This window comes from Bufo bufo, chromosome 5, assembly GCF_905171765.1.
Source record: "Bufo bufo chromosome 5, aBufBuf1.1, whole genome shotgun sequence".
In the NCBI taxonomy this organism is placed as follows: Eukaryota; Metazoa; Chordata; class Amphibia; order Anura; family Bufonidae; genus Bufo; species Bufo bufo.
In genome coordinates, this window is record NC_053393.1 from 487,674,263 (window position 1) to 487,746,351 (window position 72,089).

Sequence of the window (72,089 nt, forward strand, 5' to 3'; positions counted from 1 at the left end):
AATTGTTTTTAAGAATGTATAAATACATCCATGCCCACACTATATATATGTGCTGTGCCCCTGTCAAAGACAAAGATTATTCCATCCTGAAGTAAATAAAACCTTGTTGATGGTTGCGGGTTAATAGGACAAGGTGAAGGCAAATCCGAAAGGGAGTTGAGGGGACCTGGTGAAGCAATAAGGAAAGTCCAGCTCTTCACTGTTTAGGGTGTTGGGAAAGTACCTCACTTTGCCTGTTCACCTTTGGTCTATTTCCCGCAAAAGGAGGGATTTGTGAGAGATGGGTTTTATATCTCTATGTGTATGTGGTGTGAACATTATGTAGTACACATTTTTGTCCACTAGATGGCCGCAAACCATATGTATGAGAAGGTCAATAAGGGAGGGGAAAATGGGGATTACATTACAGTTTTCAAATATACCTATGAACTCAGTTGAAGATGCTGAAACCACTCCTATCAGATTAAGGAGCCAATAGTCTCTACTTAAGGAACACCCCTTTTGAGATGTCATGTCTGCTATTTAAGTCAATGTAATGTGAATAAAGTGTGGCTCTTCTACCATGGCTCAAATGGGATGAGAAGAGGCTTTCATGAAACCACCTAGTGTGTCTGGTCTCATTATGAAAGCAGTATGGCACGTGCATACTTATACTTCTAATTGATTTGGCACCACACAAACATGATGAGAAGCGCATGAATTGCGCTAACAGTATTAACTTTCTCAACATGATAAAGTCCATTTGCTGAAGTGGGACAACCCCTTTAATGTTTCTCAGGGCTTGCTCCGCTTGCCACATTGTTCTCTCTGCCGCAGTCACGATCCCTGCACCTCTCATCTCCATGTTAGCTAGAAGGAGCAAGCCCTGAACAGAGAAGTTGAGAACGGGGGAAGGAAAGTGCTGACATGAAAAACAGGGGTATGGAGCAAAAATATGTAGTGTTTGGAGTACTCTAGGCAGATTTAAAAAACTCATTATGAATACCTCCCAACTTTTACAAGCCCAAGGAAAGGCAACATCAGTGATGCAGCAATTTTTTGTATGCTAAGCCACACCTGTAACTCCGCTTCCACACAGTAGGTATGCCCCTCAGTTCTGCGGCGCGTGATCCCGCAAGACCCGTGACCTCCTGTGGCGGGTCTCGTGGGATCACGCGCCGCAGAAAACAATTGCGGACCGAAGTTCTGATCTCATGCCCGCGCAGCCTGCAAGTAGCGGAACAAGTACAAGGGGGGTTGGGGGATGATCTGTGGGATTGCCCAGACGGCTAGAAATAGCCTAATAAAAAAAAAATCCTACCAGCATAAACATTCGGGCACTGGACAAAACAACCGGGGCTCCAGCCCCAAATGTTTTGACCTAACGACGCCCCTGCTGGAGACCCCTATAAGGCCAAAACTATGCAGGTCTTCAAGGGGTTAATCTGAATAGGCAGGGGTGCACCACCAATGAGGCTAGGTGAGGCGATCACCTCAGGCAGCATCAGGTAGGGGAAAGGCGAATTAGTGCTTTCATTGTGGAAACGCTCATCTCTATATATTCAACTGCATTGCTGTACTCAGGACAGCAATACCGTTGAATACTGCGACGGGGCACAGGAGCAATGTCCCCCTGGCCCACCATTTCCTCTAATAGGCTTTAGTCCTAGTTCTTGTAGCCTATCAGAGGCCGGTGTCATCATTATCGCGCTGCCTGAGCCAGGGGTATTTCCGTTTTTGCCTCAGGCAGCAGAAGGGCCAGGTGCACCCCTTCCGGCAGGTAATGCTCCATTTTCTAGTCATAATAGTTAATTCACAGCTTTTTCATGAAGAAAACCCCTGAGGCCAGCGATCAGCAGATTACTGGGGTCCAGCTTCCTTTTACAGGGGGGTTTGTATTCGGAAATTTGTGGACGAAGACATTTCCTTACTCCACCTCATTGCTATTGTACATGCATACCAATAGTAGGCGCAAAAATGTGTTAATTAGCGATATATGTGGTGCAACTGTACCCTTTTGAAACACATTTTTTATTTTTCATACACCTGTAAGTGAGTGAAAATGTTATAAAAAAAAAAAAAAAAGAAACAGAAAACTACTGTTTACAAAACCACCTCAGGAAGATACTGCAGATGAAAACCTTTAGTAAAACCGTCCCAAGTGAATCCACCCTGTTCTGAAACATAGGCTCCAGACTTTATTAGATAGGCTCGCTAGAATTCGACTTTGGGCAAAGTTGCCCTTATCCATGATGGCGGCTCTGGTCCCTCACGATCATTTCCGCTTCCGTCTCTTCGCATGCGCTGCCTTCCTGCCTCTTCCACTCCGTCCGGACCGGGACAGGACGGGCCGCAGACATGGCGCTGTATAACTTTAAGAAGATCACGGTGGTGCCGTCCGCTAAGGTATGTGAACGGCGGCCAAAGGAGTCAGCACCATGTGTCGCCGGCAGCACGTGAGGGGAGCGGGGCCTGACGCGTGGAAGTAAGCCCCCGCAAGAGAGGCACGTGGAGAGTGTGGGGGCAGCCATGCCGAGAGCCCCGTGTACAGACAGTGCTTTCTGGTGGGAGCCATGCAGAGTGCTGGCAGTGTGATCCTCCCCGGGCTATAAGGGAGGTTATATGTCTTCTAGGTATGGCAGAGAGAACCCCCTCAGGGCACTGCCAGATGTGATATTTCCCTACCCATGAAATCTCCCTACCCTCGTGTGTGACGTGGCCGCACCCGACGCAACGTTCCCAGGGAAATTTTACACCACAGTTGGGGATAAGGGGCAACCTAATGCGCTTGCGCCTTAGTCGACACTGCACTGGGATCTCCCTACCCCCACACTTATCGGTATAAGAGATCTCCCTGTCCGCTTGTGCGCACGCGCGGTGTATCCCGACGGGAGTAGTTAGCTGCGCTTGCGCACTGGCCCCTAATTTTTCCCTACCCTTAACCGCTGCTGATGCTCCCGGCACATGCGCAGTGTCGGCCGGTGTCCCGCTACGAGGTAAGGCGCAAGCGCATTAGGTTGCCCTTTCTCCCCAACTCTGGAGTGAAATTTCCCTACCCCGCCGTTGTACGCCTGCCCGGCACACCTCCTTTCAAAGCTGGGAACGTCCTGTCCGGTGCGGCCGCATCACAACAGGAAGTGACGAGGGTAGGGAAGTATCTCGGAACACCGGCCTGATGTAGCGGTGACTGGCATGGTGCCAGTATGATGTCCCCTTCCCCAGTACCGTTGTCGGCCTGCTGCCCCGCCACCCTTTCCCTTTATAGCAGCGGCGGATCGCTCCTTTGTAGAGATGTCAGAGTGCCCCCTAAGGTTGTGCCAACTTGTTATGGCTTCTGTCATCCTCTCGGTATTTGTTTTTAAAGAATTCTTTTCTGATGTGTCAGATGTTGTGACCTGTGAGGGTGATGAGTCCAATCCCCTTCACCAATGCCGGTAACATGAAGCTCTTGGTCCTTATTCGCGTGTCTGTGACACTGTCCGTGTTTTATTCTTGGTTCTGTGATTATTTTTTTCAGTCCAGGTATCATCCATGTTTCATGGACACTGCTAGGCTGAAAAGAACATCTAGCAACAATGCGTGAAAACCATGGACCAAACACCTATGGCATCTGTGTTGTTGTGTCCGTGGTTTTCACATACCCATAGACTACAGCGTGCGCAAGGGATCCGTAATTGGGTACAAAAATATGGCGTGCTTCTGTGGTATCGCCACATGCCCGCAGTCCATGGAAAACCACTCGTGTGAACACACACATTAAAGGGGTTCTCCGGGCTTTTACTATTGATGACCTATCCTCAAGATAGGTCATCGATATCAGATTGGCGGGGGCCCGACACCCCGCGCTGCTGTATGAGGAGACGCAGTGTGCATGCGCCGTCTCTCTTCCTGTCGGCTGCTGCTGTCTATGCTCCGCCTTCTTTTCATATTACCCCTCCCAGCCTCTTGCTGGTCCCGCCCTGTAAGGCCGTTTCATCATCCCAAGTACCGGCAGAGATCCGGCGTGCGCTCAATTCACCGCTGGCCCGGGCATGCTCACTGCGATAGGGATATACAGGTTCTTCTCAGAAAATTAGCATATTGTGATAAAGTTCATTATTTTCTGTAATGTACTGATAAACATTAGACTTTCATATATTTTAGATTCATTACACACAACTGAAGTAGTTCAAGCCTTTTCTTGTTTTAATATTGATGATTTTGGCATACAGCTCATGAAAACCCCAAATTCCTATCAAAAAAATTAGCATATTTCATCCGACCAATAAAAGAGAAGTGTTTTTAATACAAAAAGTCAACCTTCAAATAATTAAGTTCAGTTATGCACTCAATACTTGGTCGGGAATCCTTTTGCAGAAATGACTGCTTCAATGCGGCGTGGCATGGAGGCAATCAGCCTGTGGCACTGCTGAGGTGTTATGGAGGCCCAGGATGCTTCGATAGCGGCCTTAAGCTCATCCAGAGTGTTGGGTCTTGCGTCTCTCAACTTTCTCTTCCCAATATCCCACAGATTCTCTATGGGGTTCAGGTCAGGAGAGTTGGCAGGCCAATTGAGCACAGTAATACCATGGTCAGTAAACCATTTACCAGTGGTTTTGGCACTGTGAGCAGGTGCCAGGTCGTGCTGAAAAATGAAATCTTCATCTCCATAAAGCTTTTCAGCAGATGGAAGCATGAAGTGCTCCAAAATCTCCTGATAGCTAGCTGCATTGACCCTGCCCTTGATAAAACACAGTGGACCAACACCAGCAGCTGACATGGCACCCCAGACCATCACTGACTGTGGGTACTTGACACTGGACTTCAGGCATTTTGGCATTTCCCTCTCCCCAGTCTTCCTCCAGACTCTGGCACCTTGATTTCCGAATGACATGCAAAATTTGCTTTCATCCGAAAAAAAGTACTTTGAACCACTGAGCAACAGTCCAGTGCTGCTTCTCTGTAGCCCAGGTCAGGCGCTTCTGCCGCTGTTTCTGGTTCAAAAGTTCGCTTGACCTGGGGAATGCGGCACCTGTAGCCCATTTCCTGCACACGCCTGTACACGGTGGCTCTGGATGTTTCTACTCCAGACTCAGTCCACTGCTTCTGCAAGTCCCCCAAGGTCTGGAATCGGTCCTTCTCCACAATCTTCCTCAGGGTCCGGTCACCTCTTCTCGTTGTGCAGCGTTTTCTGCCACACTTTTTCCTTCCCACAGACTTCCCACTGAGGTGCCTTGATACAGCACTCTGGGAACAGCCTATTCGTTCAGAAATTTCTTTCTGTGTCTTACCCTCTTGCTTGAGGGTGTCAATGATGGCCTTCTGGACAGCTGTCAGGTCGGCAGTCGTACCCATGATTGCGGTTTTGAGTAATGAACCAGGCTGGGAGTTTTTAAAAGCCTCAGGAATCTTTTGCAGGTGTTTAGAGTTAATTAGTTGATTCAGATGATTAGGTTAATAGCTCGTTTAGAGAACCTTTTCATGATATGCTAATTTTTTGAGATAGGAATTTGGGGTTTTTCATGAGCTGTATGCCAAAATCATCAATATTAAAACAAGAAAAGGCTTGAACTACTTCAGTTGTGTGTAATGAATCTAAAATATATGAAAGTCTAATGTTTATCAGTACATTACAGAAAATAATGAACTTTATCACAATATGCAAATTTTTTGAGAAGGACCTGTACTTACCTATCTCTCACTCGGCTTGTCTCCAGTCTTCCTGCTTTCTTCGGGTCCGCCCGCTCGCCGCTGGTTTTGTGCCGTTCGCACAACATGAAGCGATGCCGCTGCCCGCAATGGGCATCAGGGTACACATGCCCAGGCCTGCATTTCACTGCGCACGTGCTGGATCTCGGCCGGTACATGGGATAATAAAACGGCCTTACAGGGCGGGACCAGCAAGAGGCTGGGAGGGCATATATGAAAAGAAGGCGGAGTATCCTGGGCACCTACAACAAGAACTCCGCCCCTGGGCACTTGTCAGCCCTCATTTGCATATGGATTAAACATCGTTTTCTCAGCTGGTGAAAGTGAAGAATACAAGAAAGCCGCCTTTGGAATCTTGTGTAGTTGTGCTAGAGCGCCATAAGCAGTTTATATTGACAAATTTTGGTGACACTCCCTTTAATAAAAAAATAAGTCTATTTCTGGAGAATCCCTTTAAAGTTGCAGATTGTGGTACAAAGCAGGACAGAATTTGCACTTTTGCTATGCCAGAAAACTGGTGTATAAGCTTACTAAATAGCCTATAGTGGGGGTAGGCAATCTCCGGCACTCCAGCTGTTGTGAAACTACAACTCCCAGCATGCATACTTGTTCTGCTCTTCTAAGAAATATCATAGAAATTAATGGAGCATGATAGGAGTTGTAGTTTCATAACAGCTGGAGTGCCGAACGATGCTGACCTCTGGCCTATAGGTAACCTGTAATAGTGCCAGCCAGCTCTTCCTCCTACCTGCACTAGGTAGCGACATCTTCTTTTATAACTCTGCTGTGTCATTCCTCTATTATTCCTACTACAAGTTAATTCATTGCAATAAAGCTTCACCTGGATGCTTCCAATTGGGGGTGTCCCTGCACATTCTGACAGTGTTAGCACTGATTGGATAGTGTCAGACTGTGCAGGGACACCCCCCCCCCCCTAAATGGTAACACCCAATTCATTCATACTTCTAGTAGGAGTAATAGAGGAATGGCGCATCATAGAGTTATAAGAATAGATACTCCGGAATTGTTGTTACATGGGGAATCGAAGAAGTTACTAAAACAAACCTGTCGGGGGAGGTGACGGGTCCTCCTTAAAGCGGTGTGGATAAAGTCACTGTTTGTAATCCTGGAAAAGTTTTGTTACTTTCTATTTGAGGCTCAGGATTTGTCTGAGGGGTGTGATGTCTTGTCACTGCTGTAGGAGCGCTGGCTCAGCTGTTTTCGGGAGTCCTATAACAGTTTATGGAGAGAGCCGCTCGTGCACAGCATGCTCGCTATTCACATTGGGGCTCTGTTCTTGGGATAGGAGCAGGTCCCAGAGGTGGGACCCGCAGCTGTCGGCATATCCTATTGATGTGCCATAAATGTCCAGATGGGCATACCCCTTTAACCCTTTATGCCTTGCAGGACTTCATAGACATCACCTTGTCGAAGACCCAAAGAAAGACGCCGACAGTGATCCACAAGCATTATCAGATCAACAGGATCCGGCATTTTTACATGAGGAAGGTGAAGTTCACCCAGCAGAACTACCACGACCGCCTCTCGCAGATTCTCACAGATTTCCCTAAATTGGATGTAAGTAAACCTTTGATTTTCCGTCTCTTAGAACAGGGGTCAGCTGCTGTGAAACTACAACTCCCATCGTGCACACTTGCTCAGGTGCTCTTTTAACTCGCACAGGAGTGAATCAAGCATACTGTCAGTATCAGAACAGCTGGCGTGCCGGAGGTTGCTGATCCCTGTCCTAGGACATGGCACAGAGGCGGGCATTTAGTGTCCCACGGACCTGAGCTGTCCGGGCATTTCTCAGAGACAGTAGCTGGTTTTAATGTTAGTCTACTTTCACACTGGCGTTTTGGTTTCCATTGTTCAGGGATCTCACCAGCGGTCCAAAACGGATCAGTTTTGCCCTGATGCATTCTGAATGGAAAAGGATCCGCTCAGAATGCATCAGTTTGGCTCCGTTCAGTCTCCATTCCGCTCTGGAGGCGGACACCAAAAGGCTGCCTGCAGCGTTTTGTCCGCCTGACGATGCAGAGGCAAACGGATCCGTCCTGACACATAATGTAAGTCAATGGTGACAGATCCGTTTTCACTGACACAATAGAAAACGGATCCGCCCCCATTGACTTTCAAAGGTGTTCAAGACGGATCCGTTTTGGCTATGTTAAAGATAATACAAACAGATCCGTTCTAAACGGATGCATGCGGTTGTATTATCGGTGCAGATCCATGATGGATCCGAACCAAACGCGAGTGTGAAAGTAGCCATAACTGTGTAATGCCTAATGTTACCTGTGGTGGTGTTGCAGGGGCAACGAAGACTTCATGCCGTTACCCCAGAGCACTACTGGGGAGTATGGAGAGTGCTATGTTTACTTTCACTTAAAGGGATTCTGTCATGACATTTTAGGCCTATAACCTAAACATATGGCCAGGTCCGTACTGATAACCTGAATCCGAAACTGTCCTTGTTTTATCAGTACGGACCTGGCCATATGTTCCATCAGCGGTGGCAGTGTTTGCACTCTATAGGAAAAAGCATGGTCTCTCTGGTGGCTGGGAGTGCGTATAGGCCAGCACTTTTTCCTGTAGTGTGCAAGCACGACCACCGCTGATGGATTGCAGGGTGGTCGTAAACCCCTGGAAACGAGCAGTGTCTAATGTGATGGAAAAATAAATCAAGCCAGCGAAGGAAGCAATATGGATAATCACAACACATTAGTAAGTGCCTTGTATTAACTTTATCTACATGATGAAGTGAGACAACCCCTTTAAAGGGATCTTCCCATCTCAGATATTGATGGTTTATTGCTAGGATATGCCATCAATGGCAGATGTGTGGGTTACACCTCTGGGGCCTATCTCCAAAACAGGGCCACTGAAAGTGAAGGAGAGCACGCTGCGCATGCACAGCTTGCTCTCTATTCATTGTTACGGGAGTTCCAAAAATAGAACGAGCACGCCCGACTTTTTTTCGGAAGTCCTATAGCAGTGAATGGAGAGCGCACCACACAAGTGCTTTAGGATGGCGGAAATAGCCGAGCAGGCACTGTTTTTGGAATTCCTATAGAAGGGAACGGAGGATGGTCGCGCATACATGGCTGCTCTCCGGGGGGCCCAGTCCTGGAGATAGGAGCGGTTTCTGGAGATGGGAACCGCCCCTGACATTTCTGGCATAACCTAGCTATAAGCCATCAATGTCTGAGATGGGCCAACCATGCAGTTGTGTTCCAGGCAGGTTCAGGTTCCTCTCGGTTGCTTCTTTACAATGTGTTTGCCTGTGTCCTGAATGTGTTACTGTCTGTCCTCCTCTACAGGACGTACATCCGTTCTATGCCGATTTAATGAACGTCCTCTACGACAAGGACCACTACAAGCTGGCATTGGGGCAAATAAACATCGCCAAGAACCTAGTGGACAAGTGAGGCTTCTAGTTTTCACACTTTCACACAGCGATGTCTCCTCGAACTCTTCTGATGTTCTGATATTATGTCTTAGTGTGGCCAAGGATTACGCGAGGCTAATGAAATATGGAGACTCCTTATACCGCTGCAAGCAGCTGAAGCGGGCGGCGCTGGGGCGCATGTGCACCATTATCAAGAGGCAGAAGCAGAGCTTGGAATACCTGGAGCAAGGTAGAACCCCACCTGAGACGTTACTAAAGAGATTAGAGGATTGCTTGAATTTTGGTTCCCGAATATGTTCTCTAATACCATTACGAGGAGGGGGAGCGGCCAGTGGGGCTGAAAGTTATTTTCTTCTGTTATGTCAAATCCCTCAGAATGTAGAAGATCAAAGTTGTCACTGTCCAGGACATCAGGCTGCTGGAGGCTTGGGGGCCTAAATAGTTATGACAGGTTCCCTTTAAAGGGGTTTTATCCAGGAAATGAAAATTATGACCTATACTCAAAAAAGCTCATCATTATCACATTGGCGGGGGGTCCAAGTCCCAGCACCCTTGCTGATCAGCTGTTTTAGGGAGCCGCTGCACTCACTGGAGTTCTGCTGAGCGCGGACAGCTCCCAGCAGCTTACCAAGCACAGCGCCATACCTTGTATAGTGGTTGTGCTTGGAATTGCAGCTCAGCCCCATTCACTTCACTGGTTAAGCTGCAACCAGACCATGTGACCGATATACGGTGATGTCACATAGCCAAGGAAGAGGTTGCAGCGCTCATGGAGCGCCGTCCTCTAATAACAGATGGTCAGCGGGGATCCAGGGGATTGGTCATCAATGCTATTTCCAGGAGAACCCCTTTAAGCAGTTTTCAGGATAGAAAAGAGGTTGTGCAGCTTCCATACAGTGAAATAGTAGAGGCTTGTAAACCTGTTTGTCTTTTCACAGTGCGTCAACATCTGTCCCGTTTGCCAAGCATCGACCCCAACACACGTACCCTGCTTCTCTGCGGCTACCCCAATGTCGGGAAATCCAGCTTTATAAATAAGGTTGTTATCATCTCTATTATTATATGTTTGGTAAAAATATACTGTATATCTGGCTGTCATTGCTTTGTCTGAAGGCTCTTAAACACAGCAGAGTGCTATGAGGCCTCTCTCCTAGAGGATACATTACTGCTAGAGGAGGATACGTTAGTGATATACTAAGTATTCGGCAGCATAAAAAATCCTTTGTGCCTCTGTACTAAATCAGGGTACAGTATAAACCCAGAGCAAACCGGAAGTGCTGTATTATATATGTGTAATACGTGGATCTATAGTATCATTGGGTGCATGGGCCCTAAATGGTGCAGTTATTGAGAAATGGTGCTGCTCAATGCAGCGTATGAAGCGTAAATGAGAACTGAAGTTTACTCCAGCTATGAGCAGACTTCGAGAGGATGAACTTGCGTTATGATGAGGCCTGTGCCTTGGTATAAATTAAGTAAGCCATCAGATGACGGGATTCAAAGTAAATATAGCTTGCGAATAGACTGATATTTAACCTTTGCATCTCAGAAACGGCTGAACGTTTTTGATAAAGACCAATTGCAAATATTGCTTCTTAGCCCAAAATGAGTTAAGTGCAGTCATAAAAAAAATGCTGCCATGGTGTTCTTAGCGTTTAAAGAAGAGCCAATTTAACAAACGTGACATTCGATAAATTTAGCGCAAAGTACACCAAAGCAGACTCGAGCAAAACTGTTCATTTATTACTCTCATGATAAATCCCCCCCCCCCCCCCCCCAGGTTTTAAGTAAGAGAAGTGAATATTAAGACCGTGCTTCTTCTGTAATTGATGGCTAAGTGATGCTGATGTTTTTCAGGTGACCAGGGCAGATGTAGAGGTGCAGCCGTACGCCTTTACTACGAAGTCGTTATTTGTGGGGCACATGGATTACAAGTACCTCCGCTGGCAGGTAAATAACGTTCAGGTGTCATGTGGCTATAATGGGATATATTTCTAGTTTACCAGTGTACAAGGAACTTTTTCATTGATGGGTTTTTCCAGGCTCCTGATATTGATGACTTTTCCTCCGAATAGGTCATTAATACCCGAATGGGGAAGTTCCAACACCCAGCGATCAGCTGTCCCCTGCAGCCTCTGGTCTTGGAACTAGCTCTGTGGATGGAACAGGAAGCACAGCTCCGTTCAAAGTGTAGTTTCTGCGTCTGGGTATTACTGCAGCTCAGCTCCCATTCACTTCGGTGGAAGCTGAGCTGCAGTAACCCAGCACGGCCACTACACGGTGGACGGCGCTGTGCTTCCTGCACCATCCACAGAGCTAGTTCCAACACCAGAGGCTGCAGGGAACAGCTGATCGAAGGGGATGCAGGGTTTTGGAACCTCCCCAATCAGATATTAATGACCTATCCAGAGGAGAAGTCATCAATATCAGGAGCCTAGAAAAACCCCCTTTATACTGGCTTTTGGGTCCATAAAATGTTTCCCCTTCCCGCCAAATCATTTTGGCTCCTCCTTCCTGTGCCAGACCCTCTCTCCCCTTCTTGATTAGCATGGCCAGGAGAGATGACTATGCAGGAAGCTGAACCTGTCAGTCAGGAAGGAGAGGGAGGGGCTGGCAGAGTAAGTGGGAGGAGCAAGGGTGTACAAAGTGGCTTGGCCCGCCCTCAGTGCACTTGACTGCTCATTTGCATACGGATTACAAATACTTCAGAATGAGTATCATTACATTAAGCTGAGCTAGCCCTGCAAGGCACTGTGCCTGGTTTACCAATGAATTCCCTGCTGTCAGGCTCCGTTTAAAGCATCTTTCCCACACATGTACGTTTTTATGATCTGTCGTATTAGGTCGCTTCCACACGTTCATTGATTTCCATCCGTGACTGTGAGCCAAAACCAGGTGCAGGACAAAAGCCTAGAGCAGGAGCAAATCTTTCCCTTATACCTTATCTCTGTGTATCCTCCACTCCTGGTTTTGGCTCACAATCGCTGATCAAACATGGAGTGTGTGAAGGCGGCCTTACTGTTTAAATGATTTTACTCACGGGGCCCATTGCAGGTAGTGGACACCCCTGGGATTCTAGATCACCCCCTGGAGGAGAGGAACACCATTGAGATGCAGGCCATCACTGCCCTGGCTCACCTCCGGGCTGCTGTCCTGTACGTCATGGACGTCTCCGAGCAGTGTGGACATACGTTAGAGCAGCAGCTGGAGCTCTTCAACAACATCCGCCCTCTGTTCTCTAATAAAGTAAGTCCTGTCCTCGTGTGTTGGTAACTGACCGTAACACAGCAGAGTTGATCACATTTTTATTACTTTCCCTTCATAGCCTCTCATTATGGTCCTGAATAAATGTGATGTGAAGCGCGTCTCTGAACTCAGTGAGGAACACCAGGTAAGAATGTGCGAACCTAGGAAACGTACTGTATCTTAACATGTGGTCCAGTGGAGCAGAGCTCTGCCCAAGGCTCCATGCACACGACATATCGGCCTATGCTGTCCGTGTTGCATCCATATTTTCTGTTGACCCATTGACTTCAGTTGGTCTGTGGTCCGCATTTTACAATCGAGTGTCCATGTGATTTCCACATCTGTATGTCTGTTTTGCAAAAAGAAAGACTATGACCGCAAAAAGCGGACCACTCACCCATTGAAGTCAATGGGTCCGCAAAACCAAATTACACATGCAGTCCATGTGCTGTCTGTATTTAAAGATCCACGACTTGCGTACCGCTAAGCAGACACGGTTGTTTACACGAGGCCCAATTCAGTACACATTTCATGATATAAAATGAAAGGCGTCACTAAAGATGTCCACGGCACCTCATGAAGATAGGGGAGATCCGAACACAGGAAGCTGGCATGGGGTGTTGTGGGATGCCCTAAAGGCGTTTTTGAGAGGCATCTTTATTGCACAGATCTCCAAGATTAAAAAACAAACAAAAGCCATGGTGGAGGAGATTAGCCGCAGGTTGACGGAAAAAGAGCTGCTGCGTGTCCAAAACCCTACTCCCAACATCAATGGCGAATTGGAAGGAGGCATTTAATGCGTACAGTTTAGAGCAGGCGAGCAATAGACGCTTCTTCATGAGGCAAAACTATTTTGAGGAAGGTGAACAGGCAGGACATATGTTGCCAACAATAGCTAGGGCGCAGTCGGAGTCTTCATATGTGCACAAGATGCGAACCTGGTCAGCGATGGTGGTCGCTAAGACCGCGGACATTCTAAAGGTGTTTCAGCCGTTTTACAAAGAGCTCTACACTTTAAAATGTAGATATAATGAGGAAGGCCTGATACAATATTTGAGTAATGAGACCTTACCAGAACTATCGCAGGAGGAGAGAGAGAGAGAGAGAGTCTAGAATTACCCAACACATTAGAGGAGCTGAAAATAGCCTCAAGTAGTATGGCAAATGAAAAGGCACCTGGTCCAGACGGACTGCTGGTGGAAATGTTCAAGTCCCTGGAGAGGAATTACTGCCAACAATGCTAAATGTCTATGAAAAAGCACTAGAAGTAGGTCAGCTACCAGACTTCCTTTATGATGCCATCATAGTAGTCATTCCTAAGCCAGGGAAGGATCCTGATCTCCCAGAATCGTATAGACATATTTCTCTACTAACAGCAGATGTAAAGATCCTGGCAAAGGTTCTTGCCAATAGGCTGGCGAGGGTAATTACATCTGTTATACACCCAGACCAATCGGGGTTCATACCGTCTAAATCTACTGCTATTAATCTGACAAGGCTGTTCCTTAATATGCAGGCAATTCCAGGGGGCCCAGCGAGTAAGGCAGTGATGACATTGGATGCTGCAAAAGCGTTCGATGGTGTTGAGTGGGGATACTTATGGGCTTTTCTGCGGCGTATGGGATTTGGGCCAGTATTCCTTTCATGGGTTCGGTTATTGTATGTGGCGCCTAGAGCCAAAATGAGAGTAAATAATGAAATATCGGATAGCTTTGACCTGGAGAGAGGGACGCGGCAGGGGTGTCCGCTATCACCACTCCTATTTGCAGTTGCTATAGAGCCACTGGCTGCGCTTATTAGGCGGGACTCTCAGATTAAGGGCTTTAATTACGCAGAGTCTTAGGAAAAGCTGGCATTATATGCCGACGACATGCTATTATTTTTGGATGATGTGAGGACATCTGTGGGTCGGGTTATGCAGATTATAGATCTGTTTGGCAGCTACTCAGGGTTATCTATTAACTGGACCAAATCGGCGATTATGTTGATGTCTCCGCAAGAAGATAAGAGGTGGGTGGAGAAGATCCCAATCCCGAGTGTAGATACCTTTAAATATTTAGGCATTTGGGTAACCCATAATGCACAAGATTACTGTGTTTCTAATATTCTTCCGATACTGGGGAAAATGAAACAAAAGATAAAGTCTTGGCTCAAACTGCCTCTTTCAATGATGAGACAGGCTAATCTGGCCAAAATGATTTTAATGCCACAATTATTACATGTCACCTATTCCGCAGAATAGATGGTATATTTAGAGATTTAATATGGAAAAAGAAGACCGCCAGAATAGCACTAACCAAACTACAGCAACCTAAGACAGAGGAAGGTATAGCCTTGCCCAACCCATGGGTGTACTATATATCTGCACAATTGCAGCATATGCAAGGATGGGGGATAGAGCATGGCAGTATTGTACTGGACTCTAGGAGGTTAATTATACAGTCCCTATTGTCTGACAAATCTTTGATGGAGGCACATAAATTTCGACTGAGATCACCGGGCCTACCTACCATGCTCCTGATACATAACATTTTGGAAAAAGCAAAGGAGTTAATAGAAGTCACTGGATGTACAAAATATACCCCTATTTGGAGGAATGAAAGGTTGGGGGAACTATTCCAGCTGAAAGGTTTTGACAGTTGGGAAAAAAGCTGCGGTAACAAGAATAGCACATCTGTACTTGGAGAATAATCTTAAATCCTTTCAACAACTACAGACAGAATTTCAATTGTCGAACCGTGTATTTTACCAATACTTACAATTGAGACATGCCATGCAGACTCAGGAATGGAAGACTCCTCCTTTGACTGTGCACTCCATGCCAGTGATTGATTCAGTGGTGCAGGCCAGATTATCGCGCACGATTATCTCCATTGCTTATGCCAGTCTACTAGATAAAGTAGTACGTGATCCATTAACCAGTCTTAAGGCTAAATGGGAGAGGGATGTTGGAGAACTGTCGGAGGAAAAATGGAGGGATGTTTTGGGGGCAGTACCCGTGAGTGTGGCACATAAGCGATCACAATTATTCCTTATTCATAGGGTATATAAGACGCCACGACTCCAGTTTAAGATGGGTCTACGTGCGGGCTCTAACTGTCCTAGGTGTGCTGCCCCGGGTGCAGACTCTGCTCATATGTTTTGGTCCTGCACAGAACTGGAGCGTTTCTGGTGTGGAGTGTATAGACAAATAGAAAACCGCTATGGATTTATTTTACCAAAGACTCCACTGGTGGGGTATCTTGGGTATGTAGAGGACCTAACAACCACCAATGATTATAAATTAGCAATTGCTAAATTATTGTACATTGCACATAAATCCATTGCAAAGCTCTGGATACAGCCGATCTCTCCGACTAAATTAGAGTGGATAAATATGGTCAATCATATGATATCCATGGAGAGTGGCATCTATATTCAAAGAGGCACTGTACAGAAATTGAAGAAGCAATGGCAGGTGTGGCTGGCTGGACCTGGGGGGAAGTCTCAGAGATTGATGCATATATGGAATGGTCCTAAGGGGATTTGGAAGTTAAGATGTAAGAGAATTGGAGCATTTTTGTCCATATTGAGGGAGATGACCACACGGAGAGTGGGGGGGGGGGGGACTGGGAGATTTAATAAAGGTTTATTTGCTGCAGTGTTATTGACGTGCTGCTAAAGTATAATTGATTTAAATGTATTGATGTCCTATTGTCATATAATGTGCGGTTAATCTGAATAATTGGCTGTATGTAGAACCTTTAATAAAAATGATCTGATAAAAAAATAAAATAAAAAATGATACGGCACCAAGAAGCTACATCCGTGTTGAATCATGACATCATCAAGTCTGTAAACATATTAAACCTAGTTCTAGATGGACCTGCAGTTATTTTATACATAACCTTTCTCCTGAATTAGTTTCTGCGCCTTGTCTCAATGTTTGTTCACACGCGGCAGATTTGCTGCTGTAAAGTAATGTACACCACTGAAAAATCCATTTAGTGCTCGTGAATGGGGTTGTTTCTGGAGCACGTGCATGGTTTTCTGCAAGTGCTAATCAGATTTTTTGGGAGAGTCACAGACATCCCCGCAATAAATCTACTGTGTAAATGTAGCCTTAGAAGTTGCTTTGTAGCTCTTTTTCAGATCTTCTGGAATCTTTTTTTAACCCCTTAAGGACCAGCGGCGTTCATGTACGGGGGGCAGATCGAGCAGGAGCTGTGCCCGCCCGATCAGCGCCACGGAACCGCCAGTCACTGACAGCCGGGCCCCTGCTGCATACGCCGGTATCTGTGAAAACACTGATGCCGGCGTGTTAACCCCTTGTATGCCGCTGACCGCGGCATGCGGAGGGTACAGGTGCCCTCCGCTTCCCCATTGGGTCCCCTGATGGCAGAGAAGGCAAGCCCGATGCCTTCCATAGGAAGCCTGTGAGATGCAGCCCTTAGGCACATGGGGTGGATACATTTATTGGAAATTTCTAAGGTACTGTGTACACCTCCGTCGGGAGATTCAGTAATCTTTTCTGGAAAAAAAATTATTGTTCTTTTCCTTCGATGGAACAGAAGAATGTAAATCTTGATAGAAGTGGGAACAAAGCCTTAAAGCGGGGTTTTACGATCAAAGGGAGTCTGTTTACTGTGGTCCGACAGTCTGAAAACAGGGAGGCCGCATATGAGCTGACACTCGGCTGTATCTAGATGTCCCATTTTAATATTGTGCTCACTGACGTTTCCCTGGTCTCTGAAATCACATAAATACAACATATTTGCCGTGGTATAAAGGTTTGTTGTGCTTGGATTAGGGTGTGTATTGTATCAGCCCTGCACTTTATAGAAATTGGGGGTAACCTGATGGTGTTTTCTACAGAAAATCTTCAAGGACTTGGAGAATGAGGGCTTGCCATTGATTGAGACCAGCACCCTTACCGAGGAAGGCGTCATTCATGTGAAGACCGAGGTTTGTCCACCTTGTAAATGTTGATGTGAGCTGTAGTCTCAGGCCTGAGCAGTACAGCACGTATTTTCCTCTTTTCAGGCGTGTGACAAGCTGCTGGCTCATAGAGTGGAAAACAAGATGAAGGGGAACAAAGTCAATGACGTTCTCAACCGGCTGCACCTCGCAGTACCATCCAAGAGAGATGAGAAGGTGAGGAAGCGAATGGCTTCTAATGTCAGAGCTGCCGTCTACTGTGCAGACTGGATGGGATCAGATGGGTCTCTACATTATCACTAATATGAAACTATAAAGGATTACTCCACTGACAGTGTGTCCACCATATTTCATAAAAAAAATCGTAACAATTGGAGACGATTATCAGAACAGTGGGGCACATTTGCTAATAGACAAGGGGGCATGATTTAGCACGAAGGAGCGTGGCTTTATTGTGAGACGAAATGCTTAAAAATTTGGACTATGTAAGCTAACCAATAATTTAGTCAACTGTCTAAAGATGCACCAAATGTATCACATACCGTGAGGCACTGTGATAAATGTGGCCATTTGTAAGACTGACATACAAAAAAAGATGATCCACAACGCTTCACCCCACAATCCTTTATTCAATCTGGGCAAACAGGAAATGATTGGTAAGAATACGGGCAGTATGCGACAATGGCCGTTTGGTGTCCTCCGATGATTCCTCAAGGTGGCGAGTGCCAAGCAGCCAGTGCCACGTAGTAATCTTAGAGTATTACCTGTTTCCACAGATTGAAGAAAGGGTTGTGAGATGAAGTGCCTTGGATTTTTTTAATTTTTTTTTGTATTCTGCCGCTTCTACTTGCCACCTAGCATACCCTATAGTATTCAGTGTTGTGGCTTGCGGGGTTCCCTTCAGTTTGCTGTGCTGCTGGCAGTATGGACAGTTGTGAGCAGTGCCGGCCTATCAGTCGTCTTGTTAGGGAAATTTAAGACTGTCCAGTTTAAATTGATGCTGTCTAAAAATTGGACCAATTCCCGGTGTGTTTACTGCAGGGTATGCTGCGTCCTATATCATCAATTCACTATGAGCTTTATTGAGAACTAAGGGAGCAGTGCGGCAGATTTACCAATCCTTTCTAATATTTCAACATTGCAAATTTCAAATGGACGGTCTAAGGATGCGCCTTATTTATCACAGTGGCTCGCGCTGGATGATACACTTGGTGCGTCTTACTTTTGTCTTTGCGCCACCTATTGGTTGGCTTGCTCTGTCCTTAAAATTTGGTAGGCGGTGTTGCAGTTTAAAGGGATTGTCTGCTTTTTTTTATATTGATGACCTATCCTCAGGATTGGTCATCAGGATCAGATCAGTGGGGGGGTGGGGGGCTGACTGTCCGCACCCCTGCCGATCAGCTGTTTGAAGAGAATGCAGCACTCATAAGATTTGTTTTATAAAATCTTGCCCAGTGTTCTTTGGACTCGTGTAACCTGTCATCTAATACAAGTGTCTGGTTTGTTTCAGGACAGACCACCTTTTATTCCAGAAGGTATTATAACAAGAAAGAAACGTATGGACATCAGCACTCCAAAGAAGAAATTGGTTAGTTTTTTTTTTCCAGGTCTCTCAAGCTGTATGTACTGTGGATAAGTTTAAAGCCATATTCACACTGTATTGATTTGCTGTAGGCAAATCTACCGTTTTTTCTTTATTTTTAATTAGAAAATTTGCAGCAGGAATCCTAAAATAAAACCCTGATTTCCCCATGGATTGGCCAGCAGATCTGGATGCATATTGGCTTCATTTTAATTTAGGGAGGCTAATTTACTGCAATAGTGATTTAATTTTTACGGCACTCCTGCCATAACGTTGGCTGATTGTGTCAGGATGTAGACGTGGAGTCTGAATCTATGAATATGGCATAAGGGGTTTCTTATTTTGCGATTTTTGTGTTTTAGGAGAAAGATCTTGAAATGGAGATGGGCGATGACTATATCCTGGATCTGCAGAGTAAGTACCCTGCTAAATGTTTGTAGGTGTCCTAGTATGTTCGATCAGTAATTTCTGTGGATAAGGGTCCATTCACACGACCGCAATGTGTTTTGCGGATCCGCAAAACACTGATAGCGGCAATGTGCGATCCGCATTTTGCGGACCGGACATTGCCGGCACTAATAGAATATGCCAGTTCTTGTCCGCAATTGCGGACAAGAAAAGGACATGTTCTATTTTTTTTTCGGGAACGGAATTGCGGACCCGGAAGTGCGGGGTCCGCAATTCCGTGTCCGGGCAGCACATCGTGCTGCCCCATAGAAATAAATGGGTCCGCAATTCCGTTCCGCAAAATGCGGAACGAAATTGCGATGTGTGAATGGACCCTAAATCGGATATTATCTTTAGTTTTGTGTACTGAAAACCTAACTAATCTTTTATGTGTTTCACTTTCAAGAATACTGGGATATAATGAATCCATCAGAGAAATATGACAGGATACCAGAGGTCTGGCAAGGCCATAACATTGCTGATTACATCGATCCTGAGATAATGAAGGCAAGTGTAGAACATATCTTTGGCATGCTATACCTCTCATGACCCGGTACAAAGCCTATAACTGGTTTCGGCTACAATTGCCTTTCCTAGTTTGCCAACGCACATGTCCAGGAAGGTGTGATCTATGCTGCTGTGTGCTGAGGCTTATAGGGAAGGTCTGTTTTAGGCTACTTTCACACTAGCGTTCGGGTGTCCGCTCGTGAGCTCTGTTTGAAGGGGCTCACGAGCGGCCCCGAACGCATCCGTCCAGCCCTAATGCATTCTCAGTGGAGGCGGATGCGCTGAGAATGCATCAGTCTGGCAGCGTTCAGCCTCCGCTCCGCTCAGTGAGCGGACACCTGAACGCTGCTTCCAGCGTTCGGGTGTCCGCCTGGCCGTGCGGAGGCGTGCGGATCCGTCCAGACTTACAATGGAAGTCAATGGGGACGGATCCGCTTGAAGATGACACCATATGGCTCAATCTTCAAACGGATCCGTCCCCCATTGACTTTCAATGTAAAGTCTGAACGGATCCGTTCAGGCTACTTTCACACTTAGAAATTTTTCTAAGTTATAATGCAGACGGATCCGTTCTAAACAGATGCAAACGTCTAAACTGGCGGTGGATCCGCTGGAGTTGTGTAGAGGCGCCGGCCTCTTAATAACTTCGGCTGATCCTACACCAGTTTTAAATGTAAGACAGCTTTCAAGCGGTCTTGCATTTAGACCTTTTTCTACCCCTGAAACAGACGTAGAAAATGGTACATGAGATGGGCCTGCCGACCCGTCCCTGCCCATGCCACGCCCAATATTTTAGACCTGGCGTGAGCGAGGAGAAGTTGCACTGCAGTCTGCTCCTGAAGTACACTTAATTTAGGCATATTTCAGATTGATAAATGACCCCCTTATCCCCTAAATAAGTTGCTTTCGAGGTGCAAACCCTTTAAAGATGGATGGCATCTCAGCTTATACTAAGGTTAATGATTTTTTTAAGTAGTGCATGGAAAGTTTCATGTCTGTCTTCCTCATATTTGGGAAAGCTGCTCATAGAAAGGTCATTTACGTAGAGAAAGAATGGGTAGACATTGAGGGAGAATTTTTGGTAAAACTGATGTAGTCCAATAATTGCCCCCCATATCCATTTAAATTTTGTCAGAAATTAGAAGAATTGGAAAAAGAGGAGGAGCTGAAGGAAAGAGCTGGTGAATATGACAGTGACATTGAAAGCGAGGATGAAGAAATGGCAGAAATTCGCGAGCTTGCTCAGCAGATTCGTGAGAAGAAAAAACTGAAGATTCTTGCATCAAAAGAGAAAGATATCCATGCACCACGGCTCCCAAGGACTGCTAAGAAGGTAGGTGCCTTCTGAATCGTGCTTTATTCAATGAAAATGATAACTGAACATTAGAAAGATGGGATCACGTGATGTGTTTTTTAGGTTCTGGATGTTTTTTTTCACTGATCATGAAACTTGTGAGAATTCGAGACGTGAGCTCTGCTCACACTGGCATCAAGTTTTCCACATGTAACTGATCAAAACTGTTATGTAAGGCAGTACCTATAGGGGGCACTCACCTGCTGTTGATTTTCTGCAGCTTAGCTCGTCTCCATTGGAACAGATCTGGTAGTCTGAGACACACCTCTTGTCTCGCCATTGGTTCAGGCTGCTGCTCTGTTCCTCCCCTGCAGTTCTTCCACCTCAGATGTATGTGTAATACAAGTCTGTCTCGGGCTCACCAGAACATCAGTGCATGGAGAGCTGATTTCTATTACAGCAGAATAATTCTAAAGTGCAGATTAGTAAACCTTTTGTGGTAAAGATGACTATCAGGTCATTGTCACACACACACTAAGGCAAATGATCCTAAGGGGAGCATTCACACGACTGTATCTGTTTTGTGGCCCCCAAACAGCAGAGCCTGTGCCTTCTCCACTTTCTCTGAGCCCTGTTGTAGAACTGCCTATTCTCGTACGCAAAAACGGACAAGAATAGGACATGTTTTGTAATTTGCGGAACAGTCGCACGGATGTGGACAACACACAGGTGACATCCGTGTGCCCTCTCAATTTTTTTTGTGGGTCCATGTGTGAGCCACAAAAAATGCGGATCAGACACAGACTTAAAAATACGGTTGTGTGAATGCTCCCTTAGGAAGGAGTTTCTTCAGGGTCAGTTTAAGAAGGCCATGATGTTCTCTGAAAATATATGGGAGAGAAACCTGAGCCTCCGATGTCCTGGAATGATGCCACTGATACCAGTTTTGTTATGTTTAACAGGTGCAGCGCAAGACATTAGAGAATGAGTTGAGTGATCTCGGGCTTGATATGACTGAGAAAAATGAGGTAAGAATTTTTTTTTATTGTATCCTAGAACCAGGATTTTACTACTGTTTCGTTTGTCTAACCTTTCACAGTAACTTATCTGTAATGTGTTAGTTCTTGAGCAGCTGTCTGCCATGTTGTGGCTCATCCCCACTTTGCTCTCTATGAATATATATTACATGGTCAGCCATTGAGTACTATGGGTCGAATGTAAATTTGTACCTTTCCTGTAACCTCTTGCACTTAGTTCACCATATGTGCCTTGTGCAAGAGGCTTTCCTGGATGAACATTCTCTTATTAGGTCCATTAAAAGATATATGCTGACTTACAGAGAGTATTTAAAGGGCGTCTGTCAGCAGAGTTGTACCTATGAAACTGGCTGACCTGTTGCATGTGTGCTCGGTGCCTGAAGGCATCTGTACTAGTCCCATGTTCATATGTGAAAATGATGTTTTAATATATGCAAATGAGCCTCTAGGAGCAACGGACAAGAGGCTCTGCTCTCTCTGCAACTGCTCTGCTCTCTGCACTTTGATAGTGCCAGGCGTTAAGATGATTTCACTGCCTGGCCCTGTCAAAGTGCAGAGAGAGCAGAGCCTCTAGGTGTAATGGCAACGCCCCTGTTGCTCCTAGATACTCATTTGCATATATTAAAACATAATTTTTCTCAGCAATGCGGGCACATTTGAACATGGGACCAACACAGATGCCTTCAGCTGCCAAGTGCACATGGAACAGGTCAACCAGTGTCATAGGTACAAATCTGCTGACAGATGCCCTTTAACCACTGTCTCTTAAGCTGTGGGGTATTTGAGGTTCACAGCACTTGACTTGATGTCCTGTTTCGCAGGTCACCGACTGGTGATAACGGAGATCAAGCACTGTTCGAGAGACATTGAAATACAAGTTTAAATGTCTCACGAGTCCTGGGCTGCTACAGATTTGTGTACTCTGATGTGTTAATATAGTACAACCTCCGATAGTTTTCAGGACCCTTTTCCTGCCCCCTCTCGGTTGTGACCCTATGTCTAATCTTGAATGCTCAGCTGACCTGTCCAGACTATTCTCAAAAGATACCACCATCCCCTCTCTGTGATGAATATAAGGCTACAGAGCTGCTGAAGAATAGAAGGAACCCTTACCATGTTGAAAAGTTATATGGTCATTGACGTCGCCCCCCCCCCCCCCCCATGTATCACTGGTCTAATAACCTATAACACATTTTTACACATTGTCGTTGGTGGAGCGCTGTAACAGTTTAAGTCTTTGTGCAGAAAATTAATTGTAATCTTGTATAAAAGCCATAGAAACAAATGTAGAGAGAGACACATTTCCAGCAGAAGAAGTGTTATGATGTTGCTTGTGCCTTTCAGACCCACTATGCTGCACAAGCAAGATCCAGGAGCGTGCAAAGGAAACGTAAGCGTGAAGAGTCTGCCCCACCAACATCTGTCACCCGCAGCCGAAGCAACTCAAAACCCCCACGAGACCAATCTGGGGTCCGTGATGCTAAGGTGGGTGCTTACTTTTATTACTATTGATGACTAGTTAACTTCAGGATTGAACAGACTTGTCCAGGATTTTGATGTTGATGACCTGTTCTTAGGATAGGGCGTCAATATCAGATGCCCCACACCTCTGCCGATCAGCTGTTACTTTGTAGTTCCATCATTGGAGCTACAGGTTTCACTTAAAGAGGACCTTTCACCTGAATAGCTTGAATCTAATTATTATCCTACCTTTTATAGTGCGGCCCCCACTGATGTCTTGGCACTTTTTTTTTTTTTTTTTTTAAAGAACCCCCGCTGTGGTCCCTGTATCTTTTTGTCGCCTCATATGCTAATGAGGCGACTCGGTTACACTAGGCGTGGACTTGTATCTCTCCTGGGCGTGGTTATCTTCTCTCTGGCTGCGAGCGCATCCAATCAGAGCGCCCCGCTCTTAGCCAGGTAGAAGGAGCTGCACTGCACCAGCTCTCGCGACTAGGCCATGGCTGGTCTGTGTCACTTTATGCATATTATTAATGTGATGGTCCTGGATTTTAAGGGAACTTGTGTTGAACATGGTGTCTGAGCTGCAGGTAGCATGTTATACTGACTCTCTTTTGCACCAACTATATTACCAATCTGCTAAACTCATCTTGCTTTTATTTTATTCCCTGTGAAATAACTATTAACAATTCTGAAGCTTCTATATTGTACCATTCTTCTGTTATTCCTCTAAGGCTAGTTTCACACCAGCGACAGGGGACTAAAGGCTGCCTCTTGCCGTGCCGCTGCCGGAACTCCGTCCCTATTATAGTCAATGGGGACGGAGCGGCAGTCCGGGGGCACACATGAACTAGCGGCAGGACGGATCCGACAGGCTGTTCACCCGCCCGAACAGCCTGCCGGAGTCCCCTGCCGCTAGTGTGAAAGTAGAAATGTTTAAATCTAGATATATACAGATAGGAAATGAAGGAAGCAGCACTCCAATACCAAAGGATGTTTATTCACCTAATGTCAGACATCCTTTGGTGTTGGAGTGTTGCACTACTGTTTCATTTTTTTTCTTTTTTTTTAATATATACAGATCTATATAGACAACTGGGTATTAGCATTTCCATGATGCAGGGTTGTGGTCCTAAAGTCTGCCACTGTCAGGATTGGACAGTACCAGACTGCAATAATTTCCAATTTAGTCATACATTTCTTGGCGGAATAACAGAGTTTTAAGAATAATGTTCCAGAATCTCTTATTTATGGGGAACACAATTATTTAACACTTATCAGGAGTTTTTATTGGGCCTGTTTAAATCCTGGAGAATTTATTTAAACCTCATAATTTAGCATTTTGCATAGAACTTGAATACGTTGATATTCTGCTGCTACATAAAAGACTATATCCCTACAACACTACAGCTGTAGGAGGGATTACCCAAAATGATCATAGGGCCTTCTAATACCATTGCATTGATTTTTATTCTCCCTCCTCCCATGGTATTCTGTCACCTTGCCTTTTGGTGATCTCCAGACATGTTTTTGCCAGAGCATCTCTTAATTATACATTTTCTTCAAACACTTTGTTTCTTAGATGGCCAAGAAAGCAAAGAAGATCATGAAGAATTCTCAGAGGAAAATTAATAGAATGGGCAAGAAAGGAGAGGCCGACAGACACGTGTATGATCTGAAGCCCAAGCATTTACTGGCCGGCAAGAGGAAATCTGGCACCACGGACTGGAGATAAGGTTGTCACAGGCAGGAGCACATCCGTCATCCTGCTCTGCCACCGAAAGGACTTCCAGGGTAGAAGGAGCGATTGCCATCTTTATAAAGCTCTCATTTCATAATGTGTATGCCATAACAGTGAATTGGCTTCATTGACTAGACTGTACTCTGATGACCACCCCTCAGATTAGGCCTTTTTACATCTTTGGTTATAATTGATCAACACAATAAGAATGAATGATCATTGCAGCATCTTGAGGTTTCCAGGTTTGATGCCTTCAGATGTCAAAAGAAATTGTTCAGCATCTGGTATTCATTCACGAAAATTGACTCTGGGCAAAAAAGTAAACTATCTGTATCTGAAAATTATTTAAAGCCTCTTTGTCACCATATTGAGAGCCAGTTCCAGCTCAGACATAAAAAAAAACTTGATACTGTATCGTCTTGTGTGTTTTTTTTTTTTATATATATATTTGCCTGTATAAGTATTGATAAAAAGATGATCCCCTCCAAAGTAGGCAAACTTATTTTTATTTTTTTTCAAAGGAAGATGTTTCCTGTATTTTGCCTAATTATAAATTACAGGCTTAATGGTATACATTTGACTTTGGGTGGTTTCACACAGTTTTTACTGCATTTTATATGAATGTACATAAGATTAGGAAATCTAAGAAATTCACAGCAGAAGTTGACCAGTGGCGTGGATTTTAATGTGACATGTTGCGAACTTCTTCCATTGATTTCACCGCTTGCAACGCATAGGGTAAAATCGGCTCCAAATCTACAATTCTTTGGCTTTGTGTGGCTGTAACCTGACAATTTAGCATTTATTTTCTCCAGCCAGAAGTTACTATTATGACACTACATTCAAACAAATATATTTTTTAAATATAATTGATTAGCAGTCCCATTTTTTTTAAAACCCTGCATGCCACAAGTCTGTAATTCTCCCCCCCCCCCCCCCCCCCCAGGCTTCTTTGTCTGAAAACATGCATGTTTAGTGTTTAAAGGGGGGAAAAATGCAACCCAAAAAAGCTTGATGGGTTTTTAAAAGTAAACCCAAAAAAAGGGTGAGAAAAGGATTAAAGAGGTTATCCAGGAAAATATATTTATGGCTAATCCTTAGGATAGGTCATCAGTATCAGATCTGTGGGGGTGCAACACCCTGGACCCCTGCCGATCAGCTGTTAGAAGAGGCCTTGAGCGCTGCAGCTTCCTCCTAGGCCAGTGACATCACTGTACATTGGTCACATGGCCTAGTTGCAGCTCAGCCTCATTCAAGTGTGGCTAAGGTACAATACCAAGCACTGCCACGATATGATGTATGGCGGTGTCCTTAGAAAGCTGCCAGGAGCCTGCATCTCTCACTAGAGCACCGGCGAGCGCAGTGGCTCCCTGAAACAACTGATTGGTGGGGGTCCCGGGACTTGGACCCCCACTGATGTGATAATGACCTATACTGAGGCTAGGTCCTCATTTCCCAGATAATCCCTTTAAGGTTAAAGGGGTTGTCAAATGAGAGTGGGTGTGCTGAGTTCCCTAAATGGAACAGCAGTTGTTCATGGCATTACTTCATCATCAAACCAATTACAGTAGGTACCCGGTGGGAGGTAACGTTTTTTTCATCCAGGCCCTGGAAAGCATATCGGCTTCCCATTGGGTTCTTTTCATCCTCCAGTCAGGATACAAGCTGGAGATAATTTCTCCTACTCTTAGCAGATTCTTGGTGAACAAGCAGCTACTACGTAATAGTCAGCAGGTATTGAAAGATCAGATTTCCATTCTACTAAGCGTCCAGCTTCCGTCACCTGAAAGGAATACTAATTATACTGTATTTGGATGACTTACTGATTTCTGCAGCATCAGAGGAGTCTTTTTCATCTTCAATGGTCCAGCAGTCCTGGGGTAGTTAGTAAAACTGGAGAATTTAGACCTACTTCCCAGCATGCAAAATATCTTTGTGGGGCTTCTTCTGGACTCTATTCTTTCTCCCAATAGCGAAGCCGATTTCCATAAAATGTGTTCCTCCTGCCTCAGCTACAGCTTCCATCAAAGACATCATGACAGTACTAGGTCTCCTAACACCTACCATTCCTTCTGTAAAGAGGGTTCCGGCTCACTCAACAACCCTTCATTCTGTCTTCCTGGGACAATCGTCAGTTATCCCTGGACAGGAAATTTAGGATTCCTCACCACATAAGGGTCTCCCTTTGTTGGTGGCCGATCATGAAGAACCTTTAAAAGTTGCAGTGGCAGCAGGAAAACCAGATTTTCATTACGATCGATGCCAGCACCCAGTATTAGGGGGCTCATACTTTACAGTTGGTGGTTCAGGGTACTTGGGAGTCTGGCCTCCTCCAAACTAAGGGAATTGGCAGCCATTCTCCAATCCCAAAAGACACTTTGATCTGCAGTCAAATCAAGACATATAAAACATAGAAACATAGAATGTGTTGGCAGATAAGAACCATTTGGCCCATCTAGTCTGCCCAATATACTGAATACTATGAATAGCCCCTGGCCCTATCTTATATGAAGGATGGCCTTATGCCTATCCCATGCATGCTTAAACTCCTTCACTGTATTTGCAGCTACCACATCTGCAGGAAGGCTATTCCATGCATCCACTACTCTCTCAGTAAAGTAATACTTCCTGATATTACTTTTAAACCTTTGCCCCTCTAATTTAAAACTATGTCCTCTTGTAGCAGTTTTTCTTCTTTTAAATATTCTCTCCTCTTTTACCTTTTTGATTCCCTTTATGTATTTAAAAGTTTCTATCATATCCCCTCTGTCTCGTCTTTCTTCCAGGCTATACATGTTAAGGTCCTTTAATCTTTCCTGGTAAGTTTTATCCTGCAATCCATGTACTAGTTTAGTAGCTCTACTCTGAACTCTCCCCAAAGTATCAATATCCTTCTGGAGATATGGTCTCCAGTACTGAGCACAATACTCCGAATGAGGTCTCACTAGTGCTCTGTAGAGCGGCATGAGCACCTCCCTCTTTCTACTGGTAATGCCTCTTCCTATACACCCAAGCATTCTGCTAGCATTTCCTGCTGCTCTATGACATTGTCTGCCTACCTTTTAAGTCTTCTAAAATAATGACCCCCTAAATCCCTTTCCTCAGATTCTGTCCTAAATCCTTTTCCATTTGGTGTATCCCTCCAGGAACATCAACCCTGTTACAAATCTTTGTGTCATCAGCAAAAAGACACACCTTACCATCGAGGCCTTCTGCAATTTCGCTGATAAAGATATTAAACAATATGGGTCCCAGAACAGATTCCTGAGGTACCCCACTGGTAACAAGACCATGGTCTGAATATACTCCATTGATTACAACCCTCTGTTGTCTGTCCCTCAGCCACTGCCTAATCCATTCAACAATATGGGAGTCCAAGCACAAAGACTGCAATTTACTGATAAGCCTTCAATGTGAGACAGTATCAAAAGCCTTACTAAAGTCTGAATAAGCGATGTCTACTGCAACTCTGTCATCTATTATTTTAGTCAGCCAATCAAAAAAATCTAAGATTAGTTTGACATGATCTCCCTGAAGTAAACCCATGCTGTTTTTCATCTTTCAATCCATGGGATTTTAGATGTTACACAATCCTCTCCTTAAGTATAGTTTCCATTAATTTCCCCACTATTGATGTCAGGCTTACTGGCCTATAGTTGCCCGATTCCTCCCTACTACCTTTCTTGTGAATGGGCACAACATTTGCTAATTTCCAATCTTCTGGCACGACTCCTGTTACCAGTGATTGGTTAAATAAATCTGTTAATGGCTTTGCTAGTTCACCGCTAAGCTCTTTTAATAGCTTTGGGTGTATCCCATCAGGCCCCTGTGACTTATTTGTATTAATTTTAGACAGCTGACTTAGAACCTCTTCCTCTGTAAAGAAACATGCATCAAAAGATTCATTAGTCTACCTTCCTAACTGAGGTCCTTTTCCTTCATTTTCCTTTGTAAAAACTGAAGAGAAGTAATTATTGAGGCAGTCAGCTAGTTCTTTATCTTCTTCCATATACGTTCCTTTTGTTTTTAATTTGGTAATTCCTTGTTTTAGTTTCTTTTTTTCATTTATGTATCTGAAGAATGTCTTATCGCCTTTTTTCACTGACTGAGCTAATTTCTCTTCTGCCTGTGCTTTAGAAGCTCTTATAACTTGCTTGGCCTCTCTGCCTAATCTTAAAAATTTCCCTGTCATCCTCATTTTGTTTTGTTTTTATAATTACTAAATGCTATCTTTTTGTTTTTAATGATTTTGGCCACTTCTGCTGAGTACCACAGTGGTCTCTTCCTTTTTTTTGCTTTTACTGACGAGCCTAATGCAATTATCTGTTGCCTCCAATACTGCCACTTTTAAGCATTTTCTATTTCTCCTGGACTCCATTGAAACTGTTCCAAACTGATAGGGACTCGTATACCACTAATATAATTTTAGAAAAGTCAGTTTTTCTAAAATCTAAAACTTTTGTTTTTGTGCGGTGTGACTCAGTCACTGTACTTATAGTAAACCACACTGACTGGTGATCACTAGATCCCAAGCTTTCCCCTACAGTAATATCAGATGCCAAATTCCCATTTGTGAATACTAAATCTAAAATGGCCTCCTTCCGGGTTGGCTCCTCAACTACTAAAGATATCAGCCAATGTTTCTATTGTGGCAATGGAGGTCAAAGAGGAAAAAGCTTTCAACAGTCTCGGGGAATATCTTCTCCTGGGCAGAAAATAAAAATGGCCTCCATCTCTGCTGTCCACCTGAGGAGGAATGAGAACCAACTAGCAGCCTTCCTGAAAAAAAAGACTCTAAAAGAATTAAAGTGGAGCCTGAATCAAAAAAATTTCTTAAAATTACCAAGTGATAGGGCTTTCTGATATTGGACTTAATCAGAAAGAACAGGTTTGTAGAAAACTTCTATTCCATGTTATATCAGGATAGGCATCTGCAGTGAGCCTTCTCTCCCTCCCCTGGTCAGGGGGTCTCCTATATGCCTTTCCACATTCTCCTCGATCAACTGGACATTAATGAAGGCATTGGAGGAAAAAGCTCAGTTTATCCTAGTAGCCCTGTTGTGGCCAAAAGGGTCCTAGTTCCCACCTCTCCTCAATTTGTCAGCAGGGAACTACTCGACTCTGCCTCCATTACCGGATTTTATCTTCCAGGGCCCAGTTCCACATCTGAACATTCCACAGCTCTCTCTAGTACAGGGATCCAGCTGCTTTGAAACTACAACTCTGAACATGTACACTTTCTTTGCTCTTCTTGTAACTTCTATAGAAGTACAAGGAGGATACTGGGAGATGTAGTTTCAGAACAGCTGGAGTGCCGGAAGTTGCTGATGCCTGGTGTAGTAGCTTGGAGGCTGAACAGGTCATCTTCAGAAATGAGGGGTTTTGAGAAAACTAGATTTTTGTACTTGCTGTAAAATCTGTTTCTCTTCCGTTCATTGGGGGACACAGGCTTGACCATGGGTATACAGGTGAAACTCGAAAAATTTGAATATTGTGCAAAAGTTCATTTATTTCAGTAATGCAACTTAAAAGGTGAAACTAATATATGAGATACTCATTACATGCAAAGTAAAATATTTCAAGCCTTTATTTGTTATGATTTGGATAATTATGGCTTACAGCTTATGAAACCCCAAAGTCACAATCTCGGGTACCCTTTGCTCAGGGGGTATGGATTAATTAGCTGACTAGAGTGTGAAACTTTGAGCCTAAAATATTGAACCTAATATTCTAATTTCAAGTTGCATAATGCAAATCCTGCATTACTAAAATGAATGAACTTTTGCACGATATTCTAATTTTTCGAGTTTCACCTGTAGCTGCTGCACTAAGCACAAAAGTGTGAGCTCCTTCCTACAGGGACTGAGCTAAAACAGTTAGTGCAAAAGCAGTAGGAGAAGCAAGAAAAAAACAGGTGAACCGAACCCAGAATCAACCAGGCCACTAGGTAGGCCCATAAAATCAGAGAACGGGTGGGAGTTGTGTCCCCCAATGAACAGAAGAGAAACAAAAATCTAGTTTTCTCATCCGTATCATTGGGGGACACAGGCTTGACCATAGGACGTCTCAGAGCAGTCCCAAGAGTGGGTCACAACCAAAGTCCCAGGCCAATCAGAGAACCGCCGTCTGCAGGACTCTACACCCCAGAAAAGCATCTGAAGATGCAAAGGTGTGCACTCTGTAAAACTTGGAAAAGGTGTGCAAAGACGACCAGGTAGCTGCCTTGCAAACCTGAAGGGCCGATGCCCCATGATGCACTGCCCAAGAGGCCCCTACAGCCTGAGCGGAATGAGCAGTAACCAGGAAGGGTAGAGGCCAGCCATTGATACGGTACACTTCCACAATAGCCAAAATAATGCATCGGGAAATGGAGCTTTGGACGCAGCCAACCCTCATCTCGGCCCGTCAGGAATGACAAAGAAGGAATCCATCTGCCGAAAAGAGGATGAAGAGACTGCTCACGAGGATGGGAGGGGGAAGGACTAAAGCAGGGTAGAACAATCTCTTCATTGAGATGGAACGCCGATACCACTTTTGGGAGGAAGGACCGAACAGGGCAAAGAACCACCTTGTCCTGATATATGACCAGGAAAGGCGACTGACAGGAAAAAGCCGCAAGTTCCAAAACGCCACCTTATAGGAAAACGAAGAGGCACTTGCTGCAAAGGTTCAAACGGCAAGGACTGGAGAGCGTTGAGCACCAAATTAAGGTCCCAAGGATACGAAGGAGGGCGGTAAGGGGGCGCTGTGTGAGCAACCCCCTGCAGAAAAGTGCGAACTGCGGAAAGCGAGGCTAGGTTATGCTGAAATACAATGGAAACCTGATCCTTCAGAGAACTGAGTGCCAGGCCCAAATTCGCCCCGATCGAGACTCTCTCGGCTGAGAGTCAGTGATCCAGTTGCCGACAGAGCTGAGACATGGCTCTCCGCCCAGTTGAGGATGAGCACTGCTTCCGACATGGCTGCGGGGCTACAGGTGCCTCCCTGGTGGTTGAGGAATGCGACTGCCGTGGAGTTGTTGAACTGAACTCGAAACTGGACGTCCCTGGAGACAGTCCATTCAATGAAGCAGAGAGAGAAGAATCACTCGCAATTCCAGAAATGTTGATCGTAACTGAGCGTTCCTCACGGGACCAGGTACCCTGAACGAAGAGATTGTCCAATACCCCCCCCCCCAGGGGGGGAGGATGGAATCCGTCGTCCATACTATCCAGCGGAGGGGAAGGAAGGAGCGGTCCGACGTCATCATTGGGGAAATCAACCACCACCGAATAGCCCTGGCGCGTCGGGGCAGAAGACGGATGAGTTGATCCAGGGAGGTTGGGGAAGGGAATCAACACTATCCTCCTGGCATGAAGCAGTTTGTAACCCTCCGAGATGACTTCTAGCACCCAGGCATCTGAGACGTGAGCCAGCAAGACATGTGGGAACAGATGAAGACGGCCTCCCACTCGGCTGGAGCGTGCAGAGGACCGCACGTCATGCTGAGGAGGTCTTGGGGGTAAAGGACTTGGAGCCCTGTTGGCGAGGACGCTAGGCAGGCCGAGGTTTGAAGGATGGATTGAGCTTCTGATTTGGGGCAGACATGATCTGAAGCAGACTGGCCGTTTGGGGCTGGAAGAACTCCGAAAGGGCCGAAAAAGAGGTCTGCTCTTCTCCGACCTGTTGAAGTGCGCCCTGTTCTGCGGCATATGGGTGCTTTTACCACCTGTAGCATCAGAGAGAGTCTCATCCAGACGCTTGTCGAAAATTCTGCTACCAGTAAAGGGCAGGGCCGTTAAGGCCCGTTTAGAAGCATTATCCAGGCCCAAAGGACTGAAGAGTGGGCCATAAGCCTGGCGTGTCCAGAGAGGCTTCACAAATGTAAGAACTGGCGTGGGAAAGCTGCAGTGCGATATCTGAAAGTTCCTCTGAGGAGTCCCCAGAGGTGAGGCCCTAACATAGTTTGTTTGCCCACTCAGTCATAGCCTTGCTAAGCCCTGATCCCGTTTGTCTTCTGGAGTCTGGGAAACGAGCAGCGGGTTTGGAGAATCTCTGAACTCCCATCTCCTGGGTGGGAACACAGGAAGCAAAAGGCTTCCTGTAGCCCAGCTAAGGAGAAAAAAAGTGAAAAAAACAAACAAAAAAACCCAGACACTAAGCTAAAACTGTTTTAGCTCAGTCCCTGTAGGAGGGGTATAGCTGAGGGGAGGAGCTCACACTGTTGTGCTTAGTGTCCGCCTCCTAGTGGCAGCAGCTATATCCATGGTCATGCCTGTGTCCCCCAATGATACGGATAAGAAAAAATGATTTCACCTTGTTACACAACACTACCTCCTGGACTTAGGAAGCATTAGCTAACCCTTGTACTTTTCAAGCACTATAAATTGGACGTTATTGCTAAACAGGACTCGTTTTTTGGCCGCAAGTTGTTGTCCATGGCAGTCCTACGACAATTCTTGTCTTTTCTGTTAAAGTGATTTTTAGGGATGAGCAAATTTTAATGTTATGAAATTCGATTGCGCTTCGTTTGGTGGTAAAGCAGAACTGTGTTATGGATTCCGTTACCACGGACCATAATGCAATTCTATGACGGAATGTATAATGGAATGAATGCCTTTAGAGGACTCCCCTGCACAATGTAAACTGGCCATAGACCTCTATTATGATGGAATGCCTCTTAAAGGCATTCCGTCGTAGAATTGCGTTATGGTCCATGGTAACGGAATCCATAATGCAATTCTGCTCTTACCACCAAACGAAGCGCAAACGAATTTCAAAGTATGAAATTCACTCATCTCTAGCTGTTTTCCAGTTATGCAGAAAAAATAAAATAACACCAGCATTTAACCCTACTGCATTATACATGTCAGATGAAATTCTGAGTGCATAATTGCGATCTGTGACCGCACCCTCATTTACATCCCAGAGCTCACAAGACATATCTGTAGCATCTTGTCTCTGCCTCTCCTTCCACTCCCAGGTGGAACATCACAGATCCAAGAAGGGCGGGCAGCTTCATTAGTATTTACTTCAGTGAAGTCAATACTAATGAAGCTGTGTTGGATATGGGTTGGGCAGGATCCTTCTTCCAGCACATATGGGGGAATTTATCATAAGGGGAATATTTGAAGTCAGTTTTGCTTGAGTCTGTGTTGGAGTACTTTGTGCCACATTTATCAAATGTCACAGGTTGTTTGATAAATTTGGCTTGTCTTTAAAGCCTAACACTTCTGTCTAGAGAAGCTCCTCCAGTTTTCCTACTCCACCCTCCTCCTGGAGTGAGATTGCGACTTTTTTGTGACTTTGTAAGGCTACTTTCACACTAGCGTTTTGGCTTTCCGTTTGTGAGATCCGTTCAGAATGCGTCAGTTTGCCTCCGTTCAGTCACCATTCCGCTCTGGAGGCGGACACCAAAACGCTGCCTGCAGCGTTTTGCTGTCCGCTTGACGAAACTGAGCAAAACGGATCCTTCCTGGCACACAATGTAAGTTAATGGGGACGGATCTGTTTTCTCTGACACAATAGAAAACGGAGCCGTCCCCCATTGACTTTCAATGGTGTTCAAGACGGATCCGTCATGGCTATAGCAGACATAATACAACCGGATCCGGAAGCGTTTTTGCAGATCCATGACGGAAAGTAGCCTAAAAAGGTCGCAATGATAAATCTGGAGTGACACTCATTAACATTAGAGATGAGCGAATTTCATATTTTGAAATTCGTTCATGCTTCGTTTGGTGGTAATAGCAGAGTTGCGTTATGGATTACGTTACCACTGACCATAACGCAATTCTATGACATGTGTACCTAATTAACTTTACGCCATTCTATGACACTCTGCAACTACAGTGGAAATTCACCTTATTCTAACACTAAATGAATATAATATAATTACCACACTTCTAATTAATTTAAAACATACAATTTTAGGACATATCATATAAAAACCAAATCCATTCACATGATGATTAATATGAACAATACAAAGAATAGTAAAATTAGATCCTCTTTCTATTCACTGAGAATAAACTAAAACTCAGCACATATATCAGTCCATATAGTAATCTGTATAAGCCTTCATAAGAAGGATTCCTTTTAGATCCAATAGTTCTGACAGGTCTTGGCTTCATAAAATTTTTTAGTAACAATAACTTTGCAGAAAACTGAAAACTTTCACCCCAAAAGAAAAAGCTGAAAATTAAAAATGCTATTTTTTCCCCGACACCTCCACAACGGCACTGACAGGAGTGTGCCCCTGCCCCCAGGACAGGAAACAACACCGGAGCACATGATTTAAAAGGCCGCCTCCCCCTTACCTATCCAGTCGTTGTTTCCTGTCCTCGGGATCCGTAGGAGCTGCTCCTGCAGTGCCAGGAAGACTTTCATTTCGCCCAGCCTGGTTGTTCCTTCCCCACGCTGTGGGAGGGCTGGTGCAGGGGACGGGTTTCCTGGGGACGCGCGTGCCTCCCTTTCCCGTCCCTCGGAGTAAGGCCTGCATGCAGGCATCCCCGGGCTTGCGATTTTCCCATGACAAGTGGTAAATCGCGTGGGATCTATGACATCAGGCGAGATTCTCCTTGGGCAAGAGAATCTCGCGATATTTCGGCATACTTCTGGGATAAGAGCGGGGCTGAGATGCCAGCATTTGCGAGGAAGCCGGTCATCCAGCCCACGCTCACCGCTTGCAGAAAACCAGCATGCTCGCTCCAGAGGACGCCGCTAGGAAGCGTGGTGATCCCGCTGCCTCAGGCCTCAGCCCGGTAAGCCTCCCCCCCTGGAGAATGATTGTTACCTCTGTTGTTAAAACCTTATTGTTAAATCACTATGGGGGATGTATGGTTATGGGCAAAAAAAAATTCACTCTGGTGAGGTGATGGCCCTAAGTGCAAGTGTCGGTTCATGGTCCTACTGCACTTTATTTTCTCTTTTAGGGCACTGAGACCATGACAACCAAGCCAGCCAATGGGGAAGCAGGACGCAAAAAATGTGCCATTTGCAAAAAATCCTCCACCTCAAAAAATAGAAAACCTTTGTACAGAAATGCACAGAAAAGTTTGTTTCTGAGGAGTCACCCTCCTTCCTAGAGTCCCTGAGAGTGATTATTAAGGAAGAAGTGAATACGGCTGTGGACTTAACAATTGTGTCTCAATCTCCACAACCATCCACATCCCAGAGATCGCATACCTCTGAATTGCCTTTTGATCTTGATGAGGGGGAGTTGGTTTTGGAATCCGACTCAGCCTCTTCTGATGAGGGTTCAGGCAGACCCTTATTTCTCCCAGAAGAAACTGACGGTCTCCTAAAAAAAATCTGTGCTACTATGCACATAGAAGATGTTAAAGAGTCACATTCAATTCAAGACCATATGTTTCAGGGTCTGGGAGAAAGACGTAGAAGAGTATTCCCAATACATAACAACATAAAATCTCTGATATCAAAAGAGTGGAAAGACCCGGAAAAAAGAACGACTGTCACAAACTCTTTTAAAAGGAAATACCCCTTTGAAGAGTCTGAAACTAATTTATGGGACAAAACACCTAAAATAAATGCACCGGTTGCTCGCATCTCCAAAAAAAATTCTCTCCCGTTTAAAGACATGGGCCTTCTACGGGATCCCATGGATAAAAAAATCTGAGAGTGTTCTGAAAAAGGCTTGGGAAACTAACACGGCTATGCTACGTCCAAGCATTTCCTCTACTTGTACGGCCAGAACTCTGTCGATCTGGCTTAATCAGTTAGAAGAACACATTGCTGCGGGCACCCCTAGGGAAGAAATCCTTGCATCCCTACCCATGTTAAAAAAAAGCCTCCAACTTTCTAGCAGACGCCTCTGACGAATTAGTCAAACTTTCCGCTAGATCAGCTGCACTTTCAAACGCGGCCCGAAAAAACTATTTGGCTTCGATCCTGGTCAGGGGACGCAGGCTCCAAAAGTCGAATGTGTTCCATCCCCTGTGAGGGGGACAGATTATTTGGTTCTGGATTAGATGACATCCTTGAACAAGCGTTGGATAAAAAGAAAGGATTCTCCCTGGAAAATAGGTACTTTCATCAGAGATGGTCCTTTCAGAACCAAAGAAAGGCTAGAGTGGACCCCAAAAAGAAAGAGGGTTCCAGAAAGTGGCAATCTTCCAAAGGCAGGGGTAGAGGGTTCCTACTTAACCCCAAAAGTTCTTCTCGCCCCACCCAATGACGCCAGAAGTCGGGTAGGAGGCAGATTAACGGGCTTCATTCCTGCGTGGGAACAAATCCATGCCTCCCCGTGGGTAATAAACACTCTAAGGGAAGGATTAAAACTGGAGTTTTTATCCCCTCAGTTAAATCAGTTTACAATAAACAAAAAGCTGTCCCCTCTACAAAAACAACTTTGTCTAGAGTCAGAAATCTCCTTAATAGAAAATACAGATCAATACGGAAAGAGTTTCTATTCCCCAGTCTTTTTAGTACCAAAACCAAACGGATCCTTTCGGTTGATAATAAATCTAAAATCCCTAAACAGGTCGATTATATCCAAAAAGTTCAAGATAGAAACCATAAAATCTACGGTAAGTCTTTTCCCCCTTAAAGATTGCTTCATGGCAACAATCGATTCACAGGACGCCTACTACCATGTTCCAATGTATCAGACTCCATCTCTCCCTGGTTCAGGACTGTTTCACCACCCTGGGATAGTAAATTTCAAAAAATCTGATCTGTCCCCAGACAGAAGAAAAATCTTCCTTGGAGTTCTATTGGGCTCTCATCTACTAATGTCCTTTCTACCAACAGAAAAGAGGACTAGGTTGTTACTGGAGATCTCCCGTTTCTGCAGTCTAAGGACTGCCTCTCTCAGGAACATTATGACAGTTCTGGGTCTACTCACCTCCACAATTCCGTCAGTCAGATGGGCTCAGAGCCATACTCGAGTGCTTCAGTCCTTTCTTCTTTTCTCATGGGACGGAACAATCTCTGCCCTAGAAAAGAAGGTTTACATCCCGAATTCTGTAAAAAGATCCCTCATGTGGTGGAAAGTAGAGAAAAACCTAAACACAGGGGTTTATTGGAGACAAAAAGGTCAGATGATATTCACCACAGATGCCAGTGTATCAGGATGGGGAGGCCACACAAACGGGAAGATAGTACAGGGCAGATGGGACCCGGATATGTTAAAAGCCTCTTCAAATCTAAAAGAGCTTACGGCCATTTACAAAGTGATCACTTCTCTACACACGCCCTTATCCTCAAAACGCGTAAAAGTGCTATCGGACAACATCACAGCGGTCGCTTATCTCAACAAGCAGGGCGGAACCAGAAGCCGCTCCCTAGCAGCCGTAGCTCGCGACATATTTTTCTGGGCAGAGAGAAATCTTCTGTCCTTATCCGCAGTCCATGTCAAGGGAGAGCAAAATTTTGTAGCCTATTTCCTCAGTCGAACAACCTTAAAAGAAGGGGAATGGTCTTTAAACCCCCAGATCTTCCGCAAGATCTGCGAAAGGTGGGGAAATCCGGACTTGGATCTTTTCGCCACAGGGAACAAGAGGCAGACCAAAAAATTTTGCTCCCTCTCCTGGCAAGATCAGCCACTTTGGATAGATGCCCTATCCCAACCTTGGCCAAACACTCTTCTGTATGCATTGCCTCCTTTCAGTCTAATAGCAAGGATGCTTATGAAAATACAGGAGGAGCAGTCTCAGGTGATCCTCATTACACCATTTTGGCCAAGGAGGGCCTGGTTTCCCCTGCTCCTCAAACTATCTGCGGGGGTGTTCTGGACCTTGCCACAAATCCCAGGCCTTCTCCATCAGGGTCCGATCTATCATCCAGGACTAAAACAGCTCAACCTGACGGCCTGGAAGTTGAACGGTCAATCTTGAAAAATAAAGGGTTGTCAGATGAAGTAATTTCCACTCTTATGCTGAGTCGTAAACCTATTGCCTCAAAAATTTATTTAAGAACATGGAATACCTTCCTGTCCTTCCCTAAAGATTCTCTTTTTCCCAACATACCTCAAATACTTGAGTTCTTACAATCGGGTTTGAACAAAGGTCTTCGACCCGCCACTCTAAAAGTGCAAATATCCGCCCTTAGCGCCTTCTTAGATAAAAAATTTGCTGACTCACCCCTTATTAATCGCTTTGTTAAGGGGGCCACAAGGAAGTTACCAACTATCCGTTCTGTAATCCCACCATGGGATCTAAACTTAGTCCTCTCAGTATTGATGGAGCATCTGTTCGAACCAGTGGACAAAATTTCCTTGAAGCTGCTAACCTACAAAACTGTATTTTTAGTGGCAATAACCACCGCAAGAAGAATTGGAGAAATACAAGCCTTTTCCTGTAGACCACCTTACCTAACTATACTGGACGACCGTATAATCCTAAGGCAATGCCCTTCGTTCCGTCCCTAAATGGTCTCCAGATTTCACTGTGATCAGGAAGTCTTGTTGCCTTCATTTTGTCCAAAACAAACTACCGAAAAAGAGAAGAACTTCCACAACCTGGATGATAGGAGGACTGTGTTGGCTTACCTAAAAGCCACAGTCCTTCAGACTCTCAGATCAACTTATCCTTCAATACCAAGGTGCCAACAATGGAAACGGGGCCAGCAAGTCATCTATAGCAAGATGGATTAGAGATGTCATTTCAACAGCTTATATCAAAAAGAATCTCCTTCCTCCTACAGGAATACGGGCTCACTCTACAAGGGCCGTGTCATCCTCTTGGGCAGAGTCGGCCTCGGTCTCCTTAGACCAGATCTGCAAAGCGGCCACGTGGGCAAGCCCTATGACCTTCTACAACCATTATAGGCTTGATGTTCAAAAGAATCAGGACTTATCCTTTGGTCGTAGAATTCTTGCTGCTGTTGTCCCCCACTATTAGATTACTCTGGTAATCCTCCTGTCAGTGCCGTTGTGGAGGTGTCGGGGAAAAGTAGAAATTACTCTTAACGGTAATTGGGTTTTCCAATAACCTCCACAACAGCATAGAATTTTTTTTCCCTCCCTTGTGGATTTATATTATGTATTGTTATGCTTGTGTTATGTTATCCTTTTGTCAAATGATGTAATTTGATATTTAACCTCTTCAGGACACATGACGTACCGGTACGGCATGTTGTCCTGGTACTTAAGCAGGCACTTGAGCAGGCACCTTGGCTAAATGCGCTGGGGGGTCCTGTGACCCCCCCATGTCGGCGATCGCAACAAACCGCAGGTCAATTCAGACCTGCGGTTTGCAGCGGTTTCGGAAGTGTGTGACCGCGGGGATCAGAAACTTCAAATAACCTTTATTTTAATGTTTAACTTCCCCCCCTACTGCCTTCTTTGTTATCTGCTGGTGGGCGCAGCGGGGGAGTGCGGCAGGGAGGTCGGGCGGGCAGGCATGCGATCATTCGCCTGCCCCCTCTCTCAGGATGGCCGAGCGGTTTGCAGAGTGTCAGCACATTGCTGACACTCTGCTTGAAACGCCTGACATCTGTGCTGGCACAGATGTCAGGCGTTTAACCCCTTCCATGCCGCGGTCCGTAGGGACCGCTGTATGGAAGAGGTTAAGAGCGAGGGATCTCCCTCCCTCTCCCATTGGGGGCTGCTGTGCCTTTTCAGCCCCCGATGGGAGAGGGAGGGGGCCCCCCTCCCTCCCCATCACCCACTGCTCTGCTGTGGCAGCGAGTGATGGTTACCATGGCAACCGGACGCCTTCACAGGCGTCCGGCTGTCCATGGTGCTGATCAGACTTCTGCTAAAGGCAGAAGTCCAATCAGACTTTGTAAAGTGAAAATACAGTACAGTACACTATATAGTGTACTGTACTGTATTATACAGACATCAGACCCACTGGATTTTCAAGAACCAAGTGGGTCTGGGTCAAAAAAAAGTAAAGAAAAAAGTAAAAATCGAAAAACACATTTATCACTGATTAAAAATGAAAAAAATAAAATTCCCTACACATGTTTGATATCACTGCACCCGTAACGACCTGATCTATAAAACGGTCATGTTACTTTACCCGCACGGTGAACGCCATAAAAATAAAAAATAAAAAACTATGATGAAATTGAAGTTTTGCCCACCTTACTTCCCAAAAAAGGCAATAAAAGTGATCAAAAAAGTCGTATGTATGCCGTATGTATGCCAAAATAGTACCAATCAAACCGTCACCTCATCCCGCAAAAAATGAGACCCTACCTAAGATAATCGCCCAAAAACTCAAAAAACTATGGCTCTCAGAATATGGAGACACTAAAACATGATTTTTTTTTTTTTTCAAAAATGAAATAATTGTGTAAAACTTACATAAATAAAAAAAGTATACATATTAGGTATAGCCGCGTCCATAATAACCTGCTCTATAAAAATATCACATGACCTAACCCCTCAGATGAATACCGTAAAAAAAAACGGTGTAAAAAAAGCTATTTTTTGTCACCTTACATCACAAAAAGTGTAATAGCAAGCGATCAAAAAGTCATACGCACCCCAAAATAGTTCAAATCAAACCGTCATCTCATCCTGCAAAAATCATACTCTACCCAAGATATTTGCCCAAAAACTGAAAAACTATGGCTCTCAGACTATGGAGACACTAAAACATGATTTTTTCTATTTCAAAAATGAAATCATTGTGTAAAACTTACATAAATAAAAAAAATTGTATACATTAGGTATCGCGGCGTCCGTGACAACCTGCTCTATAAAATTATTAAATGATCTAACCTGTCAGATGAATGTTGTAAATAACAAAAAATAAAAACGGTGCCAAAACAGCTATTTCTTGTTACCTTGCCTCACAAAAAGTGTAATATAGAGCAACCAAAAATCATATGTACCCTAAACTAGTACCAACAATACTGCCAACCTATCCCGTAGTTTCTAAAATGGGGTCACTTTTTTGGAGTTTCTACTCTAGGGGTGCATCAGGGGGGCTTCAAATGTGACATGGTGTCAAAAAAACGGTCCAGCAAAATCTGCCTTCCAAAACCGTATGGCATTCCTTTCCTTCTGCGCCCTGCCGTGTGCCCGTACAACGGTTTACGACCACATATGGGGTGTTTCTGTAAACTACAGAATCAGAGCCATAAATATTGAGTTTTGTTTGGCTGTTAACCCTTGCTTTTTAACTGGAAAAAAATTATTAAAATGGAAAATCTGCCAAAAAAGTGAAATTTTGAAATTGTATCTTCCATGTATTTTCCATTAATTCTTGTGGAACACCTAAAGGGTTAACGACGTTTGTAAAATCAGTTTTGAATACCTTGAGGGGTGTAGTTTCTTAGATGGGATGTCACGGAACCATGAACCAGACGTACAACAAGAGATAAATGAAAATAAGAAGGCTTTATTGAAAATAAAGCTGAAAAGCAAAAGTCCAAACGGATGGTGAAACCGAGCAGAGTCTTTGCGAAGCCAGAGGTCAGGAACCAGAAGGGTAGTCAGACGAAGCCAGGATCAGGAACCAGCAGGGTAGTCAGACGAAGCCAGGATCAGGAACCAGCAGGGTAGTCAGACGAAGCCAGGATCAGGAACCAGCAGGGTAGTCAGACGAAGCCAGGATCAGGAACCAGAAGCAGCAGCAGTCTTAGAAGCATGTGAACACAAGAGGACCAAGCAAGGAACTGAAGCCACAGACCTCCTATATATATGAGCTAGGCATCCAGCTCCTCCCAGGGGAAGGAGGAGCCGCAGGGTGGAAGGCTACAAGAAACCCAGGACCCAAGATGGCCGCCAGCACATGTCAAACGAAGGAGAGCAGCAAGCAGGTAAGACCATGACAGTACCTCCCCCTCAAGGGCCCCTCCTCCGCGGAGCACAAAACGGTTTCTGAGGGAAGCGTGCGTGGAAGGCTCGGAGCAAGGCAGGAGCATGGACATCTGCGGAGGGAACCCAGGAACGCTCCTCTGGACCATAACCACGCCAATGGACCAAAAACTGCAACCGACCGCGGACCAGGCGTGAGTCCAGGATATTGCTCACCTCATATTCCTCACGATTGCCCACTTGGACCGGACGAGGCCGAGGAACCGAGGAAGTGAAACGATTACACACCAGTGGCTTCAACAGGGAGACATGAAACACGTTGGAGATCCGCATGCCAGGAGGAAGCGCAAGGGCATAGGCTACCGGGTTTACCCTGCGAAGCACTCGGAAGGGACCAACAAAGCGAGGCGCCAGCTTGGGAGTGGGCACTCGAAGGTTGAGGTTGCGGGTGGACAACCATACACGGTCTCCGACCTGGTAGGAAGGAGCAGGCGCTCGTCTGCGATCAGCCTGGAATCTCTGGCGCTGCGCAGAGACCTCAATGGACTTCTGGATCTGTACCCAAGAAGCACGTAGGACGGAAAGGTGATCCTCCACAGCCGGAATATCCTGGGGAGAGAATACCTCCGGTAACACGGCAGGTTGGAACCCATAATTGGCCATGAAGGGAGACGTCCCAGAGGAAGAGTTCACCGCCGTGTTCCTGGCAAACTCAGCCCAAGGCAGGAGGTCAACCCAATTGTCTTGGTGATCGGAGACATAGCAACGAAGGAATTGCTCCAAGGCCTGATTGGATCGTTCTGCGGCCCCATTGGACTGAGGGTGGTAGGCCGAGGAGAAGGAGAGATGAATCCCCAACTGGGAGCAAAAGGCGCGCCAGAACCTGGACACAAACTGACTCCCCCGATCCGACACAATCTCCTTAGGCAAACCGTGCAACCGGAAGACCTCCCTGGCAAAAATCGTGGCCAACTCTTGTGCAGAGGGTAACTTCTTGAGAGGAACACAGTGGCACATTTTGGAAAACCGATCCACAATCATGAGAATGACCGTATGGCCTCGGGATGCAGGGAGGTCCACAATGAAATCCATCCCCAGGTGTGACCATGGGCGCTCCCCGGTGGCTATGGGTTGCAGAAGGCCCAACGGAAGGTGCCGAGGGGACTTACTCTGGGCACAAACAGAGCATGCCGCTACATATGCGGCGATGTCGGAACGTAGGGAAGGCCACCAGAACAGACGTGAAACAGCCCAGGACAGCTGATTCTTTCCAGGATGCCCCGCGGTCTTGGAGTTATGGTAGGTTCGCAACAACCGAGTGCGCAACTCCTCAGGCACAAAACATCTGCCGTTGGGTCTCCCAGAGGGAGCACCAGATTGAGCCGCCAAAATCTGCTCACCCAGGGGAGAGGTCAGGCTGGTGCGAATGGCGGCCAGGATCTGATTCGGAGGTATGACCGAAGTCGGAATCGCCTCCTCCCTGGACAGCTCGGAGTACTGCCGTGATAAGGCATCCGCCCTGATGTTCTTGGAACCGGGTAGGTAGGAGACCACGTAATTAAAACGTGACAAGAACAGAGCCCATCTGGCCTGACGTGGTGTCAATCTCTTGGCCTCAGAAAGGTAGGTCAGATTCTTGTGGTCCGTCAGGATGAGAACCGGAACCACCGAACCCTCGAGCAAGTGCCTCCATTCTTTAAGGGCCTGCACGATGGCCAATAACTCCCTGTCACCAATCTGATAGTTGCACTCCGCGGAAGACAGTTTCCGGGAGTAAAACCCACAAGGAAGCAGAGGACCCTCTGGTGTTCTACGCTGAGACAGAAGGGCGCCTACTCCCGTCTCAGACGCGTCCACCTCGAGGACAAAGGGCAACCCAGGGTTGGGATGCGACAGAATCGGAGCCGACACAAAGGCGGACTTTAGGGCCTCAAAAGCTCGGATGGCCTCGAGCGGCCAGACCTGGGAATTACTGCCCTTCCTGGTCAGATCCGTGAGAGGCTTGGCCAGCATGGAAAAGTCCCTGATGAACTTCCGATAATAATTGGCGAAGCCCAAAAAGCGCTGCAGGGAACGAAGACCACTGGGCTGGGGCCACTGTAAGACAGCCGAAACCTTCTCAGGATCCATGGAGAACCCCTCAGCGGAAATGATGTAACCTAAGAAGGTTACCTGGGATCGGTGAAATTCGCATTTCTCAAGCTTACCGAACAGCTTGTTCTCTCGTAACCGTTGCAACACTCGTCTGACATCCAGAATGTGGGCCTCCATGGATTCAGAATATACCAAGATGTCATCCAAATAGACTACCACACACTGCTGCAACAGGTCACGGAAAACATCGTTGATGAATTCCTGAAAGACTGCGGGCGCATTGCACAACCCAAAGGGCATAACCAAGGATTCGTAATGACCGGTCCTGGTGTTAAACGCGGTCTTCCACTCATCGCCCGCCTTGATCCTTACCAGGTTATATGCCGCCCTCAGGTCGAGTTTGGTAAAGACCGTGGCCCCTTTAAGGCGATCGAACAGCTCGGAAATCAAGGGTATCGGGTAAGCGTTCTTGATCGTGATGCGATTGAGACCCCTGTAATCGATGCAAGGCCTCAACTCACCGCCCTTCTTTTTCACAAAGAAAAATCCAGCCCCTGCCGGGGACGAAGATTTGCGAATGTGTCCGCGTGAAAGCGCCTCCCTCACGTACTCCTCCATGGCCTCATTCTCCGCTACCGACAGTGGATAGACTTTGCCACGAGGAGGAACGGCACCAGATTGTAACTCTATGGCACAATCGTATGGGCGGTGCGGAGGTAGGGCAACCGCGCGCACCTTATCGAATACATCCCGGTACTCCTCGTATTCAGGAGGCAACAGAGAGTCCGAGGAAGTACACAGCAACTTGACAGACCCATGGATGCAACTAGCCCCACACTGCGGTGACCACGAGAGGATCTCGACCGATCTCCAATCGAAAGTCGGATTATGCTTCTGGAGCCAGGGGTACCCCAAGACCACCGAGTAGTGTGGAGACGAAATAACCTGGAGGCAGACCGACTCTCTGTGAACGGCACCAATGGCTATCCCCACTGGAAGGGTCTCATGAGTCACGTGTGGCGGCAGAAGGGGTCTGCCGTCTATCGCCTCAAGAGCCAGTGGGGAACCTCGAGCCTGCAGAGGAATGGAATTGGCGGCAGCGAACACACTATCAATGAACAAACCACCAGCACCAGAGTCCACCAAAGCCTGGGTCGTCACCGAGCCCCCGACCCAGGAGAGGACAACAGTGATCAGTGGTTTGTCAACACGGGAAACCGGGGACGAGGAGACTCCACCCAAGATCTGCCCCCGACAGGATCTCAGGGTACGAGCGTTTCCCGGACGGTTCGGACATGCCAACCGAAAATGCCCACTGAGACCACAGTACATGCATCGGCCCTCGCGTCTCCGGAGTGCCCTCTCCCCCTCGGACAGGCGAGCAAACCCCAGCTGCATGGGTTCACCCCCAGACAAGTCATCCCCAGGAGGCGTGGGAGGAGAGGGAGGCACGGGTGGGACAGCAAACGTAGGCACCAATCTGTTAGAAGACCTCCGCAGGTTCTCCTTAAAGGAAGGTCTCTCCCTGAGTCTGGTGTCAATCAAAATCAGGAAAGAAATAAGAGACTCGAGCTCAACTGGTAGGTCCTTAGCTGCAACCTCATCCTTCAAGGCATCCGAGAGACCATGAGAGAAAGCAGCGACCAGAGCCTCATTATTCCAGCCCACCTCTGCTGCCAGGGTACGAAACTCAATGGCGTATTCAGCTACGGATCGTGAACCCTGTCTGATGGACATAAGGAGCTTCGCAGCAGAGGCAGCACGAGCCGGCACATCGAATACCTTCCGAAGAGAAGCAACAAAACCGGAAAACTCGGCAACCACCGGATTGTTGTTCTCCCATAAAGGGCTGGCCCAGGCCAAGGCCTTGTCCGAGAGCAGCGAGATCAAGAAGCCCACCTTTGATCTCTCAGTAGGAAAGGCATGTGGCAGCAACTCGAAATAAATGCCCACCTGGTTAAGGAAACCTCGGCACTGAGTTGGCTCTCCCCCAAAGCGCTGTGGAAGAGGGGCAGAACCGGTCATACCCCGAAACACCGCAGGCGCAACAACAGGTGTCGGGGTAGACTCTGGCGCAACAACCGGAGCGGCAGTAGGAGCGAGCCCAGGAGCGACAACCGACCCATCGGCAACGGGAGCGAAATGAGCCGTGCGTTCAAGCAGGGTTTGCAACGCCACAGCGAACCGACCCAACAGGTGATCCTGCTGATCAAGTCTGGCAACCAGCGTGGGTAGCGAGGATGGCCCTGTACCGTCAGAATTCATGGCTTGGTCCTAATGTCACGGAACCATGAACCAGACGTACAACAAGAGATAAATGAAAATAAGAAGGCTTTATTGAAAATAAAGCTGAAAAGCAAAAGTCCAAACGGATGGTGAAACCGAGCAGAGTCTTTGCGAAGCCAGAGGTCAGGAACCAGAAGGGTAGTCAGACGAAGCCAGGATCAGGAACCAGCAGGGTAGTCAGACGAAGCCAGGATCAGGAACCAGCAGGGTAGTCAGACGAAGCCAGGATCAGGAACCAGCAGGGTAGTCAGACGAAGCCAGGATCAGGAACCAGAAGCAGCAGCAGTCTTAGAAGCATGTGAACACAAGAGGACCAAGCAAGGAACTGAAGCCACAGACCTCCTATATATATGAGCTAGGCATCCAGCTCCTCCCAGGGGAAGGAGGAGCCGCAGGGTGGAAGGCTACAAGAAACCCAGGACCCAAGATGGCCGCCAGCACATGTCAAACGAAGGAGAGCAGCAAGCAGGTAAGACCATGACATGGGATCACTTTTAGAGAGTTTCTACTCTAGGGGTGCGTCAGGGGGGCTTCAAATGGGACATGGTGTAAATAAACCAGTCCAGCAAAATCTGCCTTCCAAAAACCATACGGCGCACCTTTCCCTCTACGCCCTACTGTGTGCCCTTACAGTAGTTTACGGCCACATATGGGGTGTTTCTGCAAACTACAGAATCGGGGCAATAAATATAGCATTTTGTTTGGATGTTAACCCTTGCTTTGTTACAGGAAAAAATTGATTAAAATGGAAAATTTGCCCAAAAATCTAAATTTTGAAATTTTATCACCATTTGCCATTAACTCTTGTGGAACACCTAAAGGGTTAACGACGTTTGTAAAATCAGTTTTGAATACCTTGAGGGGTGTAGTTTCTAGAATGAGGTCATTTTGGGTGGTTTCTATTATGTAAGCCTCACAAAGTGACTTCAGACCTGAACTGGTCCCTAAAAAGTGGGTTTTTGAAAATTTCAGAAAGATTTTAAGATTTGATTCTAAACTTCTAAGCCTTGTAACATCCACCAAAAATAAAATATCATTCCCAAATTGATCCAAACATGAAGTAGACATATGGGAAATGTAAAGTAATAACTATTTTTGGAGGTATTACTATGTATTATAGAAGTAGAGAAATTGAAACTTGGAAATTTGCAATTTTTTATCTTTTTTTGGTAGATTTGGTATTTTTTTTTATAAATAAAAAAGATTTTTTTTTACTTCATTTTGCCAGTGTCATGAAGTACAATATGTGATGAAAACTATCTCATAATGGCCTGGATAAGTCAAAGTGCTTTAAAGTTATCACCACTTAAAGTGACACTGGTCAGATTTGCAAAAAATGGCCTGGTCCTTATGGTGAAATAAGGCTGTGTCCTAATACAATTTTTTCTTTGCATCACTTCCGAGTACTCTCTTACTGACTGGATAGGTAAGGGGGAGGAGGCATTTTAAATCATGTGCTCCTGCGTTGTTTCCTGTCCTGGGAGCGGGGGCACCCTCCTGTCAGTGCCATTGTGGAGGTTATTGGAAAACCCAATTACCGGTAAGAGTAATTTCTACTTTCTGCATAACTTTTGCTATAAAGAGTATTTTACAGGATTTAGTAAGATTTGAACCCACTCCTATATAGAAAAGCTCTACTGTAAAGTTTTGAGCTCCTATGCCGTATAGTTCTGCTATTTTTTTTATTAAATATCAGAAACCAGGATTTGGTATCCCTGCAATCATAATAAGCTGTACAATATAGTGAACATATTATTTATGGTAATTGGTAAACAGTGTGAATAAAAATGGGGGAGGGGGGCACATGGTGTGCCTATACGGAGTCCTGAAATTCCTGATGGCAGCCCTGGATCCAAGCCTGCTTGAAGCCCGACAACATCATTGCTGACATCACATCTACAGGGCAGGGTCCAGGAGAATGAGCAGAACACCACCTTCAGAGGCAAGGTCACTGATGATCCTGTGTCTATAGGGCCACCGACCAGACAGAGCAACTATGAGGCCTCTTTCACACGAGTGATACAGAAGGTGAGACAAAAACAGATGGCGATATAACATGCTGCGATTTTTCCTGAATGGACAGATAGTCAGTGAAAAAAATGCTCATGTACATACACCCAGTTGAATAAAATGGTCAGTGTTTAGTGCGGATACTGTCCGTTGTAAATATGGACTGCATCCAGAAGTAAACATCTCTCAAATAGCTGGAAATCCAATACATAGAAGATCTTATTTATGTACTCCAGTCTTCCCTACAAACAGGACTGGATGCCAGTGGAGGATCAAGAATGTCTTATATTTCCTTCTGTGAAATCTGTTCCCATTTATAAAATGCTGGTAAAACCAGTCGTCGTCCTGCACTAGTATATTAATATCCAGTTTTTATTTCATAGCAATTAAAATAGTCAAAATGCAATTGTCCAGAAAGATGCTTTCTAGACAGTTACACAATGACTGGGGATGAGGGAATTGACTTCGGATGAAACATCCAAAGTCAATTCGCATAAAACTTCATTTGAATACTGTACGGAGCAAGAGCTCCATACAGTATTAAAATGTATTGGCTCAGATGAGCCGAAGTTATTACTTTGCGAAGACTCGCAAGACTTCGGGTAATAACGTCAAAAATGTATTTCTACTGTTAAAAACGTAAGTCGTACCTTGGAACCGAACCAGAGTTTGGTAAAAGAAACACTTTTTTTTTTCCTTCAAACAACTTTCTAAACTTTTTTTTTTTTTTTTGTCCCACTACAGGATGCCATAATGCAACCGCTTTTATATTGTGTGTATGTATACTCCAACACTGAAAGTGCAACCCCAAAAAGGTCAAGCTGTAACGTTATGCAAATCAAGGATGCAGCAGCTGTCGCTAAGATCTGCAAATAACCTGCAGATGATCAAATTTTCAACCACCTAGCTCCAATCTGTTGCATATGGGAGGGGCATAAAAGCAAGAATGAAATCAACATAAAACTGTCACGAGGGTGTCAAGAGCCACGTCTGACTCCATTATACCCGGGGTCAGGAAGTCGCAGCGGGTGGCTACGCGCTCTATGTCTAAAGATAGCGCTGTTACTTAATGGTAGCTTTCTGTGTTTGCCTTGCAATCCTTTTTGGCTCACTCAGGGATCCGTAGCTTCTTCTCCTCAGCTGTTTCTTGTCCGGCACTCCCAACCTCCTTATATTCCCCTCTCCCACTTCTCTGGTTGCCAGATATAGAGCTTCCTGCCTGGACTTCTATACTGACCCACTGGACCTGAGTTGCTGTTATCCCTGGTTGTCGTACCAGAGCGTTACCCTCCGGATCCCTGTTGGTTGTTTGTTGTCGCCCACCTGGGACTATATGTTTTGTCAGTATTGTCTGTCCTCTCCCTAGTGTTTCCCTTTAGTGTTAGTGGTGCGGACTAGTGTTCCCACTGCCCTATTTACTACGTAGGGCTCATCTTAGGGAAAGCCAGGGTTTAGGCACGTGATCGGCGTACGGGTGAGAAACCCGTCTAGTGACGTCAGGGCAGTCAGGTGCCAGCCTCAAGGTGAGTTAGGGGTCACCATCTTTCCCTCTCCCTTGGACAGGGCCTTCCTTTTCCCTCCCTAAGACGCCTACCGGAGGGTAGGGGAATGAAAAGGCTGTGGCCAGGGTGAGTTGGATCCCCGCAGATAATTTTTGCCCTGTTGCTGCAGCGAGCAGTGAAGATGTCATCCAGTGATGGTAACTGAGTACCAGCCATTCTGATGATGCGCTTGAGGGTCTTCTTGTTCTCAGAAGAGCAGCCGGAGTACCACACTGTAATGCAGAATGTGATAACAGATTCTATGGTGCACCTGTAAAAATTGACTATGCTCTTCAGCGAATCCCACTTTGTCTCAGACATGATAGCCAGAGATTGGTCTAGGGACCATGTGGGCAACCCCATGAAGAGGCCTTCACAAGACAATATTACAATGGTCCCACTCCTGGGATTATTGGTGTGATGTGGCATTATATATGGTAGCCATTCCCCTCTAGTCTCCATTTCAGGTACACTAACAGCTCAGAGTTAGTCATTGGGTCACAGATTTAGTAGTATGACCATTTTCCTAAATGTCCCAGGAACAGTTTTCAACAGGACAAAGACTAAACGTGTTAAGCCTCATTCACACAGCCGTGTTTCATTCAGTGATTTCCATCAGTGATTGTGAGCCAAAACCAGGATTGGAGCCTCCATAGAAATAAGGTATAAGGGAAAGATCTGCACCTGTTCTGTTTTTAGAGCCGCACCTGGTTTGGGCTCAAAAATCACTGACTGAGTGAATGAGGCCTTACCATGGACGCCATGCAGCATCTCCAGACTTCTTTTTCATGGAACATATCTGGGACATCATTGGTTAGCAATTGCAAAGTGAACTGCTGGCACTGGATCTGGATTTGCATTCCCAAGTGCTTTTAGCGTGGCAGAACATTCCTCAGACATCCATTAATAAATCACTGATAGCATGCCACAGCGTGTAAGTGTGTATATTTCTGTGTAAGGCGCTCATACTCAATACTGAATAAACTGGGATAGTTTGGACATTTTGTTTCCATTTTCTTATCATTTGCATTTCATTAAACGGAATCTGTCACCAGTGACTGTTTGCATAGACACATAGTCGTAGTTCACCTAAGTAAATATAATGGTGACGCCCTCATGGCATCAAAGGCCTAATTAGCATTTTGAGTATAACTCTGGAATAGAGCTGAGGAAGACCAAAAAAGACCATGTTTTAATCAGGTGATCTACATCTATGTGTCCATGAAAACAGTTTGATGGGGGGGGGGGGGGGGGTCATTGGTGACAGATTCCCTTTAACATGTCTATCGATTCTGTGATATCCATAGTTCTGTGAATTTTTTTCTCTTTGTGATGCAATTTCAATGCAACAGCGCTCTGCAAACATTGAATATATGAACTAATGTTATAGACACTATATAAATTAATATGAGGTACTTAGCAAATATATTTTCATCAAAATAATTTGTGTCCCTCTACCATGGCAAGGTGACCTCTTTCAGATGGGGCTCTACTATATAATAACTCAGGCCTCAAATGAATTCAGGGAGAACAGGCTCCAGCTATATACTGCACTAATTAGGAAGGAAAGATGGGTTTGTAAGGAGTGCACGACAAAAATGGAGACGGCCACACCTCCAAATTTTACAGTTGGTGGTTCAGGGCACTTGGGAACCAGTCAACAGTTTGGCCTCCTCCAAACTAAGGGAATTGGCAGACGTCCTCCAAGTCCAAAAGACACTTTGATCTGCAATTAAGTCAAGACATGTAAAGATATTATCAGACAATATTACCAGGGGAGGGGGTCAAATAAGAAAAAGCTTTTAACAGTCTCGGAGGATATATTATCCAGGGCAGAAAAAAACTGGCCTCCATTTCTGCTGTCCATCTAAAGGGGAATGAGACCCAACTAGGAGCCTTCCTGAATAAAAAAGACTCTAAAAGAAAGAGTGAAGCCTGAATCAAACATTTTTCTTCAAATTACCAAGTGATGGGGCTGATCCTAGACTTAGTCACTACCAGAAAAATCCAGAATTAGTCTTACCAGTAATTCAGTTTCCATGAGATCACCACGACAGCACACAAGGAGATTGACCCCTGACCTCTGTAGGGGCAGGAACAGAGAAAGGCAAACTGATGCATTCTGAGCGGATCCTTTTCAATTCAGAATGCATTAGGGCAAAACTGATCAGTTTTGGACTGCTTGTCAGAGCCCTGAACGGATCTCACAAACGGAAAGCCAAAACGCCAGTGTGAAAGTAGCCTTAGGCAGATTTTCGAAGTTTTTTGACCCTTGTTTCTCCCTGAGAATTGAACTAGAAGGCTATCGGACTTTCAGAAACCTTTGGTAGCCTCAATATAATTCAAAACTGTACGTTTGATGTCCAGGGTATAAAAAACTGTTTGAAGGGTTATTACAAAAAGATGGTAAAATGATCTCCTGGTCACAATGAAAATTTGACACTACTTTTGGGAGGAACCTCAGATCTAATCTGAGTACTAGTCTATCCTCCATAACTCTCAGGTAAGGTTCTCTAATGGAAATGGCCTGTATCTCACCCAGTCTTCGGGCTGACGTAATCGCGATTAGGAATGCCGTCTTAAAAAGATATTAGTTTGATAGAACAATCATCTAGTGGCTCAAAGGGAGATAGTGTTAGGCCAGTAAAAACAATATTAAGGTCCCAGGAGGGGACACAAGATTTTAGAGTCTGGAAGCTGCTCTCATGAATCTTTTTATCCATCTGTGGTTTGCAAGATCAGAATTGAAGAAACAGCCGAGAGCCGACACCTGGACTTTGAGGGTGGATGGCCTAAGCCCCAGGTCAAGCCCCTGCTGTAAGAACTCCAAGATTATCTGGATGTTTGGTCCTTTCAGATTCGGGGATGGGTTCCCCGACCAGGAACAGAATCTCTTCTATATCTTTAAGTAGATGGCGGAAGTTACTTTTCCCCTGCATGCTCTAAGCGTGGTTATCACTCTATCTGAAAGACCTTGTTACTTCAGTATCTGGATCTCAGGAACCAAGCTGTTAGTCTCAGGAACTCTGGATTGGGATGTAGAATCTTTTCATGATGAAGAAGGTCCTTCCTGGATGGAAGAGGCCAAGGATCCAAGATATAGAGTTTCTTGAGGGAGGAAAACCAGCTTCTCTTCGGCCAGAATGGGGTAATTAGAATTATTGTTGTATTGTCTTGATGGATCTTTTGAATTACTTTTGGAATGTGTGGAAGCGGTGGAAAGGCGTAACTGAGACCCCAGTCCCATGCTAGGGCAAATGCATCTAATGCTCAGCGATTGTCCCGGGGATTTAGGGAGCAAAATCTTTCCACCTTCGCATTCTCCCTTGAAGCAAACAGGTCCAGTTCTAGAACGCCCTATTTGTCTACTATCATTCAAAAGACTTCTGTAATTAGAGACCATTCTGTCTGGTCTAAATTCCTCTGACTGAGATAGTCCGCCTCTAGATTCAGCGACCCCTTGAGATGGATCGCCAAAATGGATTTTACGTTTTGTTCTTCCCAGTTGAAGATCTTGGTTGATAAGGATAGGAGATTTTGCGACTTTGTTCCTCCCTGATAGGAGAGGTAGGCAATGGTTGGCGTGTTGTCTGAAATAATTTTTAGGTGGGAACCCCGAAGAGTTTCTTCCGTTATCTTTAGGGATTCCCATACTGCCTTCAGTTCTCTGAAATTTGACAACTGAGAGCTGACCGACTGGGGCCAGGAGCCCTGATAGTAAAAATCTCCCACATCATGATCTGTAGATAGGGAGTTCTCTTCCATACTACTCCCCTGGAGATGTTCCTTGAGACTGTCCACCAACATAGTGATGTTTTTACCATTTAAGCAATGGATACTCTAATCTAGAGTAATCTGTTGCCTGTTCCAAACTCTGAGAATTCAAGTCTGTAGAGGTCAAAAATGCAGTTGACCCCAAGGTACTGAGGGTATGCATGATGTGAGTAGGCCCAGTAGACTCATTGCTTCCCTGATGGAGCAGATCTTTTTTTGAAACATTCTGACTTTCTCCCGCTGTGAACTGATTTTGTCTTAGGAAAGAAAAGTTGATTGAATATGAGAGTCTAGAATCAACCCCAGGAAACATTTTTGTTGATGGTTGTAGGTTTGATTTGTTCATGTTCACTATCCACCCTAGTTTTCCCAGTGTTGACAGGAAGGTGTCTAAATCTGCCAATAGGTGGTCTACTGTATCGCCAATTAGGAGAAAATCATCTAAGTATGGGACTAAGATTGGTTCTCTTTTTCTTGTCTGAGGCTTTATCCAAGATCTTATCTAACACAGGCCCGAAAACATATTCACCTGAAAAGGGAATGGAGCACAGCTTGTCTCCTGACCAAGACTTTATCCAAAGGGCTCTGCGAGCCGCGTTGGAGAGGCCCACGTCCTTGGCTGGGAATCTTACCGACTCAGCAGAGGCATCCACCAGGAAAGCCGTGGCTGATTTCTGCAAGGGGATAGAGTTTAGAATCTCCTCTCTAGGGTCTTATCCCTAATATGGTTCTCAAGTTCATTTAGCCAAAGGAACATAGATCTAGTGACAAATGTTGCGGCGATATTTGATTTAAGGTTAAACATAGCTGCTTCCCATGATTTTTGTAACAGGCTCTCCGCTTTCCTCTCTGTGGGATCCCTTAACTGGGATGCGGCTTCAAAGGGCAATGATGTCTTCTTAGAGAAAATCAAAAACACTCCTGCGCTCCCAGACAAAAAAATCTACCAACCTATAGTTGAAGGTCCGCTGCACAGTGTATATAATGGGCTTTGCTGCTGACGCCCAGGGTACAAAATTGATTAAATGTTGATTTACCTTACGGTAAAAGCTTACACTGGCGCTGGTAGGTAGAAATGTGACACATAAAATACAGTGGCTGGATGAATATTCCGATTTAGTAAAAGATGGATATCATTGACAATCCAATGAATTAATCACCGAAATGATAATTACCTTTTCTCTGGATGTGGGCTGGAGAAATAGTCTAAGTTCTTTAAATATTTGCACGGTTCCCGTTCCTGTGTGTAGAGGGGTGTGAAGAGAGGCAAGAACTTCACTGCTCACCTGCTAGCATTCACACTGCTCCGGCCGGTAGCTGCGTGGTGCGAGGGAGCAGACTATGGTTTCGGCGTCCAGGATTTTCTGTGCGTGTGACGTCACCGCGAAGTACTACTGGTGCTCCCAGAGATCAAAGTTCATCCGACGCGTTTCTGAGCCGTCGGGCTCCTTCATCACGGATGGTCTGACCCTTCAAGTCTGGGAGTTATAAAGGCGTCCTGGTTGCCAAGGCAACACCTACTCTTATTACACACAGGGAGAGAGAAAAAGAGGAGAGGGGAAGAGGGGAAAGAGCCCAGAAAATAGTTCAACAGCGGCTACAATATGCAGATTATGCAAATTCACTGAGGAACAAAAAGTTCACTGAAAAGTGAAAAGTTCGATTTCACGATTGAGTCCATTTGGGGCTAGGCTGTTTAATTTAAATATCCAGCTGCTTTCCGCTCTGGACATTTTTTTGATGAAATTGCCGCCCCTTTTATCTTCCATCACTTTTTCCAAGCCTCCAAAGGTAGAGCCCCGAAATTTTGCCGCATGATGTTGTTGATAGTGTCTAGATAAGGGATGTCCGTCAAATTTTTTTATTATTATGTTTCTGACATGCTCACTTATCCTGGTTTTTAATAAACGTTTTGTTCTGCCTATATACAATTTGTCACAGGGACATTTAATAAAATAAATCACTCCTCTCGTATTGCAGGTAATGAAGTTTTTTTATTTGAAATGTATTTAAGGCTTTTATGGTTTTTTTTGTATGGTCTCTAGTGATTTTGCAATTTTGGCATGTTTTGCAAGGGAAAAAACCCATTCCATTGTGACTGGTCCTATTAATTAAACTGTTGGACTTGATGGATGGAGCAATAAGGGTATTTAAATTTGGGGCTTTTCTAAAAATAAATTTAGGTTTTGATGGAATTTTGTCACCCATTAGACTATCCTGTTTCAGGATATCCCAATAACGCCTAATGATTTTCCTAAAATTCCCTGCTCCTGTACTGTATCTAGTAATAAGCGGAATATTAAAATCCTCTTTATTTGTATTTATTGTTGTCAAATCTGTTCCGTATTTGTTCTCTTTTAGTAGAAGATTACGGTTTAATTGTTTTACCTTGTCTATTGTAGGTTGTAAATCTGTTAGTTTGTAGCCTTTTTCTTGAAATTTATTGTTCAGCTGGTCTATCTCTTTTACAAAATCCACCTCATTTGAGCAATTTCTTCGTGCTCGTATATACTGGCTATAAGGGATATTTGTGAGCCAGGTAGCTAGATGACAACTGATTAGCGGAATGAAACTATTTGTATCCGTAGGCTTATGATAGGTCTTAGTTTTGAGTGAGCCGTTTTCTATAAATATGGTGAGATCTAAAAAGTCAATAGATACTTTATTATAACTAGCTGTAAAATTCAGATAAAAATCATTTTTATTAAGGTTAGTTAAAAATTGGATAAGAGATAATTCATCACCGCGCCAGATAAAAATGACATCATCAATAAAACGTTTCCAGAGGACCAGACCCGCATCGAGCTCTCCATTGGGGAAGATGGTAAGCTCCTCCCATCTCCCCACATATAGATTAGCGAAACTCGGTGCGAATCTGGTCCCCATCGCGGTACCCCACGTCTGTAGATAAAAATCGGGGCCGTATTTAAAATAATTGTGCTCTAAAATGAAAGTGATACAATTCCCGATAAATTGTATTTGATCTTTTGGCACCTTGCTATCTTTATTTAGAAAGTATTCTGTGGCTTCACGCCCTTTACCATTTTCAATAATAGTGTATAAGGAGGTAACATCGAGTGTACCTAATATAAAATCCGATTGCCATTTGATTCCTTGTAAGATTTGTAGAATATGTTTTGTATCTTTTAGGTAGGCTTGTAATTTTTGTACTTGAGGTTGTAATAGCACATCCACATATTTGGATAAATTTGCCGTAAGGCTCTCAATCCCAGAGATAATAGGCCTACCCGGAGGTTTATCTTTATTTTTGTGGATCTTTTGCAAAACATGCCAAAATTGCAAAATCACTAGAGACCATACAAAAAAAACCATAAAAGCCTTAAATACATTTCAAATAAAAAACTTCATTACCTGCAATACGAGAGGAGTGATTTATTTTATTAAATGTCCCTGTGACAAATTGTATATAGGCAGAACAAAACGTTTATTAAAAACCAGGATAAGTGAGCATGTCAGAAACATAATAAAAAAATTTGACGGACATCCCTTATCTAGACACTATCAACAACATCATGCGGCAAAATTTCGGGGCTCTACCTTTGGAGGCTTGGAAAAAGTGATGGAAGATAAAAGGGGCGGCAATTTCATCAAAAAAATGTCCAGAGCGGAAAGCAGCTGGATATTTAAATTAAACAGCCTAGCCCCAAATGGACTCAATCGTGAAATCGAACTTTTCGCTTTTCAGTGAACTTTTTGTTCCTCAGTGAATTTGCATAATCTGCATATTGTAGCCGCTGTGGAACTATTTTCTGGGCTCTTTCCCCTCTTCCCCTCTCCTCTTTTTCTCTCTCCCTGTGTGTAATAAGAGTAGGTGTTGCCTTGGCAACCAGGACGCCTATATAACTCCCAGACTTGAAGGGTCAGACCATCCGTGATGAAGGAGCCCGACGGCTCAGAAACGCGTCGGATGAACTTTGATCTCTGGGAGCACCAGTAGTACTTTGCGGTGACGTCACACGCACAGAAAATCCTGGACGCCGAAACCATAGTCTGCTCCCTCGCACCACGCAGCTACCGGCCGGAGCAGTGTGAATGCTAGCAGGTGAGCAGTGAAGTTCTTGCCTCTCTTCACACCCCTCTACACACAGGAACGGGAACCGTGCAAATATTTAAAGAACTTAGACTATTTCTCCAGCCCACATCCAGAGAAAAGGTAATTATCATTTCGGTGATTAATTCATTGGATTGTCAATGATATCCATCTTTTACTAAATCGGAATATTCATCCAGCCACTGTATTTTATGTGTCACATTTCTACCTACCAGCGCCAGTGTAAGCTTTTACCGTAAGGTAAATCAACATTTAATCAATGATGTCTTCTTATTGGCCTGTGCCACTTGAACGTCTATTTTAGGCATTTTTCAGGGTCAGACTATTCTTCTAAAATCATCTCTCTTACGTTCTCATTAATGGGGAATACTCGGGTTCTTTTAACCCTTAGACCCCCAAACATTTCCTCCTGGATGGAATGGGTTTTCTGCACCTCTTCCACCCCCATAGTGGCCCTCACACCTTTTAAGAGATCCAGCATTTCGTCCACAGTGAAAAATGGTATTACTTACCGGTAATTTGATTTTACAGAGCCCATGACAGCACCACCGGAGAGAGGAGGATCTGCCCCCCAGAGACAGGAAACCTGCAGAATAAAATGGGCGGACACTCTCCTCCCCTTCAGTGAGTTTTCCAAGCATCTGAGGAAGTCCGCCAACATATGTTAGACATGTAATTAAACATTTTTTTTTTTTTTTTGCAACACCCGTGCAGTATAGAAGGACCACCAAGGAGGGAAAACCAGGGTGCTGTCATGGGCTCTGTAAAATCAAATTACCGGTAAGTAATACCATTTTTTCCTATCGCCCATGACAGCACCATTGGAGACTTACTAGAGAAATCCCTAAGGGTGGGAAGTAGAGAGAAGAATCCCTTTACCAAAGGAAGAATCTCCAGAAAAGCTCAAGTCCAGCCTGTAGTGCTTAAAAAAGGTGGAAGGTGAAGACCAGGTGGCAGCCTTGCAAATTTTCTCGATTGGGACCGAGGACCTCTCTGCCCAGGAAGCAGCTACCGCCCTGGTCGAGTGAGCCCTCAGACCAACAGGAGGAGACAACCCCAAGGATAGGTAAGATAAGGAAATGGCAGAATCGACCCATCGCGAGATAGAACTTTTTGAGGCAGCTGAACCCTTGTTCCTCCCCTGAAACTGCAGGAAGAGTGAAGAAGACTTTCGCCAAGAAGAAGTAGAGGACAAATAGGCCAAAAGGGCTCTCTTGACATCTAGACAATGAAGAGATTTTTCTTCCTCCGAGGAAGGATTTTGGAAAAGGGTAGGAAGAATAATCTCTTGAGAACGGTGAAATTTGGTGGCGACTTTTGGAAGAAAAGCCGGGTCAGGACGAATAATGACTTTGTTCTCTAAGATTAAAGTGTACGGAGGGTTGATGAAAATGGCTTTGATCTTACCAATCCTGCGGGCGGAAGTCAAAGCTATCAAAATGCCCAGCTTCAAAGTTAGATGCCTAATTGAGATGAAATCAATGGGTTCAACACAAATAATGCTTTCAACACCACTTCTAGACTCCAGGGGGGCCCTCGGAGCCGAAACTAGAGAAGATCTCTCCATGGCCCTGAAAAATCTGGAAACCCAAGAGCTTCCGGCTATGTTCTGGTTAAACAGAGCGGACAGGGCAGAGACCTGAACTTTCAGGGTACTGATTGCTAGACCTATTTCTAGACCATTCTGAAGGAACTCAAGGATAGTATGCAGAGGAGCAACTGAAGGAATGTCCCTCAACTGGATCTGGGCGAAATCTAGAAATTTGTGCCAAATTCTGCTATAAATCTTTACTGTAATTAATTTTCTGCTCTTTAGCAGGGTAGAGATTAGAGCATCTGAGAACCCTTCCTTTTTTCCTGTGTAAATTGTCCACGGCTGGATGTATTACTGGTCCCTGGCTCAGAAGGCCCCGGACCGCCGGAAGCACCCAGGCATCGGAGACCAACATGGACCGGAGCCCCGTGAACCAGGACCTCCTGGGCCAGAAGGGGGCGATTAGAATTACTGTGGCCCGCTCTTCTCAGATTTTCCTTAAAACCCGGGGAATCAAGGGAAAGGCATAAGCCAGGCGGAAATTCCACTCCTGCGCCAGGGCATCTATCCCACAAGGGGATCCCACCTGGTTCAGGGAAAAGAATCCTGCCACCTTCTTGTTTGAATGGGTAGCAAATAAGTCGATCTCTGGGATGCCCCAAAGATCCACTATTTTCTGGAAAATGAAAGGTTCTAGAGACCATTCCCCCTGAGACAGGGTATGGCGGCTCAGGAAATCCGCCTGTTTGTTTTCCACACCCCTGATGTGAACTGCCGAGATGGAGGTGCACACGCTCTCTGCCAGACCCAAGAGCCATGAGGGCTCTGCATCTTGTCCCTCCCTGTTTGTTCAAATAGGAGACTACAGTTCTGTTGTCCGAAAGAATCCTTAGGTCTCTTCTCTTTATTTTTGTTGTTCAATTATTTTATTTAGGCATAAAAAAAATGTAACAACATGAATCAGTACAATGCGAGAAACACATCATATTTAAAATGACATCAGTAGGTTACAGAACTTAAGCGAGTAAACCTTGCATCCGTAGGATTCACAACAAAGAGTGTTTCCAAAAGCCTATGCATAAACATGAAACGAGGCAAACGGGGGAGACAAACACAGACAACACAGATAGACACAAAAGGAAAAAAGACAAACTACTAGGTATCTTCCATAAAAGCAAGCATCTACAGTCTTATACAACCGGAGACATACTGTACCGATTCATCCATTCAGAAAATCCCTGAGACCCTTTAAACAAAATCCATGGCATCCACACTTTCAAGTATTTCTGGTCTAGTCCCGCATCCTCTGCTATCAATTCCTCCATTCTACGTAAGTTCTCAAACGTCTCTAGCCATTCTGACATCTTCGGCGCGTCCTGTGACTTCCAATGTCTAGGCAAAACCAAACGAGCCGCCTGCATGAAAAATCTCAGGAGGCCTTTTTTGACTACCAGAGTGGGACTGGCAAACATTGATAACAAAGCTTCCTCCGGGGTCCAAACAGATGTCGTACCCACCACACTGTTGTACAATTCATTCAGGGCCGACCAAAAGGGAACAATTTTCTTACACCGCCACCAGATATGGGACATTGTACCCACCTCCTCCAAACATCTCCAACACAGGTCAGAGCACTCCGGGAAAAAGGAATGCAAAATAGCAGGGGTCCTATACCATCTAGAAAGTATTTTAAAATTCTTTTCTTGCACCCCACAGCATATGGAGGACTTGTGAGATAATACAAATGATTTCTCCCATTGTTCCTTAGAGAACACTCTTCCCATTTCCTTCTCCCAAGCCCGAACATAAGGCAAGGAAGAGGCCGGCCCAGCATTCTCCTGTAGCAGCCCGTACACCAGAGACACCAAATGCGTAGGAGGAGATGACTGTGAACACACTGCTTCAAAGGGGGTCAGATCCCTAGCCAGGGCTTCCGTCGGACCTAAGGACAATAAGTAGTTTCTCAGTCCTCTATATAAAATCCACGCCCCTCTATTCCTACACCCCGGCAAGTCATCTAAAGTACGGATAGAGGTTCCCGAGATCAATTGTCGAACCCTAAGTCCATCCTCTCTTCGATAACCCAGTATTTCTCTCCTACCCTTACACAGCGGAAAAGCTGGATTATCAAATATCGATGTCATAGGGCTCGGGAAAGATGAGCAACCGAGTGCAGCCGCACAACTGTCCCACACCTGTAGTACCCCAGCTGTAATGTTCGGGATTACCCTACCACGCAAACCCTTTGGTATCCACAAAAGATTTTGCGGGGGGACTTCCATCTCGCTCCTCTCAAATCCAACCCATCTTTTGCTGGAGCTGTTGTGAAACCAGTCCAATATGTATGCCAGAACTGCCGCTCTATGGTATAATTTAATATCAGGGACCCCAACTCCGCCCCTATCCTTAGTCCTAAAGAGGAACTTGATCCCCAACCTAGGAGTAGAACCGGCCCAAATAAAGTTAATAAACAGGGATCTTATAGTCCTGAAGAACACGCCTGGCAACGGGATGGGAATAGTCCTGAGAACATAAAGAATCCTAGGGAGTACATTCATTTTTAACGCGTGTATTCTGCCAAACCATGACAGGGGTAATCCCTTCCAGACCGCCAGATCCTTCCTAATCTCCTCTATTAACGTAGAGAAATTTAGCTGATATAAGTCCTCTAAACGGGTAGGGATGGACACCCCCAGGTATGAAATGTGATCTGTTTTCCATTGAAATGGAAAGGCTTGTTTCAAAGCCTCCATTGTGGTGTGTGGAACCGTGACATTCAATATCTCAGATTTGTGGAAGTTCACCTTAAAATTACTCAAGTCTCCAAATATAGAGAATTCTTTAGTAATATTTGGTAAGCTAACAACTGGATCTGTACAGTATATCAGTAAGTCGTCTGCATATATTGCGATTTTAGATTCTAGTGCACCAAAACACAGACCTCTAATTGAAGCATTAGCTCTCAGTGCCCTTGCCAGAAACTCCATGACCAGAATATATAGTAATGGCGATAGCGGACACCCCTGGCGAGTCCCATTGTGTATCTCAAAAGGGGAAGACAATGCGCCATTTACTCTCACCTGAGCTCGTGGTTTATTGTAGAGCGCCATTATTCTGAGCAACATATTAGGGCCCAGCCCAAACGCCAACAAGGTCTCCCTGAGGAAATCCCAGTCGACGCGGTCAAATGCTTTTTCCGCGTCGACTGAGAGAAGGCACAAAGGCGATCCGTCAGCTCTAGCCTTTGCGATATGAGCCAAGGATCTGATGGTATTGTCCCTAGCTTCCCTGCCGGGCACAAACCCCACTTGATCTGCCGAAACCAGGGAAGGAATATGCCCCCTTAGCCTATTTGCCAGTATTTTCGCATAGATTTTCACATCCACGTTGATTAAAGAAATCGGCCTGTAATTACAACAGGCCAGGGGGTCCTTCCCCGGCTTAGGGATGACACATATGTGTGCCGTAACTGCCTGCACCGGAAACACATCCCCCTGATCTAGGGAATTGCACATATCCTTCAGAGGCCCTAATATCTCCAACAAAAACTTTTTATAAAAACGAGGTGTGAACCCGTCAGGGCCTGGGCACTTGCCTACCTCCAATGACTTCACCACCCCCTTTATCTCCTGATCCGTCACCTCCCTCTCTAAGTCCAAACTATCTATAGATGAGAGTTTAGGTCCCTTTAGCTCATTCAGGTACTGTCTTATTTTTTGGGCTTTAAGTTCAGAGGCTAAATCAGCATATTTCCCTTTTAAGCTATAAAGCTCCTCATAATAGGCCCGAAACTCCCTCAGAATGTCCTCCGTAGCATGGACCTTCCCCCCTACTCTACAGTTGAGAGAGGGAATATACCCAGAAGCCGTGCGTGGTCTCAACGCCCTCGCCAGGAGTCTACCACTCTTATCACCTAAGCTGTAGAACAAACTCTTCAATTTGTCCCTGGCCCCCAAATATTTCTGGTCAATGAGTTTCCGCAACGCACTTCTATTGTCGCAGAGCTCCTGAAACACTCCAAGATCCAGACTGCTCTTATGGGACTTCTCCAGATCCGCTACCTTCCTCAAAAGATCAATAATCTTAGCGGCCCTCATTTTCTTGAGTCGGGACGCGTGGGAAATCAGACGACCTCTGATCACACACTTAAGCGCCTCCCATTTAATAGTGGACCTGGAGGAGTCCTCCTTGTGAACCTCCACAAATTCCTCAATTACTTTTTTAATGTCAGCCACACACACACTGTCTTTCAATACGTTATCATTCAATTTCCAAGAGCTCCTTGCACGAGTGGGATCCCCTAGGTCTAAAGCTACCCAGGTCATTGAATGGTCAGAGAAGAGGATAGGTTCTATCTCCGCAGTCGGATGTAGATCTAATAGTTCATGTGAAATGAACACGTAGTCCAGGCGGTGGTATGAGTTATGTGTCACAGAAAAAAATGTGAAGTCCTTCCCTGATGGGTGCAGTATTCTCCACACATCAACTAAACGCAGTGCATGTAAGTGTCTCTGGAAACCACGGGCTGCCCCAGGAGAAGTAGAGGACTCACCTGAGGACGTATCCAATTTAGCCTCAAGAGGGAGATTAATGTCACCACCTAGGATAATCTTTACACCATCCGCAAAGTCCTCCAATGCGGCAAAGGCCGCATTCGCGAAGCCACTCTGACCTGTGTTGGGACAATATATATTAGCAATAATCAATACTCTAGAGGCAATATTAACTTTCAGGAACAAGTAACGACCTTGATCGTCTTGACGGGTATCCAGCACAGTGCATGGTACATTTTTATGTATAGCTATGGCAACCCCCCTTGATTTAGATTCAGCATATGTACTATGAGCCCATGTGGTGAAGTACCTGTTTTTACATGAGGGGATGTGACCTTCTTTGAAATGGGTCTCTTGTAGGAGGGCTATACCCACTTTCTGTTTATGTAGACTATATAGTACTTGGTTTCTCTTGACCGGTTCGTTTAGCCCGTTGACATTATAGGAGCATACTTTAATGGATACCATAGCTATTGTATGAAATGCTTATGGAAGTTACTGGATACCTAACATGTAAAGGCAGAACCACTGCCCTAAGGGAGACAAGACACAACAGGGGGGACATACAAACATTACATATAACAAATAAGCCCCTACAATATGGAGCGACAAAAATGACATTTCTTGTGGTTAACATTAGGTAGTGGAATGAAACAACCATCCACCACCCACACCTCTAAGGGAGAAGAGGAAGCCCAAGATGACAGAGCAGGCTCTCCCCCCCATCTCCATCTGATATTATCATCTGACAATTTAAAAGAAAAGCTAAACATAGTAATAATGCTAAAATACATCCTGCATTATATGAACTATATAGGCCCTTATAGCCCATCCAATTCCTTGCTGGAACTCTCTGGAAAACATCGTATACCATAACATAATAACGATCATCCCTCATACTATCCTGAACCAACTGCACAGAATATGTGCTAACTTAACAGGGAAGCCTATCGGCTATAACCACAGTAGTATGAGGCAGGTTATGATTCACATAAGTGGTCCACTATATGACCACGGTAAAAAGATAAGTGACCCCAAGGTTAGACAGACTATCTTCATGGTGACTTTCTTTGCCTAGAAGCCCTTGGAGATACCTCCGACCATCTTTCTCTTTGTGGCCTAGGCGCAGGCTCCATAACCATCGGCCAATCCGGTAATGAAACACGTGGGAGCGACAAAGTCTCCAGAAACTTGGGAAGGTCCTCCGGATCTCTGAAAATCGCTGATCTTCCATCTCTCTTAACATGCAGTTGGAAGGGGAAGCCCCATCTATATGGTATCTCTCTCTCTTTGAGTAAGGCGAGTAGAGGCTTCACCGCCCTTCTAAGCTGAAGAGTACGTCTAGAGAGGTCCGGCAAGATCTGTACCACAGAGCCTCCGAGTTCCAGAGTGTCCGCTTGCCTGGCTGCTTTTAATATCTCCTCTTTTACTTTAAAAAAATGTACACGGCACACAATGTCCCTTGGTCTGGAAACATCCATAGATTTAGGCCCCAAGGCCCTGTGCAGGCGATCCAACTCCACCGGTAGCTGCGCCGATTCCCCCAGCAGTTTGCTAAAAAAGGTCTGGATCGTTGCCTCCAATTCAGACGTGGATATTGATTCCGCCACTCCACGGATCCGCAGGTTATTCCTGCGATGGCGGTTTTCTAGATCATCCACATGTGAAAGAAGGTGGCTGATCTGCTGTGTATGCGCCGATAGTACCTTGTGCTGGTCATCCAGCTGGTCTTGAAAGGACTCCTGTGTCTTTTCAGCAGCCTCGACTCTGGTTCCCAAGTGTTTGATTTCCCCTTTCAGGGTCTCCATTTCTGAGCGATATGTCTGCTCTAGCCTCTGCACCGAGTGGGCTAAATCATCTTTGGTGGGGAGAGCCTGCAAGAACGTGCGGATATCCCATTCGCCGTCCGTAGTAACGGTCACCGGGCTTTCCGGCTCTCTGTCCTCATGTGGCGGGCTCGAGTTACCAGCGGTCGCAGGCACATTCTTACCGGTCGCCATCTTGGGCGCCTCTGCCGGCCCTGTGCCACTCGACTGGGATCCAAAAAACTTCTCAATTCCGGACCCCTCCGGCTGTTGTGCAGGCTCCTGTAACCCCTTGGCAGTCCTACGACCCATCAGGAGACGTGAGTAAGCAGGAATGTAGGTAAAAATAGCTTTTCAAGCGGAGATGGCGGGAGAGCTTCACCGTCCTGCGTCCTACTCCGCCATGAGCAAGCCACGCCCCCCTGAATCTCTTCTCTTTATTTTTGTGAGAGATCCCCTTTTGCAAGGCCGACCGCCATCAACTCTTTTAGATTTGAGAACTTTACTCTCTGTAAGGGGTCCCAACGACCCTGGAAGGAAGTTCCCTGAATGTGGGCTCCCCACCCCCAAGGACTTGCGTCCATAGTCAGGAAAACTAACCTGTCCGTCTTCCATGGGGCACCCCAGATAAGATTCTCCGTATCTAACCACCAGGATAGCTTCTGGAGGGTCTGGACTGAGATCTTCAGCTTTGAGTCTAAGGATCTGCTTCTCTTCCAATTGGACAGGATTTCCCACTGTAAGGCTCTGGAGCGTAGCTGTGCCCACCTTACTGCCGGGATGCAAGACGTGAGGGAGACTAGGACTGACATCGCTGCTCCTATTGAGGTAACTGGTCTCCTGGTCAGGTTTCTGATCATGTTTTGAACGATATCCACCTTTTCTGTAGGTAAAAAACATTTCTGGAGAGATGAGTCCAGGATTAAGCCCAGGAAGGTCTGCCTTCTTGCTGGATGGGGTCTTAACTTCTCTTAGTTTATTATCCAACCCAATTTGTTTAAAATGGACAGGACTTCTGATACTGCTGAATTGTAGGCTTCTTCTGTCTGACCCACAATTAAGAAGTCGTCTAGGTAAGGGATAAAGAGAATATCCCTTTACCTTATGTGAGCCGCCATCAGCTTTGTGAACATCCTCGGGGCCATGGAAAGGCTGAAAGGGAGATCCTGAAATTGAAAATGCTCCAGTTGACATTTCAGATAGATTGCCACCCTTAGGAACTTTTAAAGTTCTCTCTTTTTTGAAACTACTTTTTTGGGCCTAACCGGAGCAGGAGGGATAGTAGGCTCCTCAGAAAGCTTGTCATCTTCCATACCTGCAGAAGTGAAGCTCAGCCCAGGTCACAAGAGAGACGCCGGCCGATGAAACTCGCGCTCTAACTCATAGGGAGCCTGGAGAGGACGTCACCGCCGACGCACTGAGACCGGTCACGTGACTTCAGGAGCGCTTCACGGCCTGCTCACAGCCGGAGCCACTCCTCTTCTTCCCGGCACATACAACGATGCTGCCGCGTCTCCAGAGCACCCGCACACTGACCGCCCCCTCCGGAGCTCAGCTGTGCCTCTGTCTGCCCTTAGCGCACCACCTGATGCCGCCAAACTTACCAGGGACTCGCAGGTTAGTAGGGGAGAGCCACCAGAGGGAAGGATCCATGCACACACGCTGCAGGCTTCCCATCAGAGACAGGAAACCACACTGAAGGGGAGGAGAGTGTCCGCGCATTTTATTCTGCAGGTTTCCTGTCTCTGGGGGGCGGATCCTCCTCTCTCCGGTGGTGCCGTCATGGGCGATAGCAAAACAGAATTTTCTATCACTCTCAGAGAATTCTGTTTTGAAGCAAGGTCCTCTTCATCCCAATGCTTGGAGGAGGAGGCATCCTCCAAGTCTTCAGAATCCGAGGATGAGGGTGATATTAATTTTGGTCTCTTAGGGGGAAATCGTAGACAAATGAGAGAATGAGGATTTAACTTCTTCCTGTATCAAAGCCCTGAATTCCTCTATTAGTGAAGGCTGTTCCTCACAAACAATACTTGCAATACAATCCTTGCATAATTTTTAGGGTGGTTATCCAGGAGCAGTTTGTAACATGATAAACATTTTTGCGGCTTCTTTGTTTTCTTCTGCGCCTCCTTGGAGACCTATGAGGCGAGAACAGACCAAAGTCAGGAGGCCTGCACACATAAATATATACTGTATATGGTTAACCCTAGTGAAATACTCTTGTTTAAAAAAGGAGAAAAAGGAAAGGGGGATTAATTATGACTCCCTGACCTGACCATAGTGCACCCTGAGGGAGGGCGGCACAGGAATATCCGGCTCCAGTGTTGAACACAGCTCTGTTCCCGACGTGCTGCCACAATGTACCAGACTCAGATCAGTGTGGCTCTCCTTCTTTATGCCGGCCAGAACGCCGCTCTAGTCAGTTCCTGCATCCGCCGGAAGTGACATATTTTAAAAGCGCTGAACGTGCAAACCCTCCTTAACCCACCAGGAACAACGCCCCGGGAGCAGGCTCCAGATAGACTGGAGTGAGCCCTCCCGATAATCCCCCTGCTCAGCATTAGTACAAGACCACTGGAGAGCAGGGGGACACCACGATCCATTATGGTGTTACAGTAGGATTTTCTATCTTCATCTCCCTGCACACAGGGAGACCTTTCTCGGCCCTGTCCTCTGTAGGGACAGGAAACACTGGTGTTGGGGAAGGGGGGGTGGATTTAAACCTCTCTCTGTTCCTGCCCCTACAGAGGTCAATCTCCTTGTGTGCCATCGTGGTGATGATATGGAAAACAGGTAGGTGGAAAACTTCTATTCCATGTTGTTATTTCAGGATGGGCCTCTTGCAGTGAACTCTCTCTCTTCCCTGGCCAAGGGGTCTCCTGTATGCCTTCCCGCACTGTCAAAAGAAAATGTTAGCGCATCCTGTAAAAGGAAGTGAATGGCTGTGCCTTTTGACACAAAGAAAGGAGTCAAAGAGCAGGTTCCCATTAGTTATGGTGGGACCGGTCACAGACTTCCTTCCTTTCTCAGCATATACCTCAGAGGCTCAAATTAGACAAATAAAATTTTTATTTCTTGAAATCGGAGTATTCTTTAATTAAGTCAGTATGGAAGTTTTTGTAAAATACACAGGTGGTAAAATAATCACTGTCCTTAAAGGGGTGTCTCACCTTAAACATTGGCGGAATATCCTAGCAATATGCCACCAATGTCAGATAGGTGCGGGTCCAACACCTATATCTAGAACAGAGCACCTAAATTGAACAAGAGCGGGCCACCCTCCATCTATGGGAATGCAAAAAAATAGCCAAGCGCTGACTCAGCTATTTCCAGCAGGTCCATAGAAGTGAATGGAGCAGTGGTGCAGGGCTGCGCTTGCATGGTGCACTCTCCAATGCTTTGGACACTCCGTTCTAGAGAAAGGTGCATGGGACCTGCACCTGACATTAGTGGCATATCCTAGCAATATGCCACCAATGTTTAAGGTGAGACAACCCCTTTAAGGGTTCAGTTAATTCTAGAAAACCATATTTTGTAGCGGTTAGATTTTTCTTCTATTTAGAAGGACAGCACTGGATTAATTATTTTGCCTTTCTATTTTACACTGAATTTCAGTACTCGCCAAGACTTTAGTGTCATGTGTATCTATCGGTAGAAGCAGCACTTCACACAAGAACATTAGTCTCTTCCTTCTGTCATTTACATTCGGTGGATTTTCTCGTGATCCTCAAATGATTTTAAATTCTCCAGGTTGTCCCACCATTTGTATAGAAAAGTGTCTGCAATGAGCTGGAACCAAGGGGTAATCTTCACCTCTCCCCGCTTGGCCCTTTCTAATAACTCTGTTAGCTCCTCTTTGGACACGTAGCAATGACTTTTGATCTCGTTGGGATCGGGATCAACTGCGACATCCTTCTGTGCAAAAAGGATGTAATCTACTTCATGTTCGCCCCAGATGCCGTCTGACGGAGCTTTGTAGTGAATCCTGGTCAGATATCTAAGTTCATCAGGATTTACCTGGAGGTAAAAAAATATAAATCACTTAATGTCAAGTGTCCACCAAATACAGTGACTTCAGAGTTTAAGGGGTTTTCTATAATTACTAAGAAAATGGCTACTTTCTTTTAAAAACAGCGCAACACCTGTCCACAGCTTCAAACTCCACTTCATTTAAGCAGAGATGTAATACCAGACATAACCTGTGGATAGGTGTGGAGCTGTTTCTGATGGGGGCTCAACACAAACCCCAACATATTTATATAGAAACACCAAGCCCCTGCTACACGAATATGGTCAGAGACTAACCACCCCTGCCAGGCAGACACCCGAGGTGACATGGTGGACTACTACCAATTCAATGTGGGATTAAGACTAGTGACAGTAATCCCCAGGAATACAACATCACAATGGCTTGCCTATAAACTACACCCCCTCTTAACTATACCTGCTCCAGTGGAATTCCTAATTCAGCCTTCAACCGCCTCTGGGCAGCTCGTCGCACTCCTATAGCATCTTCTTCCTCGATTTCCGAGGGGGTACTGAGAGGGTGACTGCAGCACGTGTTTGTGTAACATCCTGGGCCATGATACAGAAATTATAGAGAATCTTCAGAGCACAAACATACTACATTGAAGATCAGACATCGTACATGATGATCTCTTTCTAACAAAGCTAGAACAGGTCCTGCACCTGACATGGATCCAGAGATCTCCCCAATTACTCTGCTAGCAGCTCAGGTGGTGTGTCCTTTCTTGCTGCAGCTCTGTCCCTATCACAGCCCTGGAAGCAGCTGAAGGATAGAACTGAGCATGTATGTCCACCTCGGCCAGGTGGACAGATCAAGAAGAAACGGAACAAACAGCAGGTGGCGCTATAAAGATACATTTTACTGAACAACTCAGTGGCTATACTCCATTTTTTACTTCCATGCGATTACAAAAGTATTGAGATCCAGGTGCTGGTTTGAAAACTACAGAATATCCTTCGTGGGAAAACCCCTTTATTAGTACCGCACACTGTATTGTGTCGTATTAGGTACAAAAATGCCCACTGATCTATAGATCCTATTTGGAGGGAGGTAGTCAGTGTTATCAGTAACGGCTCATGCACACGGCTGCTGCCTGGCTGTGCCCGTATTGCGGCCCGCGAACAGCGGGTCTGCAATATGCAGGCACCAGCCATGTGCACCCCACATTATGGATGCGTATGCGGCTCTGAAGCAGACGGACGGTCACTGCACTTCTGCTAACGAAGTGGCATCAGCAGAACAGGCTTCAATTTTCACGGGAGTATTGGGAGAAATAAAGGCCCTCCGCTGATAGGCAGAGGAAAAGCAGAGAATTTTAGTAACGTGCTTGTTTTGGCAAGTGGAGGGCAAACCATCTGGTCCCAGAAAA

The 72,089-nt window shown here is 45.5% G+C and overlaps 2 protein-coding genes across 4 annotated transcripts in view; one reads left to right on the forward strand and one right to left on the reverse strand.

Moving 5' to 3' along the window:
* Positions 1 to 2,266: 2,266 nt before the first annotated feature.
* On the forward strand, positions 2,267 to 25,618 carry GTPBP4 (GTP binding protein 4). Its single transcript, XM_040434217.1, has 17 exons — positions 2,267 to 2,385; positions 7,075 to 7,245; positions 8,991 to 9,094; positions 9,172 to 9,308; positions 10,018 to 10,118; positions 10,937 to 11,029; positions 12,134 to 12,325; positions 12,405 to 12,470; positions 17,180 to 17,269; positions 17,348 to 17,458; positions 18,753 to 18,830; positions 19,187 to 19,238; positions 19,678 to 19,778; positions 20,914 to 21,111; positions 22,035 to 22,100; positions 23,454 to 23,594; positions 25,153 to 25,618. Exons 1-17 carry the CDS (start codon positions 2,338 to 2,340, stop codon positions 25,303 to 25,305), a joined length of 1,902 nt encoding a protein of 633 aa, XP_040290151.1. The 5' UTR covers positions 2,267 to 2,337; the 3' UTR covers positions 25,306 to 25,618.
* Positions 25,619 to 69,762: 44,144 nt separating this feature from the next.
* IDI1 (isopentenyl-diphosphate delta isomerase 1) overlaps positions 69,763 to 72,089 on the reverse strand; it is a 6,426-nt gene continuing 4,099 nt past the window's right edge. For all 3 annotated transcript variants that reach the window (XM_040434220.1, XM_040434219.1, XM_040434218.1), the window contains exons 4-5: positions 71,138 to 71,268; positions 69,763 to 70,710 (exon numbers count right to left, since the gene is read on the reverse strand). In XM_040434220.1, coding sequence (XP_040290154.1) covers positions 70,393 to 70,710; positions 71,138 to 71,268 — 449 coding nt within the window. In that variant the 3' untranslated portion in view covers positions 69,763 to 70,392. The remainder of the gene's footprint in view (positions 70,711 to 71,137; positions 71,269 to 72,089) is intronic.

Bases quoted from the DNA above. Each gene is read 5' to 3' on its own strand.
- GTPBP4 (XM_040434217.1), top strand. From the start codon at position 2,338: ATGGCGCTGTATAACTTTAAGAAGATCACGGTGGTGCCGTCCGCTAAG. The intron at 2,386-7,074 runs GTATGTGAACGG...TATGCCTTGCAG, and splicing joins CGGTGGTGCCGTCCGCTAAG to GACTTCATAGACATCACCTT. The intron at 17,459-18,752 runs GTGAGGAAGCGA...GGTTTGTTTCAG, and splicing joins CATCCAAGAGAGATGAGAAG to GACAGACCACCTTTTATTCC.